Source organism: Gossypium arboreum, chromosome 1, assembly GCF_025698485.1.
Source record: "Gossypium arboreum isolate Shixiya-1 chromosome 1, ASM2569848v2, whole genome shotgun sequence".
Taxonomy (NCBI): Eukaryota; Viridiplantae; Streptophyta; class Magnoliopsida; order Malvales; family Malvaceae; genus Gossypium; species Gossypium arboreum.
The window spans coordinates 81,844,038-81,916,126 of NC_069070.1; the positions used below are offsets into that span (position 1 = coordinate 81,844,038).

General features: G+C 35.6%; 1 protein-coding gene, 1 long non-coding RNA gene and 1 other non-coding gene across 4 annotated transcripts; 2 read left to right on the top strand and 1 right to left on the bottom strand.

Moving 5' to 3' along the window:
• Positions 1-6,583: 6,583 nt before the first annotated feature.
• On the top strand, positions 6,584-6,690 carry LOC128282350 (small nucleolar RNA R71). Its single transcript, XR_008272604.1, has one exon. It is a non-coding gene; the product is annotated as a small nucleolar RNA R71 (small nucleolar RNA).
• Positions 6,691-31,319: 24,629 nt separating this feature from the next.
• LOC108460780 (uncharacterized) lies at positions 31,320-36,817 on the top strand. 2 transcript variants are annotated; one of them, XM_017760424.2, is made up of 9 exons: positions 31,320-31,943; positions 32,045-32,204; positions 32,287-32,348; positions 32,504-32,598; positions 33,188-33,301; positions 33,460-33,525; positions 33,871-33,968; positions 34,268-34,686; positions 35,243-36,817. In XM_017760424.2, the coding sequence occupies exons 1-9, from the start codon at positions 31,484-31,486 to the stop codon at positions 36,460-36,462; spliced, it is 2,694 nt and encodes an 897-aa protein (XP_017615913.1). In that variant the 5' UTR covers positions 31,320-31,483; the 3' UTR covers positions 36,463-36,817. The 2 variants fall into 2 exon arrangements, with proteins under 2 accessions (XP_017615913.1, XP_017615914.1); XM_017760425.2 differs by lacking the exons at positions 31,320-31,943; positions 32,045-32,204 and having other exon boundaries at positions 32,515-32,598.
• Positions 36,818-37,231: 414 nt separating this feature from the next.
• LOC128293656 (uncharacterized) lies at positions 37,232-37,949 on the bottom strand. The gene is made up of 2 exons (XR_008283839.1): positions 37,515-37,949; positions 37,232-37,429 (listed from the first exon to the last, which is right to left on the bottom strand). It is a non-coding gene; the product is annotated as an uncharacterized LOC128293656 (long non-coding RNA).
• Between the last annotated feature and the right edge of the window lie 34,140 nt (positions 37,950-72,089).

A 72,089-nucleotide genomic window follows, 5' to 3' on the forward strand; every position in this document is an offset into this window, starting at 1 on the left:
TGTCAAGACCACACCATTTGATTTGATATGTCAAAATGATTAAGGCACTTAGGATTAACCCACTCATGCCATGAAAAGCCTACCTCCACGATTAACCCTTAGTGAACCCCCTTAAGCCTAACAACCCATTTCTTGTATTACCCTTTACATTAACCTTTAACCCATTATTGTTGAAATCCCCTCAATTATTTTGATCCCTATTTTTGTCGAGATTTGATTTGAATTAATTGCTTAGCTATGTCCTATTCTTAATAGTTATTTATTTAACTTGTTCTTTAAAAAAATATATGTATACATATTAGTAGTAGTGATCTTTTGAGCCAAAGAAGTTAAATTCCATATTCTGAGAAGAAGCTCTGTTGTACGCGATTAATGACTAGTCATTTTTCTAGTTAGGTAATTTTTAAATTCAATCTCGATTCTAACTTTTTCTTTCAGCTTGTGACCACACCCCATAACCAAGCCTCATTACAACCCTCTAAAGACCTTTTGATTGATGTATCATCTCAATTTATAGTGGTGGAGATGTGATTTTCATGCAAGCCTATGGTAATGACTTTTCATTATTGACTATTGAATGCTTCATTTATTATCCTTAAACACCTCGAGTGATTTGAGTGAATCTTTAGTGAGGATGTGAAACTCTATGACATTTTGAATCAAAGGTAATTACTTAGATGAGGGGAGACACCTATGTTTTCAGAATAAAATGCTCAACTTAGAATGTTTGAAACTTTGATGTTCTTTTAGTTGAATTCTCAATGTATGATTACCTGTGGATTATTTTGAGATATTTTCGATAGATATTATAAGTTAAGAAGAATTTATTTTGATTATGAGTTGAGAATTTTGGTTGAGGACAAGCAAATGCTTAAGTGTGGGGGTACTTGATAAACCGTAATTTATACATATTTTTACCCCATGATTAACACATTTTATGGATGATTTTTCCTTAGAATTGGTGAATTCGATGCTCCTAATGCCTTAATTTCATGTTCTATACTTAGGTGAGCATAGGAGAGCGAAATAAACGAGAAACGGGCCAAAAATGGAGAAAATAGGCCAACATACGAAATCAACACAGCCTGGACTTCCTTACACAGACAGACCACACGGCCGTGTCAATTTGGCAGAATCGAAGCACGACTTACATGGGTAGAGCACACACCCATGCCATTCTAACAGGTTCGAGCACGGCCTAAAGTAATCGCACACGGGCGTGTCCTTGCCGAGCCCAAGTTGAGTCCAATTCAGAAAAGGCTAATTTTGAGGGCTTTTAGGCATTCTAAAGCCTATAAATACACCCTAAAGGAAGAGGAAAAACACAGAGAGAAGGAGGCAGGAAACTGCTCAAGGGAAGCCGATTGATCCATCTCAGAAGTCGGATTCACCATCAAGACTGAAGATCTCCCCTAAATTTCTCTCCAAGAGTTTTGGGTTTTCCTTATGTTTTGTATTCATTATTCTTCTGAGATCTTTTCCTTTTTAGTTATGAACTAAATCCCCTAAATACCTAAGGGGAATGAAACCTAAGATGAATCTTGTTATTATTTTCTGAATTGTATGATAAATATCTAACTTGTTCTTAATTATGTGTTCTTAATTCTTGTTTTTATATCCCAGGATATTGATTCAAGATAAGCTCTTATTCAGAGGAGGAATAGACCCTGTCTAAGAGTACATTTGTCACAATTAAGCGGAGTTGATTGCGCGCCTAAAGATAGGGTGATAAGATTTGGTCGGATTAGGGTGAAACCTAATAAGGGGATCCATAGATCGAGTTAATGCAACCCTAGGGTGTTAATTAGGGAAAAGTCTCAATTATTCAATCTAGGGATTAGACATTATTAGTATTGAATAGGGATAATAACATAACTTAGGGATCTCTACGGAACAAGTTAAATGAATAAATCGTCTGATTCAGAGTCAGAATAACAAGTGAAGTCTAGGTGGATTCTTCCTTAGGTATTGTCTTAATGCAATCGTTTTTCCAAAAGTAATTCTTCAATTCTATTTTTTGTGAGTTTTTAGTTTAGATAATTAGTTAGTTAAAACAAACCTCTTTATTCTTAGGCTAGATAATAAAAAGACAGTCATAACTAGTACTTTTAGTTCCTTTGGGTTCGACAATCTGGTCTTGCTAAAACTATACTAGTGTTCGATAGGTACACTTGCCTACATCGTGATAATAGTTAGTTTCAAGAATTATTCATAATAAATATTTAAAACCTGTCACGAAAATCATGATCACAAATCCATACAAATATAAGAGTGGGTAGATCCCGGGTCAATTAAGGCAACAATAGTTATATCGTGGATAAAAAAAGTACCCGTGATCACATCAGGAGACTTGCCTCTTCCCGGGCACGTATAGCATAGGTCCTTGCTGGCACCCTACCTTCAGACCTCACTGCGGCATCTCTTGGTGCGCCTCTACTGCTAGCCCTACTTCTGGGGTTCTTTTGGGGTCTACCCCTCAACGGAGCACTACTTGCCTTCTCTTCTTGCTTCTTTTCTCTCTCTCCCATCTCAGGACAATCACAAATGAAGTGGTCTAGTGACCCACACTTGAAACAGCCTCTCTCGTTTCCTCAACACTTGCCGAAATGACATCTCCCACATTGCGGACACTCCGGTCGGTTTGGCTGAGCACTGCCAACACTAGCAACTGAAGTGATTTGGGCTCTAGATGTCGAATTCTACTAATTCTTGTTTTTCTTCGAATACCCACAGAGGCATTCGATCGAGTAGAGAATTAATTTGATCTCTTGGATGAGAACTAATTTGATTTCCCCATTTGTCTCTTCTTCGAATCCCGCGACTCAAAAGCTGCTTTCCTCCTCTCTTTAATCAGCTCTTCTGCCTTACAGGCTCTCTCCACAAGTGCTAAAACTCCCGTAACTCTAAAATGCCAACGAACACTCGAATGTCCTCATTAAGGCAGTCCTCAAACCTCTTACACATCATGGCTTCGGTAGACACGCACTCCCGAGCATAGTTACTGAGTCTCACAAACTCACGTTCATACTCTGTTACTATCATTCAGCCTTGTTTCAATTCTAAAAATTCCTTCCTCTTTTGATCCATAAACCTCTGAATGATATACTTTTTATGGAACTCTTCTTGGAAGAATTCCCAAGTTACTCTCTCTCTTGGTACAATAAACACGAAAGTATTCCACCATTGGTAGGCTAAATCTCGTAGGAGTGACACTGCACACTTTATGCACTCCTCAGACGTGCACGATAGCTCATCAAATACCCTAATGGTATTTTCTAACTAAAACTCTGCCCTTTTAGGGTCATCATCTATATTAGCTCAAAATTCCTCAGCCCCATGCTTCCAAATTTTATCTATCAGAGGTTTCTCCCTCCTAATCATGTTCGCTCCTTGCGAGACTATGGAGGCATACTGAGGAATTGGGGGAGGTGGGGGAGGTAGAGTGTTCGGATTTGCATGAACAAACTCCGTGTACCAAGCGTCCATCATTCAGAGGTAGGCTTCTCTAGCCCCTCCACCTTGGCCAATGGTAACGGGCTCACTCTCTACTGGCGCGATCCCTTCAGCTAAAGTCGGCTCGTTACTTTCCACGTCATCCGCTGTGGTTCTATCAAAATCCATTCACTATACATAAAAACATAATTTATAATCATCAGAAATCATCACACTATCAATATAAAATTATGGCAGTATAGCTACACTCGTATTCTGACTAGGTTAATCCTAGAACCGGCTAAACCATAACTCTGATACCACTAAATGTAATACCCCTTACCCGTGTCTAACGCCGGGATAGGATACGAGGCATTACTAACTTACTCATAAGCGTACAAACTTTCCCGAGTCGTAAAAATGCGAAAAAATTAAAAACCTTTCAAATTTCACCTTTACAACTCTAATATGGGTCTACAAGGCCCAAAATAAACTTAGAAACCAACTCAGGATCAATCTGGATCTCTTAAAGAGCTTTGCAAATTTTCACTAAAGACAAGGGCACACGCCCGTGTGGGAGGTGACACGCCCATGTGATCGGCTTGACATGACCGTGTTGGTGACCCGTGTGGCTTACACGGCCTAGTGTCTATCAGGACACGCCCGTCTCCCTAGCCCATGTAGAATTTAATTTTTAGTTCAAGGTGCAGTGGTTTTCACACGGCTAGGCACACGCCCGTGTGCTTGGCCCGTGTCTTCCCACACTTTCTCGACACGCCTGTGTCTTGGCCCGTGTCCAAAAACTAGGGCATTCTATTTCTGACATCATCATAAACAAAAAGTCACACGACCGAAGCACATGCCCGTGTGCCAGGCCGTGTCTTCCACACGACTGAGACATACGGTTGTGTCCCTACCCGTGTGATTATTACCAGGCATACTGACTTAAGATTTTTTTGTGTAGGGGACACACGGCCGGACCACACACCCTTGGGGCTGGCCATGTGTCACACATGGCCTAGACACACGCCCGTGTGTCCACCCGTGTGGACAATATAAGACTATTTTCTAAACCTCATTGCCACTCATGTTCACCTATCTTCATGCTATAACCAACCAATACCAAAACAAGCAAAATTTCCATAATCAATTCAACCACAATAGACATTCATGCAACCATGATGATGCATTTTCTATAAACTCAAAAAGGAATGTTAGCCATCATTCAAGGCTTAATACAAAGGGTGAGATTTACCCCAAGCCAATTCATTTGGTAAATGCTCAAGACACAAAATTATAAAGTCTAGACCCTACACATGCCATTGTTCAAAAATATAAATCCAACTGTACCAAGTGTTTCGGATGACAGTGTGATCAATATCTCTGACGTCCAATGATCCTTATGCTAAATAGGCGGCACTGTAAGAAAAATGGAAAGGAAAAGGGAGTAAGCATAAAAGCTTAGTAAGTATCATATAAATGAATATACAAAAACAATTTCATCAATGATCAACATATTCATGACCCAGATGTAGGCATAGATGTAACTTACTCATTACCAACCATACAAGTCACATAATATAATATGTATATTGAGATCATATCTCATACGTACCAATTAGGTACCTATACCATTCACAACACGGTTATACTTTCCTTATTAACTCAAAACATAACATCCATCGCTGAACCATTCGGAGTATCACCGGATATTCATTAAACCTCAAATATGGGTAAGGTTTCGATGCCATGTCCCAAACATGGTCTTACACTGATTATCATCTCGTAGCCGATGCATGTCCCAGACATGTCTTATACTGGCTTACATCTCAAGGCCGATGCATGTCCCAGACATGTCTTGCACTAGCACTCGTCTTAGTGGCGATGCCATGTCCCAGACATGGTCTTACACTAGCTTCCATAATCTGGCCGATGCATGTCCCAGACATGTCTTACACTAGCACTCACAAGTGACCCAATTATTATACCATGAATGTCCGATCTACTTCCTAAGGTTCCAATGGAAATTCTATTATCTCAATTTTCATTATACATTCTCAAATTTCATAATCAATCAATTCATGCTATATCGATTTAATGACAATTCAAACACATATATCAATAACATAGTTGTATTATTTACATACAACTTACCTCGAATTACAAAATGCACACGACTAGTCGGTTTGCTTGGCTTTCCCCCGGTCAAGGTTCGAATTTGACAACTCCTGATCTACAATAGTAAAATGCACTCATTTAGTCACTAATCACAATTAGGCAATCAAAAATTCACATCCTTGATAAAATGACCATTTTGGCCCTAGGCTCGAAAATCAATTTTTATCAAATTTCTTCGTACCTTAAGCCTAGTCAAACCCTTTTTACTCTTATAGCAACTTGAAAATCTCACTATTTCACATATTTATCTCTTACTTCACAACTTATACAAAATAGTCCCTTTGGGTGTTTTTATGCTAACACCTCTCACAAAAGTTGTTTAGGACTCTTCTAAGACTCATAATCTTCCATAAAATTTTAGAAAATAACATGAACATTCACAAAGTGAAACCCTAGACTCATTACCGTTTTGCAAAATAGTTCTCTCATTTGAAAGCCCATGACACAAGCGTGCAAAAAATGTAAAAATCATCAGGAAAATCATCAAGATCACTTACATTATGAGAGGAATAAGTTGCTGCAAATTTTCAGTTTTCAAACCTCCATATTTTCTGATATTTTTGGTGGAGAGAAGAGATGGAGAAGAAGAAAAATGCTAGATAGGCCTTAGGCATTATTTTATCACCAAATCATGACATCACTTACCTAAACTTTGACTATTTGTTTAAAATTCATCTCATGGCCGCCCAAGCTACTCTCTAAGGGTTTATTTTCCCTTTAAAGACCCCCAATTTAAGCCCTCTAGCTAATTGACACATTTGGGCACTAGTTTGCAACTTTTTCCTTTTATGCGATTTAGTCCTTTTTTGCAATTGAGCAAGCCATCGCTAAAATTAATTCACCAAATTTTCCATACACTAATATTAACATGATATGACCCCAAAATAAAAATAAATAATTTATTCAACTCTAGATTTATGGTCCTGAGACCACTATTCCGACTAGGCCCTAAGTCGGGCTGTTACAGTAAGGAATGTCGTGATGAGGGTACTTTCATAGTAACTCATTGAATCACTCCCATGCCTCATATAAAGATTCTTTGTCAAGTTGCTGAAATGAAGTGATTTCATTTCAGATCTTAGTGGTTAAAGATAGAGGAAAATATTTCATTAAGAAACGTTCAACCAACTCTTACCATGTAGTTATGGAACCAGACGATAGGGAGTTCAACCACACTCATGCTCTATCTCTTAAATAATATGGAAATAATCTCAATCTCAAGGCATCCTTGGTTACCCCGACTAATTTAAATGAGTCACTCACTTTCATGAATAGCCAAAGATGAATATGTGGATCTTTAATAGGAATCCCACTAAATTGACCTATATTTTGCAACATTTGGAGCATGATCGGCTTCAGCTCGAATTGTTGTGCCTCAATATCAAGTCTTCTAATACTCAGATTGAACTTGTTGAATAGAGGAATGGAATATTGTCGAATGACACAGTTTTTGTCATCGGCATCAATGATCAGATTGTGAATATTATAAGCGAGTGTTCCTCCTGGATTTTGGTTTGGATTTTCTAAATTAATCTCTTCAGTCCTTCTTTGGTTCACTTGTCTTCTCTTTTGTCAGAAAGTCCTTTCACTTTCAGGGTTTATAGAGAGTAAGTCAATACTTTGATCAATACTCATAAACACCTAAAACAAACATAAAAAAATGGAATTAAAATTTAATAGAAAAAATAGACTAAAATGCAAAATTAACAATTTCACAAATAATGTCTTTTAAAACAGTCCCCGGCAACGGTGCCAAAAACTTTGAACGACGGAAATGTGCAAGTGTACACAATTGCAACAAGTAATAAAGTGACAAGTAAATGTCGAGTTATCGTACCCACAAGGACTGTTGAAAGAATTATTTATGAAATTAATTTAAAAATACTTTGGTCAAGAAAAATATTTTGATTTGAGGAGGTGATTAAAAACTAGGATTTTAACTAAGTAAAATAAATAAAAATAAAATAAAAGTTCCAATGCACGATTTCAAAAGATGATTTTAATCAAGATGACATAATTGTGCTAGATTAATTACATTTCTTAACTTAGAATTATTAAACTCATGTTTATGTTGTTACGAATAAATTCACGGCAACTCGATAATTTGTTAACTTATGAACATACTCACCAACCAAAATCCATTCATCTCTTGACTATATCTCTATGTCAATTCAACTGATTAAACAAATTTTAATAGGCAAATGTGTTAATGCACATACATACTTATGAAATTAAAATAATCTCTTGTACATATCTCTATGCCAATTCAAACAATTAATTCAATCTCATAAGCAAATAAAAGATTACGTGAGGTAACAATGTATTTCTACCTTGAAACAGTTTAATCACAAAAATCTTGCAAGTTATGCAAGGCGAATGTATCGTGTCAATTAATTCATTAGATGATTAAACATGCACTGATTAAGTACCGTGTTAATTAATTACAATTTCAATCCGTTTAAATAATTAATTCATTAGTTACCTTACAATTGTAATGCAAGAATAACTTGGTCATGGTTTTACTTAATCAAACATTTTACCAAGGCATATAACAACACAAACACAATTTTAATAAATTAAGTAGATGAAATGCAATCAACCTAACACGAATTAAATGTAAGCCATATCAATTAAATTAAACATTTCAACATCACAAATATTCATAGACATGTTCATCATAACAACAACAAAAATTAAAAGGATAGGGAACAAGAATCAAATCTGGTGTTTCTCTGTGGCTTGACTGGGTTGCTCCACTCTTCTTTCTCCGCTTGTTCTTGTCAAACTGAGGCTACTACGAACACTTTAATATTTCTCAAAATGGTGGATGAATGACTCTTTTTCAAGAGGTGAAATAGACAAGAGAATAAAGAAAAATGGATGGGAAATGAAGAGAGAAAATTGAAAGAGAAGAGAAGAGATGAGAAAGTTGAGGTATGTCTGAAGTGAAAATTGAAAGAGAAGAGAAGAGATGAGAAAGTTGAGGTATGTCTGAAGTGAGCAGCCAATAAGGGTATTTATAGGTTGAGAAGGCTGCTAAAAATAGCCAAAATTAGCAGCCAAAGACTCCCCCCATGGCTGGCCACACATGTGGCATGTTTGAAGATTTCAAACATGCTATTTTTAGGTAGGGGCAAATTGAAGGAGTCTTCAAGATGCAGTTTGCAAGTCAAATAATCAGACAAACAATATGATTGGGTCAGCATGTGAGACAGTTTTGGGCTGCCCAGTGCTCAGTTGGATCGGTTTTCTCGGTTCAACTCAACAAGGCCACTTTTCATAATTAATTAATAATATTTTATTTAACCCAAATTAAATTGGATTAAAATTAAAATTAATTATATTATGAATTAATACACATAATTTGGACCGTCTTAGGCTGAAGATTTATTTGCCTTGTTACTTCAAAAATCGCTTCTTGGTTTTGTTCTTCCAGTAGTATCTGCCGAGCCAATTTTCGCTCGTTGTGCAAATCTATCAAAAATTATCAAAATTAATCAAAATTTATTATAAAATTAATTAAAATTCAAAATTTTCATAATTTAAGTACAAATTTAATTATTTTATAATAATTATATATTTTTGACAATAATTTTATCAAATTTGAGTTAAAAAGGGCATGAAAAAGTGTGTATATTTTTGTGTTTCCAGAGGGCCCTATTTGCAAACTTATAACTACTTACACTAGGGTGAGACCCACTAGAAACTAGGGTGAGATTCGAGGTAGGGCCAATTTTTGTGGTAGAAAATAAGGTAGAGGGACGAAAGTGTACACCAGCACCAACTAGAGAGTATTTTTTTTGAGAGTTAAGTAGAATGTTTTTTGTCTAGCAACTAAGAACCCTTTACCAATGTCTTAGGTTTGAACAATTTTAAGTATTGCCTAATCTTTAATTTTAGATTACTAGTAAAAATGCTTAAAGTAAAAGTTTCAGGTAACTAAAATTGTTTAAGGAGACTTACAAAGTCATCATGAAACTGGTCAAATGAGACATGTTGCTTTAGGGAGACCAATTTAGCCATGGGATCTCGAAATGAGCTAGATTCAAATCTCTTCTTCAAGCTAAGAGCATAACAATCCTATGTTAACAAATGAAACCCTCCTTATTTTTTAGTATAGAAATAGTGCCAATCAAGTGCTCCCCTTTAAATGAAGCATCATAGTCCTCACTTTGGCGTTATCAATAATACCCTTAACTTCAAAGCATTCCTCTAGCTTGGACCACCACTACCACCCCTCCCCGGAAAATCGAAGTAATCAAATTCTAGAAAATCTAGCTTATAAGAGCGTAGAGCTCCCTCTAGGCTGTTAGAATGTAAGGGAGTGCCCATACATCTCAGATCCATCATAAGAGAGACAATAAATGTTTCTTTGAGAGGAAAACCAGGTGGAGGGCCATCTAAAATGCCCTTCCTTTTATCTTGATCAGCTTGAGTAGTAGAAACAAATGCCCAACCTTTTTCTGAAGATAGGTGGTAGCTCCATCACCGACTATTGAGGATCGGCTTTCTCTGATACCTTGTTACGTTAGTTGTAGAAAGGAGAAAATAATAAAGAAAGGAGAAGAGAATTATCCAAGAAAAAGAAGTTTTTTCATTCACATAATTGTATAACCATTTCCATTTTTCCTCTTTTACTTATAATGGAAATAAGCAATTGTTACAAAGTTGGCTACGGAAGTTGCTCACCATTTTAATTAAATATAAAAACTAACTAAAACACATCATTTTATTTACTAACATTCGCTAAAATGCAACATAATAGCAACTAACTTAACAAATTGATTTCTCCCATAATATAAGCTTGATATGGGATTTATCAAGGAAAAAGATTTTAATCTTCTTATAAATAGGGTTGAAATAATTAAGGATTTAAAATGGATGAGATCTTGTCATGATGAGGTAGAAGAAGGGCCAGAGTTGGGAGAAGGAAAAAGAACAAAGAACAAGAAAGGGAAAAAATAATAAATATAAATAGAGGAAATCAATTGGTTAGAAAGGGAAGAATAAAAGACAAAAGAGAGAAAAGAATGAACTAAACCTGATGAAAGAACAAAGAAATTGACTGTAACTTAAACAAAAAAAATTAAAAAGAGAAAAGATGAGAACAAAACTGTTGGTTGCAAAAAGGAAAGAAAAGCAAGCCTGTGCTACGATCACTAATAAATGAACCAACCACTGGAAACAAGGAAAATGAATAGTTCAATAGAAAACAAGGATGTCTGAAGATAATACCAAAAGAAGAAAATTGATTACTAATGTCGTTGAAAAGCGATGACAAAAAATATAATGCTTTTAGTATAGAGTTTGTGTTCATGTGATATAATTTCTAGTAAATAATTAATGATTTCATCTAACTTTTTTATTACAAATATGAGAATTTAAAAAAATTAAAGAGATTTTATGGTGAGCTAATTAAAATGATTGGATTTATTATAATATTATTGTTATAAAATAAAGAGATAGAGAGACTAAAGAATAAAGAAAATATGGGAAGTAATAGAGAATGTATTTTATTGATCAATAGGATGATTACAATGCTTCACCAGAGTCTCTATTTATAGGCATAAGAAATATAAAACAAGTAGAGATCTAATTCTAATAACTATTAGAATTTAAAGTACATCAAAACTTTATCTTGATCATGATGGACATTCACTTAATAAGATATTCATAACACTCCCCCTTGGATGTCTAATGTTAGATAATGTACCTCGTTAAAACTTTATTAGAAAAAACCTTGTGGGGTAAAAAAACCTAATGGGACGAAACCTAATGAAGAAAAGAGAATACACAATCTTCTATTACAAGTTGCCTTATTAAAAACATTTATCAGGAAAACCCAATGGGACGAAACCTCAGTTTAAGGAAAAGAAAACAACTTATTTTTAGACTCCCCCTAATGGTAACATTACATTACATCTTTGAGTCGACACATTCCAATCTTGTGTAGTAGTCTTTCAAATGTTGAAATTGGCAATGCTTTAGTAAAAAGATCAGCTAAATTATCACTAGAACGAACTTGTTGAACATTTATATCACCTCTTTTCTCAAGATCATGGGTGAGGAATAATTTTGGTGAAATATGTTTCGTTCTGTCACCTTTGACTTAACCACCCTTCAATTGAGCTATACATGTTACATTATCTTCATATAAGATAGTTGGAATCTTTTCCTATAAAGGCAAATTAAATATCTTCTAGATATGTTGGGTTAATAACCTTAGCTAAATACACTCTCTACTTGCCTCATGCATTGTAGTTATTTCCCATTATTTGAAGAAGCGGTAGGTAATGTTTTCTTTGTTGAACACCATGATATGACAATACGCCCACATGTAAATAAATATCATGTTTGAGTTCGACGTTTTTGTGGATCAGATAAATATCCAGCATCAGCATAGAGGACTAATAGGGATTTTGAATAATTTGAATAAAATAACCCCATATCAATGGTCCCTCTGAGATATCTAAATACATGATTAATTTCATTCCAATGTCTACATGTAGGAGAATAACTAAATCTTGCTAACAAGTTACAACGAAAGCTATATCAGGTCTTGTATTGTTTGCAACATACATCAATGCCCCTATGGCACTTAGATATGGTACTTTAGGATCAAGAAACTCTTCATCATTCTTGCAAGGACTAAATTGATCTTTATTCACATCTAATGATCATACAACCATCGAAGTACCCAATAAGTGTACTTTAGCCACGAAGAATTTCTTTAACATAATTTTCATAGAAACTAATTGATGAACATCAATTCCATCTTTTAAATGTTCGATTTGTAAGTCAAGAAAAAAATTTGTTTTTTCCAAGATCTTTCATCTCAAATTCTTTCTTTAAACAATTTTTTGTATTTTGAAGCTCTTCGAGAGTTTCAATAATATTTAGATCATTAACATAAACAACAGTTATCACAAAATTTGATCCAAACCTTTTTGTAAAGGCAAATGGACAAATTGGATCATTTTTGTAACCTTCTTTTAACAAGTATTCAGTAAGATGTTTGTACAACATACATCCAGATTATTTTAATCTATATAAACTTTTATTTAATCTAATCAAGCAATTTTCTCGAGAAGCTCTATATCCATTTGGGATTTTATATCCTTCAGGGATTTTCATATAAATTTCACTATCAAGTGTACCATATAAATAGGTTGTAACAACACCCATTAGATGCATATCAAGTTTTTCACATACTGTGAAACTAATAAGATATCTAAATGTGATTGTATCCACCATAGAAGAATATGTCTTTTCATAATCAATGTCGGGCCTTTACAAAAATCCTTGTGTTACAAGTCATGCTTTATATCTTACGACTTCATTATTTTTCATTTCATTTTTGCAAAAATACCCATTTATATCCTACCAGCTTTACACCTTTAAGTGTTTGGACTATAGGTCCAAAAACTTCTCATTTAGAAAGTGAACTCAATTATGCTTGAATTGCATCTTTCCATTTTGGTAAATCTTTTCTATTTTTACATTTCTCAATAGATTTATGCTTTGGACCCTCATTTTCTTTTATTATTTCAATAGTAATATTTTAAGCAAACTTGTTCTCGACAACTACATCCTTTTTTTCAATTCCATATTTTTCTCGTATTGACATAATTTATCAAGATCTCTTCATTTTCATCATTTTCATTTTCACTTTTAGGTACCTAACTCTTTTCTTGAGTTTTATAATTAGTTATGTCATGGGTCTCTTTAGGAATTCCTGCCTCCACTATATGGCCATCTTGAATGCTTGCTCCTTTTTTTTTACAAGGATTTTTATCTTTGGAATCGACCGGTCTTCCATGCTTCAGGCATCGGTTACTTTCTTTTACACTAATAGTTTGCCCTATTAGGACATCAATTCATATTGGAGAATTTTCAGTTAGTATGTGAGATTTAATGAATCTTGCAGTTGATTTGTAAAATGAATTATTTGTTGAACTTCTGGTTCACATTGCTTTGTACGAGGATATTAGAAATTGATAATTCATTTTAAGTACTGTAACACCCCTTACCCGTGTCTGATGTCGGGACAAGGTACGAGGCATTACCAGACTTAAACATACACATACATGCAAAAACCGGGCCATAAAATTTCTTTTAATTCAAACTTTCAAACCAATGCATGTCGTCCCTTAATTGGGTCTACGAAGCCTAATACATACATCGAGATTGATTTGGGACTAAATCGAGAGCTCTGAAAAGTTTCATGAAAATTTAGAAAATTTTCCCAAGAAACAAGGTCACACGCCCGTGTGGACATAGGAACATGCCCGTGTCCTCAGGCCGTGTAACTCTCTGTTTATGATGTCAGCATGCAAATTGAATCACAAGGCCGGATGACACGCCTGTGTCTCCAGGCCGTGTAACACCCCGAACCCGAGACCGTCGCCGGAGTCGAACACGAGGTGTTAACAGACTTCAAACCACTTATTGAGAATTTTCCAGACAAGCTGCCAATCTGTGTACTAGTCGCTTCAAAAATCATAACTTGAGTTTTACAACTCAAAAATCAGTTTCGTAATTTTTCCCTGAAACTAGACTCATATGTCCATCTACATATTTTTTTCTAGAATTTTTTGTCGAGCCAATTAGTACAGTTTATTAGTTAAAGTCTCCCATGTTACAGGAGTCGACTACACTGACCTTCGTGCGTTACAACTGGAATAACTCCCTGTGTAGGGCTTCAATACTGATGTCGTTTGTTTCTATAGAAACTAGACTCAAAGAGGAATTTATACATATATGGTATGACTCCTAAATATCTCTGGTTAATTTATAATGGATTTTCAAAGATGGAACAGGGAATCCAGAAACCGTTCTGGCCCTGTCTCACGAGATCTTGAATACCTCTTAAAATACAGCTCATATGGTCGTTTCGTTTCGTCCATATGAAAATAGACCCATAAAGGTTCATTTACATAATTTATTCACTATTTAATTCCATTCCTACTATTTTTAGTGATTTTTTACATCCACATCACTGCTGCTGCCAGCATCTATTTCTAGGGCAGACTTTCTCTAACACATAGTTTCTATGATTCAACCACCCCTTTTTCATATATAGTCCAAAATATAATCATGATGACCCATTCTAATGGCTGGTCGTTGCCAAACATTTCCGTACTTCTTAATGAGCATATACATACCAAATGATTATAACATTGTGCTCAAAACATTTATAAGCCATTTTCGCATGGCTATTCAAAATATTTACATACCAAGTTCAAACAAACATAATAGCCTATACATGCGAAATGTACTCCAAGACCAACTACGAAGAAAATACCAAAAGTTGTTAGCGGTGTGATGACTTCGTTGTGATTCGAACACCCAAAAGGAACGAGCCCAAGGAACCTAAAATGGGTGACAAGAAAACACCGAGTGAGTTTATAACTCGATGAAGTCATAAGCATTCCACAACCATCCATTAATAACATTATCATAAAATGAAATAATGAAACAAGGCCAAGTGTGCTAGCATGCGAACTATACCATAGTTCCTTAAATCCTTCGGATCAATCTCATACCAAGTCATACATTTACATTTCATATACTATTCAATAGGATATTTGAAGCAATTTCCATACATCATTTCATTTCCGCAACCATCATGCAATTGAAATCATCACATAGATTTAAATCTTACCACTCCACCCCGAGCATGAACATAGCATCTATTAGCCATGAACTCAAGGTACTTACTCTTTCCGCTGTCCATACTCATCTCGATAGAGTCACGCCTCCATATAAATATTCACTCGGAGATATATGTAGAGTTCGCACACATAGTGCTCAATACTCAATCACGCACACTTAGTGCCACGTGATTCAAGCCCGCACACATAGTGCCATATAGTCCCAACTCGCACACTTAGTGCCGTACATTACAAGCTCGCACACTCAGTGCCAATCTCGTCACCGTACACATCTATTTCTCGCACACTTAGTGCCGAAGCATACTTCATACACATTTCACTATCTCTTTTACGTTCAACAACATCATCTTTTCATACACATACATTTGTATATATTTCATCTCATTAAACACAATTGCATAGATATTACAATCATTTAAGCAATATCAAATATATGCTTAATGACTTACCTTGTGTTGGGTAAAAATAGTCCAAGTCGGCTACTCGATGACCTTCGCCTTTCCCTTGCTTGATTCTCCTTCTTTAACTCCTTGAGCTTAATCAATAAATCAACTAGTTTAACCATCTTGCTAAACATTCATAATTCAATTACACATGCATATGTATGTTTGTATATTCGGCAACCATCCTCACTTATTACCCATTTAGTCAACAATCTAAGCCAAGATAAGGCTTCAATATGGTTGCCTCTAACCAAATACATGCACACCAATTTCCCTTCATGTGGCCGAATATGCATGTCCATGTTGAGGCCATTTATGCACTTATTACCACACAAAAACAGCATACATTTTACTAACTAATACCTTTCCATATTGTAACTCAATACACATCTATCATTTCCTTCATAACCAAAACAGCATCATAAGTAAGTATATACCTTAAGATAGTATATACGTCATACCAATACATCATGCTCAAACATATATACATATATGTATGCTAGAGCCGAATCTCAAGTTGATTGTAACTAAACATGAACATGATTTCGAAACACAAATCTTACTCTCCATGCAAAGAGCATAAATCACACTTGGGGATGTATCATGGCCGAATACATCACAACACCATAATTTTGGTCACGATTACACAAAGAATGTAACACCCCGAACCCGAGACCATCGCCGGTGTCGGACACGAGGGGTTAGCAAGCCAAGTTCACTTGTTTTGCCCATCCATTGGACATTTCCAGTCAGGCTGGAAAAACTGCGTCACTGTCGCCTTAAAAATCATATCTCGAGTTTCAAAACTCGGAAACTGGTTTCGTAAATTTTCCCTGAATTTAGACTCATATATCCATCCATGGATTTATTTCTAGAATTTTTGGTCGGGCCAATTGGTACAGTTTATTAGTTAAAGTCACCCATGTTACAGGGATCGACTGCTCTGACCTTCGCGTGGTATAACTTGAATATCTCTCTGTACAGGGCTTTAATGCTGATGCCGCTTGTTTCTAAGGAAACTAGACTCAAAATGGAATCTGCACATATATGGTATGTCTCCTAATTATTTTTGGATAATTTATAGTGAATTTTTAAAGTTGCGACAGGGAACCCAGAAACCATTCTGGCCCTGTCTCACAATAACTTTAATATCTCTTAACCTGTAACTCCTATGACCATTTCGTTTCTTCCATAAGAAAATAGACTCATCAAGGTTCATTTACATAGCTTATTCACTATTTAATTCCATTCCTATGAATTTTGGTGATTTTTCACATTCACGCCACTGCAGCTGGCAGCATCTGTTTTAAGGTAGGGCTTACCTATTTGGTAGTCTCCATGAATCAACTAGTCTTGCCATACATAGGTTCATATATGATCATTTTAACCATGCCAATGGCTGATCATATGACCAACATTCCTATTTCCAAGCCATAGCCACATCATGACACCAAATATATATATACAAACCACAATTAGTCTAAGTTCATGCTTCCCTTTTCGAGCCATTTTCGCATGGCCGTACATACTTACATTACAACATATTTAACAAACATGAGGTAGTCCTATACATGCCATCTCAAGTTCAACCAAAATTTATACCAAAATGGAGGCTTGATAGTGTGGATGACTTGACTTCAACGATCCCAAATCCGATTGCTTCGAGCGAAATCTAAAAAAAAACTGAGAGCCAAAGCAACGGGGTAAGCATTTTTATGCTTAGTAAGTCTCAAGGAATATAATCAACTCTAATTACAGCAATACATTCACATAGCCAAATGCATCATTTCATTTATACACATTCTTACTTCACACTTCATCATTATATAATTTCACAAGTATCAATCAATTCATTAGTCGATTGAGCGAATGTTGCTCAAACATGTCGACTTTCAATGCACATATAACGTACCTTATCCTTTGGGCTTTTCGAGTGTCTTGATTGAATTCATTACAGCAACCAACACTCACCTCCAGCCCAAGATTCTTGAATATAACCGGATATAATCACGTGCACAAATGCCTTGGTCTTAGCCGGATAGAATAACTTCATACGAATGCCTTGGTCTTAGCCGGAATAGCCACTAGCACAATTGCCTTGGTCTTAACCGGATATAATTTCAACATAATTGTCTTGGGGCTTAGCCGGATATCATTCAATTTCTCATGCACACATACATCAATAATCATTGGACATACATATTTCATTTTCGTTACTAAGGCTCAAACACAATTATAATCATTAGCATATTTGCCTTCGGGACTTAGCCGGGTGGAATTCAAATACTCATACACACATAATCAATAATCATACACATCCATATTTCATCTCACATAATTCAAGTAAGGTCACTTCTTGAGGACTTACCTCGGATGTTGTCGAACGGCTTTTTCGGCTATTCGATCACCTTTTCCTTCCCTTGTCCAATTGTGGCCCTCTTAGCTCTTGAGCTAATTCAAACAAATTCAATTTATTAAAACCTCATTGTGCTTGCTTATGGCGAATATGACAAGGATTTTAAATGGTCATATGGCCACTCTTTAGCTTGAATACACAATGGTCATGCACATTTTATACTACATCAAGCAATTCAATACAATTTATTTGAGCATCAAGGAAATGCTAAGGCCTTCAATAGGCTACCCAAGGCCGAATATTCATGTACATGTTGAGGTCAAATTTGCACTTAATACCTCACAAAACAGCATGCAATTTACTAATTAATGCTTTGCACATTGTGGCCCAAAACTTATAATATAGCATCAAGCACTTATATGTGTGCTAGGCGAATTGTGCTTGCAATTTCACAAGCATTCTTCCACATTTTCTTCTTTAAACCAATATATTCATCACTTAGTTCATAACCAAACATAATGTGCAATCATATATATGCATATATGAGCATGGCGAATTTTCAAGGTGTCCATAGCCATCCAAAACACAAATTTTTAACTAACATGCAAGAAGCATGAATCATGCTCGAGAATGCATCATGGCGAATATGACAATCATGCTCCTTTTCAACTTCAATCATGATAAAACAAAGAGAAACTCAAAGTCTTACTCAAGAGTAGGCAATCCATCTTTGCATGCATCATCATCAAGCTTCACACTTAGCATGCAATGGCTTTATCACTATAACAACTTTGGCCAAATACCATTTCCATGGCATAACAAAGATTTGAGCCATGGCTAACATGCACATCAAGTTAGCAACCAAAACATGCATGAAACTCCCAACACAACCTCATACATACCTTAATCTTGATGCAAATTTAGCCAAATCACCTTCTAGATCTCTTCTAAACAAAGGAAATGAAGCAAAATCCCTTCTTCCTCTTAGTATTTTCGGCCAAAAGGGAGAGAGCAAGCATGAACAAATTTTTTGTTTTTCTCTTCTTGGTTGCACGGCAATGGGGTATGCTACTCTCTCACACACATTTTTTTTTTTCATTCTTTTCTTACCCGTGCTTATTTGTTTACTATTTCTCCCTAATGCCCAACAAAACATGTTTCATGACATGTTTAACCCATATCTCTTTGTCATGGCCGGCCATTACTTGTAAAAAGGGGGAATTTGACATGCAAGTCCATTATTTTGCATGCATGCTTTAATTAGTCATCACCCCTTTCCCTATCGTATTTTCAAAGTTCACTACTAAGTCCTTTCTAGTGGAATTCACCTTTATAACACTAAATCAATCATCAAAAAAAAATGTCATACATGAATACACACATATTATAGGCATCGAAATAAATTTTAAATTATTGTTATGCCTCGGTTTTGTGGTCCCGAAACCACATTCCGGCTAGGGTCTATTTTGGGCTGTCACAAAGAACTTAGTATATCATTCAAAAATGCTCAAAGAAAATCTAAGAGTCCTCAATCCACCATCACATGTATCATCATCAAGCTTCATATTTAACATGCAATGGCATTAACTCAAAATCCACCTTGGCCAAATACCATCCCCATGATATAACAAAGATTTGAACCATGGGCTAATAAGAACATCAAGTTAGCAACCAAAAACATGCATGAATCTCATGGCACAACATCAAACATACCTTAATCTTGATGCAAATATAGCCAAACCTCTTCCTAATCCTCTTCCAACCCAAGCATGAAGCAAAATTCCTCCCTTCCCCTCTAGTATTTTCGGTCAAGAGAGAATGAAATGGATGAGCAAAATTTTTTTCTTTTCTTTTCTTCCATGTACGGCAATGGGGGGGGTTCACTCACACACACATTTTTTTTTCCTTTCTTTACTACCCATGCTTATTTGTTTATTATTTCCCCCTAATGCACCAACAAAACATGTTTCATGACATGTTTAGCCCATGATTCCTTGTCATGGCCGGCCACTACAACTTGGGGAGGGGAATTTGACATGCAAGTCCTCCCCTTTGACTACATGCACTATTAGGTCCTTATAGATTAGCCTTTCACTTTTCAAAAGTGTCACACAAGTCCTACTAACTGAATTCACATGCAATCGACTAAATCGGAACTTGAAATTTTCACACATTCATAATTACATATTCTAGACAATAAATATTACATTCAAACATTTCGGTGACTCGGTTTAGCGGTCCCGAAACCACTTCCCGACTAGGGTCAAATTTGGGCTGTCACAGGCCGTGTCCCTCACACGGTTGAGACACACAGCCATGTCTCAGCCCGTGTGGCCAACACTTAGGCTATTTTCCAAGCCTTCATGTTACTCATAAACCCTTACAACCTTATACATATTAAAACCACAAATCATGGCATCATTTTAGTGATTAAACACTCTTTAATAAGATATATTCATAACATTAGCATGTCCTCTTACAAGCAATGCATCTACTCATGCAATATCAAGTCTAGATTCCTTAATTCACATTCATAAGACTTGTCATTTTGATGATCACTTTTACCATTATACTATGGTTATCCACTTATCCATCCAACACTCATGTTCAACCATTAACACATTATTTTTATAACGTGCAATTACTACATGGCCATGACCACCTCAATTGGTCATAGAGCATACATCCAACACATATGTCATATTACCAACCATGCATGGCAACCAACATAATCACATCATAAACATTAGACATAACATGAATAGCTAGATTTACAAACCGAAACCAATATAAGCCACATCTCATGGTCATATACATATAAGTTAATATGAGCCAATACATTTGGCCAAAATCATAATAACACATACCATGAAACTAGATCCCTATACATGCTATTCACTTGAAAATTTCTAACATATGCTTCATTAATCCAAAGGTAGTGACTTGATAATGTGATGCTGCCTTCGACGATCTCCAATCCCGAGCTGACCTGAAAAAACTAAAGAAATTGAGAGAAAGGAGTAAGCTTAAAGCTTAGTAAGTCCATATGAAAATAATAAACACTATGCTAAGTCCATATGAAAATAATAAACACTATGCCAACAAGCTTCTCAAGGTAATACAACCATATTTGCATTTTTACTTATGTTCCAGCCAAGCTGTTTTCTCAAGTCATAGTTACTAAATAATTTATATCTAGAGCTACAGAACTCCAAATTAAGATCCGTTAATTTTTCCTGAAACTAGACTCACATATCTTCTCACCATAAAAGTTTTTGGTTTAGCCAATAAGTACATTTTATTCCTTAAAGTTACCCATTTTTAACTGTTAAACAGTTCCGACCCGTCCTCACTAAAAATTAATTATCTCGTAATATGGGACTCAGATGATGTTCCCATCTATTTCTATTGAAAATAGACTCATTAATAATTCTAAGCATATAGATTATAACCCATAAATATTTTTTTTTACAAATTTCCAATGATTTTCTCAAATCGGAACAGAGGATTTCGAAATCATTCTAACTCTATCTCACCATAATTTAAATATTTCATAATATGAAACTCTTTTGCTTACTCCGTTTCTTCTATATGAAACTAGACTCATGAAGATTTAATTTCATATTTTATTCAGCTTCTAATTCAATTTCCACAATTTTTGTTGAATTTTCAAAGTCATCCAATTGCTGTTGTCGAACACAGTTTTAGTGAAATATAATGATAACTAGTATAAGTTCACTTTTGACTAATCATGAACTCACCATTTCATGAATTCCATGTTCAAATACAAAATATAAGTTAACATGATATTGCAACAAAATTTATAATCATAATTCATATATTGCAACAAAATTTATAATCATAATTCATATATCTTAGCTCACCGATGTTTCAACATTTCAAAGCCTCAATAACCACAAGCTTAGTGTACCTACCTGTACTCATCGTAATATATCATATAACCATACCTCTTTAACATGCCCTCCTCAGTATTTTCATCACATCTATTGTATTACCTGTTGAACCCTCAGAATACTATTGGATATGTGAAAAACTTGCACATAAGTGCCACATATACATACGTAGCCAAAGCTACCTCATAACATGTAACGCTCACAATGGAGTTACTCACGGGTTTGCTCATAAAAGCTATCAGTCAAGGTGTAGCCACACGGGTTGCTCACACAAGCTGTTAGGTATCTGACCAATTCAAGGATCACCTAGCCACCGATGGAACACACAAGAGCATTATCCGGAACCCAATCACATGCATCACATCCATTATGAACTCGAACCAATTCAACGAGTTTGGATGCTCGCATCCATAGTGAACTCAGACCAACTCAATGAGCTTAGATGCCTCATATATATCATGAATTTGGACTAACTCGAGAAGTTTGGATTTCTAAATTCCTAGTGACATGTTAATTGTATCCTAGACTATTCCTAAGGTTCAGACAGGATTTTTCGATACCCCCTCTCTATTGAACTTACTCGAAGTGTCGATCTCACTATCAATAGTATCAATTGCCCATTCATAGCATAATAAGGCATAACTCAAATAGAAAATAAGCTTTTAAGAATTTACATAACATATATCACATATTGCATATATCACTTGTCATGAATCATTATTTTCTTACCTTTCATGTAATATTATTCCATGTCATATATCCACATCAGATACACCATTTCACCAACTTTCCCAATATATATTAAGTCATACAATATATGCAATAATAGTAAAGAATTATAATTCAAACATGAAATTGCACTATTATTATCATACAGACTTACCTCGAATGTAAATGTCGACAAATTACTCTGTTTTAGTTCATAACCTCATACTTTCCGATTTAAGTCTGAATCTCGGTTTTCTTGATCTGACATGATTAAATTCATTCATTTAATCATTACATTAATCAATACGTTTTATACATCACATTTTGGCAAAATAACCATTTTGCCCCTAGACTTTCACAATTTTACAATTTTACCCCTAGGCTCGTAAATCGATTTTTATCGAATTTCCTCACTACCCAAGCCTAGCGAATTCTTTTTATACTAGAAGCAGCCCACAATTCCAATTATTTCACACAATTCCCATCCATTTAACAAACTTTACAAAGTAGTCCATATTAGGTGTTTTCATGAAAATCCTTTCACAAAAGTTGTTTATTACACAACCAAAACTCACTTTCTTCCATAAAATTCAGCAAACAATATAAATGCTTTCATGGAAAAACCCTAGACTTTCAACCATTTTGCAAAATAGTCCCCCAATTAGCTAACTCATGTTACAAGGGTCTCAAAAATGTAAAAATCATCAAGAAAAGTATTAAAATCACTTACTTGTGAGGGTTAGAAGTTGCTGAAATTTTCAAGCTTACATGGCCGTTTTCTTGGGTAAAAATCGGTGGAGAAGAAAGAGAAAAATAAAAAGATGATAGCCTTTTTCTTTTTGTTTTATTTTATTACAAATTAGGCCACCTAACCTTTGACCATTTTAATATCCTTGTCTCCATGGTTGGCCATCTCTCCCCAAATGGCCTATTTGCACTTTAAAGACCTCCAATTTTGATTCTCTAGCTATTTAACATATTTGGGTAGTAAAACAAAACTTTTTCCCTTTATACGATTTAGTCCTTTATCGCAATTAAGCTCACAAATGCTAAAATTAATTCACCAAAATTTTCACGAACTCATATAATCATGCTATAATACATAAAATAATATTAAAATAATTTATTAACCTCGAATTTGTGGTTTCAAAACTACTATTCCGACTAGGCCCAAAATTGGGCTATTACAAGTACTTTATTAATCCAGCTTTTTATTCTCTCCCCCTAATTTTGTTAAAACTGACAACTCATGTCATAACTAAATCTCGAATTAATAGCTCAAAAATATTATAATGAGACTCATATAAATATACATTCTCAATCTCTTATGATGACCCATCTTTGTGCGTTGTGGTGGAGAAATTGGAACATATACCGCACATCCAAAAATTGTGAGATGGGAAATATTTAACTCTTGACCAAAATTCAATTGTAATGGGGAGTATTTATAATTTATTAGTTTGATGCGTACAACATGTAAAATAATACAATCTCATGCTGACATAGGAAGTTTTGTTTTCATAAGTAATTGTTTAGCTATTAGTTGGAGGCATTTGATAAATGATTTAGCTATATCATTTTATGTGTGAACATGAGCTCAGGATGTTCAACTTTTATCCCGATTGACATACAATAATTATCGAAAGCTTGGGACATACACTCACCAACATACGCAAGATGAACTATTTTAATTACATAATTTAAAATTAATTATTTAAACAAGCAATCTCACAAATGATAGGTTGCGAGTTGATAACGCATGTGATTATTTTGTAGATGCATCTACCAAAACCATATAATGTCAAAATCATCCACATGGTGGATGAATGAGCCTATATTTATTTCAGAAATGCAAAACATTAAATCTCAACTTTAACCAGTGAGTTTGTAATAATCAATTATCATTGAGAACAAATAACACATGATCTTTAAATTAAAGAATCTTCTGGTTCTTTAATAAATGTTTATATGAATTCTCAATTAATTTTCACATCATATATAATTCAGAATGGTTTAACTAGTCACGCCAAATAGTAAATGTATTTGTATCAAGAAACTTCTAGTTTACTTAATCATGTTTTCACTTGTACTAATAATGTAAATATAAATTTTTGCAATTAATAATTTTATCGTCATTTTTTATTCTCAGATTCACATATAAGCAATATTGTAACATTTACTTCGAAATGTCTACATAAATGTGAAGCCCATAATGTTATTAACTTAATAAATGAAATATAATTTGCAAACAATTATTTAAATATTTACTTCAAGGAATATGCCAAAATCTTCAAATATTTTGACCACAATTTTCTTGTTTTTCATTATTATTCTTTTTCTAATGGTTAGAAGTACCATTATTATAAACACCTTGATAACGGTTATTAGTACGTCTCCAACCACATCCTCAATTACAACAACAATCATGATCTTTATATTTTTATTTTTTATAATTGTTATGTATTGCTACATTCGCATCAGGGAATGAAGCAAAACTAGTAGGAAGAATTTCATAGTTTTTCATTAATAACTTATTATCTTGCTTAGCCACTAGAAGGTATGAGATCATTCGAAAAAACTTTTAAAGTCATTTTCACAATATTGTTACTTGTAGGAGCACATTAAATATTTCAATCATATAGTGTAATGTATTCCTTTGGGGAATATATATAATACAAATATACGAGTATCTCATGTTATTTCTATATATGATTTTAATGTAAAACATGTACAGGTTTTATTCAACATATATCTTCTTGATTTGAAAAATAATATTATAATTTACAAAATTTTGCATCACAATGAGTTAAAATATTAGCTCTTAAAAGCTTTATTTATTTATTTATTTATTTATTTTTTGCGTTTGATGCAACATTAGCTCTTCAAAAGCATATATTCATTTTATTATATAACATTAATGAATGCTTAATTTATTTTAAATAATATTCAATTTTTCAATTCTTTTTAACTTGAATGATAAAAATTTTATGATCTTCTAAAATATCCCAAAGTTTATGACAAGTAAGTATTTTTACTTGCATTCCGTAATAAGTATATATTGTAATCAAAATAAAATTTAAACCAATCAATTCTATTAAAAATATTTATTTTCACGTAAAAATATCAATAACTAAATGCGTGAAGGGTTTTATAAATTTATAGATATACGAATAGTGAATTATATAAATTGAATTGTTTAATAGAAAACAAATCAATTTTCAATAGTAGTTGATTAGATTGACTTACGTTACCATGAATGAGAGGTAGTGATTATAAACATCCTTTGTAATGAAGAGAAATAGATCATCCCCAAGCAAATATCAAAAAGAAAACTTTGAGAGTGGATCTTATTTCTCGGTTTCATATAGATAACGATATCAAATCTTTCACCATCTTTAGGAACAAAAAGTAAAATAAATTAATCAAAATAATGATAACATATAATGAAAGAAGAATGAAAAATAATAATAAGATATGGAACATTAAATAAAAGAAACTTCCTATAAAAATTTTGCATCTTACCGTAAAAGATATTGGAAATCATGGAGGATAAATTTGATCATCAGTAAAAGGAACTATCACTTTGAACAAGATCGTGCTGATAACATGTTATAAAATAAAGAGAGAGATAAAGAAGAAAGAAAATATGGGAAGTAATAGAGAATTTATTTTATTGATCAATAGGATGATTACAATACTTTATCAAAGTCTTTAATTATAAGCATAACAAGTATATGTGAAAAATAAAATAAAATAAAATAAATAAAATAAAGAACACACAAATTTTACGTGGAAACCCTTTCGGGAAAAAAACCACGAGTAGAGGAGAAGAAAATTCACTATGTCGAAAAATTTGAATCAAATACAAGAGGAATAGACTATGTCTATTTATAGGATTGCAAAGCCATATTCTAGTAGGATTGAAACACCTTATCCTAATCAATATAAAATAGATGGAGTTTAATAAGGTTTAAAAACCTTATTCTAAAATAAAATAAAAGAGTCTAGTTCTATATGGATTTTACTTTTATTTTATTTAAATAAGAATTTGGGTCACTTAATTCTAACAATCTCCACCTTGACACAAATTCTCAATAAACAAGTTCTTCATCGCGAACTTTCAATAAACAAGTTCTCCACCTCTTTCATAAAACCCCTTAAGGGTTTAACTTCAACAATGAACACCAACCAAGTCTAAGCAATACTCAAACTTGGTTATAGGAAGTGACTTAGTCATCATATCTACAGGATTTTCATGAGTACTAATTTTGCTCACAACAATATCACCACGAGTAATAATATGACGAACAAAATGATACCGAATATCAATGTGTTTTGTTCTCTCATGAAACATTTGATCTTTTGTAAGAAAGATGGCACTCTGACTGTCACAAAATATTGTGCTGATTTGAAGGTCTTCATTGAGTTCACTAAATAGTCCCTTCAACCAAATAGCTTCTTTACAAGCCTCGATGTCGCCATGTACTCACTTTCAGTGGTAGACAAAGTGACTGTAGTTTGCAAAGTGGCTTTCCAACTAATTGCACAACCTCGATTGTAAAGACGTAACTCGTGAGAGATCTTCTTCTATCAAGGTCTCCAAAGAAAATCAGCATCAACATACCCTATAACTCCATCTTTAGTTCTTCCAAGCGTAAACAAACATCGGTAGTGCCTCGTAAGTATCTTAAAATCCACTAAACGCTTTCCAATGTTCTTTACCGGATTTGCCATATATCGCTAAGCTGACCGATCGCATATGATAAATCGGACGTGAACAAACCATAGCATACATGAGAGATCCCATTTGCACTAGAGTATGGAACATGTGACATGTACTCAATCTCATTATCGATTGAGGAGACAAGGCCGATGAAAGTCCGAAATGGGTCGCTAAAGGAGTACTAACAGGCTTAGCACTCTGCATATTGAACTCGCAAAGAACTTTCTCAATGTACCCTTCCGACTTAGGTACAATTTACTTGCTTTTCTATCTCGAGAATCTCCATACCAAGTATCTTCTTTGCTGGTCCTAAATCTTTCATCTCAAATTCTTCACTTAGTTGGGCTTTAACCTTTCTTATCCCCCTTTATCTTTTGTCGCTATCAACATGTCATCAACATAAAGAAGTATATACACAAAAGAACCATCACTGTTTTTCTTAAAGTAAACACAACTGTCTAAACTACTTCTTTTGAAATCATGAGAAGTCATAAAGGAATTAAACCTCTTGTACCACTTGTCTTGGTGACTGTTTCAAAGCGTAAAGGGACTTTCTCAAGAAGCAAACATAGTCCTCTTTTTCGAGACTATAAAACCCTCTGTTGTTGCATGTAAATATCTTCCTCAAGTTCTCCATGCGTAAATGCGCTTTTACATCTAACCGCTCAAGCTCCAAATCATGCATGGCCACAATACCAAGCAAAGCTCGAATCGAACTATGCTTAACAACCGGAGAGAACACATCTGTGAAGTCCACTCGAATTTGATCTGTAACCCTTTGCAACAAGCCTCGCTTTATATCTGGGTTCTTCAACTCCTAGAGTCCCTTCTTTCTTTTTAAACACCCATTTACAACGAACAACCTTTTTACCTTTAGGAAGTTTCACAAGGTCCCATGTTCTGTTTTTGTGGAGTGATTCCATCTCTTCTTGCATAGCAAACATCCACTTTTCTGAGTCTTCACAACTAACTGCCTCAGAATAATTAGATGGCTCTTAATTCGCATCTATATCTTCAGCCACATTTAAAGCATAAGCAACTAGATCAACCTCGGCATACTTCTTTGGAGGTTTAATTTCTCTTCTAGTTCTATTTTTGGCGATAGAGTATTGTGGTGAAGAAGCAACTCTATTCTCAATTTTTGTTCTAGCTTGAGGAGTTGACTCTGTATTAATCTGATGCTCCACCTGCTTTTGATTTTCTTTATTGGAAGAGTCTTTAAGAGATAAGTTAGGTAGCATAGCAGCTTCATCAAAAATAACATCTCTGCTAATCACAACTTTTCTATTTTCAGGACACCATAACTTATACCCTTTTACACCACTTTATAACCAAGAAAAATGCATTTAATAGATCTCGGTTCCAATTTTCCATTATCAACATGAGCATACGCAGACACCCAAAAATCTTTAAATCGAAATAATTAGCGGGATTACGGACCATACCTCTTGTGGAGTCTTTTTCTCAATGGCAACGGATGGAGATCGGTTGATCAAAAAACATGCAGTAGAGGCCGCTTCTGCTCAAAATGCCTTCGGTAAGTTGGCATTTGACAACATACATCGAACCTTCTCCATGATCGTTCTGTTCATTCGTTTTGCAACGCCGTTTTGCTGTGGAGTATGACGAACTGTCAAGTGTCTCATGATCTCTTCTGACTTGCACAATCTATTAAACTCATCAGAACAAAACTCTAAGCCATTGTCTGTGCGGAGGTATTTTATCTGTTTTCCCTTCTGTTTTTCAATCATAATTTTCTAAGACTTAAATGCGGAAAACACATCATTTTTTTGCTTCAGGAAAAACGCCCAAACTTTTCTGGAAAAATCATCAATAAAGGTTAGCATATAATTAGCTCTACCTCTCGAAGGCACTCTAGATGGCCCCCACAGATTAGAATGAATATACTCCAACGTTCCCTTCGTGTTATGGATTCCTCTAGTGAATCGAACTCTCTTTTGCTTCCCAAAAACACAGTGCTCATAGAAATTCAGTTTGCAAATTCCTTGCCCATTAAGAAGTCCTCTTTGCTTAATTACGCCATGCCATTCTCACTCATATGCCCTAGGCGCATATGCCAAAGTTTAGTAATATCATCATCGGCAAGGAAGAGGAAGCGACAATTTGCATCACCAAGAATATGAGAACCTCAGAAAACATATAACTTGGCAATCTTTCTCGCCCTTTCATCACAACAAGGGACCATTTGAAATCTTTAAAACCCCACTTTCATGTGTATCTGCACTTTTGAATCAAGAGTACTCAACGAAATTAAATTTCTTTTCAATTCTGCAACATGCCGTACGTCACTAAGTGCTCTGACAACTCCATCAAACATCTTAACTTTAATTGTTCCAACACCTGCGATTTTACATGAAACATTATTTCCCATCAAAACAATGCCTTCAGATACTATTTCGTAAGTTGTAAACATGTGGAAGGTGCAACCTGAATCAAGTATCCACTCCTCGCTTACTTTAGAATCATTGACAGAAGCGACTAGAAGTTCACCATTGCTGTAGTCTTCTACAACATCAGCTTCACCGAAATTTTCTGGTTGTTTTCCCTTTTGATTTGCAGCCCCCCTTTTAATCTTATTTTGTAGCTTATAGCACTCAGATTTAATGTGCCCTTTCTTCTTGCAGAAGTTACAAGTTTTACCTCTGTTTGAAGACTTCGATCTACCCTTAGATTTACCACGAGGATTCCGTTCCTGTGTCCTACCACGATCATCATCAGCATTCCGATCTTATCTCTGACGAACAATGAGACCCTCTCCCTGAGAGTCAGGTTTAACCACAAGATGCTTCATCTTATCATACGAGGTTAAAGAATCATAAACCTCATCAACTGTGAGAGACTCGTGACTATATAAAATCGTGTCTCTAAAGGTTGAATAAGAAGGGGGCAACGAATAAAGTAGAATCAACCCTAGATCTTCCTTATCATCTTGAACCTCCATGGCCTCCAAGTTTGAGAGAATTTCTTTAAACAACATTAAGTGTTAGGTGTCTGATGCACCTTCCTCCAAACGATGAGCATAAAGACGCTGCTTCATATGCAACTTACTTGTTAGAGTTTTCGAGATACATATTTGTTCTAGCCTCTTCCATAATGCAGCAGCAGTTTTCTCTTTCATCACATCCTGTAAAATTTCGTTGGACAAATGCAGATGTAATTGTGTTAATGCCTTTAGATCTTTACGTTTTTTCTCTTCATCTGTTAATGTCGAAGGCATCCTCTAGATCCATCTGTGCAAGAACTGCTTGCATCTTAATTTGCCACAACGCAAATCTGGTGTTGCGATCCAACAGCGGAATTTCATACTTCAAAGACGCCATTACCGTGATCGAGATAAATAACCCAGAAGCTCTGATACCAATTTGTGAAAAATAAAATAAAATAAAATAAAATAAAATAAAGAACACACAAATTTTACGTGAAAACCCTTTTGGGAAAAAAACTACGGGCAGAGGGGAAGAAAATTCACTATATCGAAAAATTTGAATCAAATACAAGAGGAATAAACTATGTCTATTTATAGGCTTGCAAAGCCATATTCTAGTAGGATTGAAACACCTTATCCTAATCAATATAAAATAGATAGAGTTTAATAAGGTTTAAAACCTTATTCTAAAATAAAATAAAAGAAGTCAGTTACATATGGATTTTACTTTTATTTTATTTTCCATCGTATTTTATTTAAATAAGAATTTGGGTCACTTAATTCTAACATTATAAAAGAGGTAGAGATCTAATTTTAATAACTGATAGAGATTTAGTTAATAAGATATTCATAACAATTATAATGTTTTTAATAAATTAATAATTGATTTTTTATAAAATTACTTATAATAAAATCAGAAGGAAGATCATTTCAGAAATTTCCAAATTAAGGTAGGGAAACTGAAAAATTATAACCCATGACAGCGACAACTATAAATTGAAAAACTCTCTGAAGTGTTTCAATCTTTCTTCCCTTTTAACACTGAGAATATATCTCAACAAAAACAGAGGAAAAGTAAATAATTTTTTTTAAAAGAAAACCCAAAGCCATGTCTAATAGGTATACTCACGGCAATAGACAAGACGGCGACAACAGAAATAATTTCCAAAAATCCCAGAAGAAATTCATCCCCAAAAATCAAAATCAAAATTCAAATTCAAATCCAAATCGAAATCGAAATCGAAATCGAAATCCAAACCCAAACCCTAATCCCACCTCCCTCTCTAATTCCATCAGGCAACCCCTTCCCAAACAGCACGATGCTCCGCCTTCCAGCAGCCGTCTTCGCATGGGAGAGAATGGGGATTGGGTGCCAAACAGAGCAACTCCATCCAGTCTCTCTAACGGGAATTTCGTAAATTACTTGCCACAAGATGAAGCCGTGGCGGCGGGCCTCAGCGCGGAGGAAGGAGGATTGGATCCAGTGGAATCACAGAGAGTTGTTGACCTCTTAAATAGAGAGTTGGCTTGCTTGCTTAAGCTCAGTCCCAGGGAATTCTGGAAGCAAGGTATTTTAACTGATATTTGATCGTGTTTTTATCCTTTTTAAATGCATTTACGGTTTTTTTTTCTCTCTCTCGAAGTCTTATTTATTGTGCTTGTTTGCCAGTGGCTGGCGACACTTCTTTGCATGAATTTTTGGACAGCTTCTTGCAATTTAGAAGCAGGTGGTACGATTTTCCTCATCGCGGTGTGAAAGGGATCGTAGCAGGGATTATTGTTGGAGAGTCTGAACTAAGCCGCCGTGTCTTCATGATGTTGTATCGAATGTAAGTTTGAAGTCTTATAACTCTTTCTTACATATTCACCCTTTTATCTGGTAAATTGCAATGGACCTTCTTGCTATTTTAGATCTTCAAATCGGGACCCTGGTGCTAGAGCCGTCGATAGCCTTAGTGTCAACGACCATGCAGGTAGGTTGTCTCTTTTCCTTGTCTTCTTGTTGGAGGATGAATGTATTTTAGTCTGGTCACATGTGCTGCTCAATCTTTATCCCCAAAATTGTTGTTAAATTTCTATGTATAAGAGTATTTTATATGCACATTTTTTTCACTAATTCTTCCTGTAGTCATCTTGCAGGAGAAGAAATTGCTTGACTTGCCCAAGTTGTTGGACATATGCGCTATTTATGGTCATGAAAATGATGATCTGACTAAATTGCTGGTAAGCCTTCTTTTGTACAAAGTGATTGAAGACTTGATTTCTTTTCTTTACATGTTTTTAACCTTTCTAAGGCTTATATTTGAGCTAGTGCTTTGAAGGCAATCTGTTTTAATTCCCGCTGCAAGTAACTCTTCTTAACTAAGAATTTACTGCTTCCTTTTCATTACAGTTAGATTTTTGCTTGATAAGCTTCAAATCCATTATTGTCAAAAGGAGATGTTTTAATTTATTGATCCTGGAGATGCCTCTAATGGTCACCTAGAAATTTCAAATTGCAGTAAAACCTTTCAGAGTCAAACAAGGCATATCAAAACGGTTTAGATAAAAATTACTTCCTATGGTTTCTAATTTATGTAATCATATTAAATAGCTAAATTGCAAATTGGCCACGGACTTTTCCACCTTAAATTCATTCTTCTAGGATGTAAAGTGCTGCATGTCTATACACTTTTATTTCAAAGTATTCTGTATCTCATAGTTGTGCAAGGTAGGAGATTTCCTTGAATGCGTCAAGCGAGTCCCCTTCCTGCTCTTATTCAGGTCTTTCCTCTCTCTCTCCTGGTCTTTCTCACACTTGATTTATTTTCAGATTTCAAATGCTCTGAAAGCTCAGCCTACAATCCATGATAATCTGACTGGGGTATTGTCTCATTTCTTGAGTATTGTTCACACAATGCATGAACGCTGCAGCACATCTTTGGAGGTACTTTGTAATCTGCTTTGAGTCTTGAACAGTTTTTTCCTTGTCTGAGTGATATGTTTGACAGTTTGTGCATTTCTGTTAGTTTCTCCCTTTATCTGTAGCTTTGCTTAGTGATGACACTCACAATTGCTTTCTTATGTGTTGCTAATACTGGATAGGTCCTTCTCTCTTCTGGAAATCATGGGGATCATGGATTTTATCGGCTTCATACTGACTTTTTGGAGGTTTGTTGTTGTTATTGCTTTTATCATGCACTGAACTCACAGTTGGAAGATATTATGGCATTGTATTTTATTTTTAGGGATGATTTTCACCTGGAAAAAGAAAACAGATGCCCAGTATGTGTATTTTGAACAAAATAATTTTCATTTTATCTCAATATGAATAAACAAACATTTATAAATCCAGAGTATCACAGACATGTGTCAAGAAGGGGTGGAGAACTTGCCAAAACAGGAAGTTGTAGTATTATAGGATGACCTCCTGAATCAGTGGCTTATTCCTATCTCAAGTTGATTTTCTCTGCGTCTAGAGGAGCTTTAAAATTATTTGATTACTTCTTGCGACAGGTGATGGACTTTATTAATGATGCCATTGTATCCATGGATGCTTTTATTACCGCGTACAGACCTGCAGCTGTTTTTTTCTCTTGCCCTGTTGAAATGAGGTACCTCTTTTATTACTGGAATTTCTATTCTATATGAAGTACGCTTTTCTTATTCATGCAGTAAGAACCGTGGATGTTGTAAGAAATTTTATGGTTGTGAGTAGATATTTGCACTGGACTTAACCTAACTGATTGTGGATCATAACTACTTTATGTTGTTATTGTCTTAATCCTTTTCTTTTGTTATTATGTGGGGAATTTCTTTGTGAATGTGTCCCATCTTTCCCTTTTTCCTTGTAAATTATACAGGAAGTTATGCTTTGATGCGATTTTAATATAAAACTTCTCTATCTATGCAGTTATGGAAATGAAGAATTGATCACAGCTCTTTCACGTCTGCATGACAATTTACTTCCATCTTTGCAGCGAGGTTTTCAAATCAGTACTAAATCAGGAGAATTCACAATGCTAACAGATATTGCTATAAGTTTGAAGATGTTATCTTTGAGAATAGTCGAACTTGGTTGGAAACTATTAGATATTTGCTATCTTAGTGATGAAGTGTTTTTGGATGGACATCCCATTCCAACTGCATCAAAGATGTTTCCAGCCACAGTGGAAGATCCATTTATAAGAGCAGATATTTTAGTTCAAAGTCTTAGGGAGATAAATGGAGTTTCATTGCAAAGTCTGGAGAACGAGAAACAAGATACTTTCCTTAAGAGTGTTGAAAAGAATTGCAATATAATGAGCAAACTTGAGAATTTGCAGAATACTGGTCAGTGCATTAATTAAAATCATTCCTTTACTTAAAGATTGAGATACTTCCGTTATAATCAATTTCTATTTCTATATACTACAATGGGAGGAATATTGGGGAAGAGAGAAGAAGGAACTTAAAATAGGCTTAGGTGCCTCTCCCCATAACGCTGGTAACAACCTTGCTGAAAACTGCTTAGATGTCAGCCTTAATGCCCATTTGGGAATCAGCAACATATATTTCCTTTTTTAAGTCTATGAATATGGTAATCATATTACAGTGTTATTTATTTTGTTTCTCATTGCAGTTATAAATTGTGCACTTTAGATGGAATGGCGTATTTCTATTGTTATCTGATTAGAAGGACAATCATTATCTGAATACATGGTGGAGAGTGATTTATGTATTGCTGTAATAGTTGTGAACTGGGGCTTTTTCTTTTCTGAAGTCATATAATCATTAAACTTTTGCAGTGGAGGATGTCAATAGTTCACCAATCCTTCATTATTCTTGTTCGTTCATAAATGTGCTTGCACTCCTATACAGTAATTTGTATTTGACAACTTTTGTGCAGGGTGGATATTCATGGATGATGAACAGTTTCAGTATCTATCTGGGATTATGACGTTTTCAACAAAGGGCATTGCTAAAGAGCAAACCCCTAAACCCCCCATGTCAGCCCTGGCGACAAGCAGCAAGGTACAGATGGATGAAGATGCAGCAATTATGCAATCAAAAATCAGCCAAGTTAAAGATCTCTTTCCTGATTATGGCAAAGGGTTTATAGCTGCATGCCTTGAAGTTTATAACCAGAATCCAGAAGAGGTTATTCAGAGGATTCTTGAGGGAACACTTCATGAAGATCTGCTGGCCTTGGACACTTCCCTGGAGACAATGCCAGTGCCCAAGTCTGCTTCAACCCTGAGCAGGAATGATAAAGGGAAAGGGAAAATGGTTGATGCTGATAAAGGGAAAGGGAAACTGGTTGACACCATAGCGGTATCCTCAACCACAACTGTACCGGTAGTTAACAGACAACCAGTTGAAGGTCCATCTGTTTCATCCTCATCTACAGTTGGGAGGTTTATTAGGAAGTCTAAAGATGACTCGCCCGATTCTGCTACTCTTGATAGCAGAGATGAAAACGATTCATTAAGAAAAGTTGCTTTGATTTCTCAGTACGAGTATGAAGATGAGTATGATGACTCTTTCGACGACCTAGGTCTAAGTGTTGCAGAGTCAGGGGTGGAGGAAACTGAAATATTAAGTGACAAACTCAGCTCGAACTTTGGAAAGAGTCAACCTGAAAGTTCTGGTCAAACTATGCCTAGTTCAAAGTGGGGCTCAAGAAAGAAACCCCAATACTATGTCAAGGATGGTAAGAATTATAGTTATAAGGTTGCAGGTTCAGTTGCAGTTGCAAATGCCAATGAAGCCTCATTAGTAACCCAAGCTCAGGAGGAATTAATACATGGCCTCGGACGCGGTGGCAACCTTCCCCTTGGTGCAGTTAAGAAGCTGGTGGAGCATGAGGAGCAAACCAACCAGCCTGATGTTTCTGAAACAGGAGGGAGGGAACATACAAGGAACCCTAGGGGCAGAGGAAGAAGGGGAGGAGGAAGACAAAGAGAGTCGCAGGCGGAGCAAGAAAACCTGCCCGACAACACTGAAGCTGAAGAGAGAGGGAATGTAGGAAATCATAGGGGCAGGGGAAGAAGGGGTAGTGGCAGGCATAATAATTACAGGAAGGATAGGGCCATGAATAAGCATTTCTCTGGATTGACTGGTTTTTAGACACACATGAGACAGAGATACGCATTCCTATTCAAAGGGACCCTTATTTCATACACAACTTTCCTTGAAATCTATTTCAAGAATTGTAAGTACTTCTCTTTTGAGTTGCATTTTACGCAGGCAGTTGAGAATTCAAAATCTACATGTAAGTTCACCCCTTCACTTTGGATAAATTTTTTGTTTACTTATCGAATTCCATCTTTTCATGGAGGTTGATTCAGATTTCAGAGTATAGTTGCCCCGCATGATGATTTGTGTACTTATGTAGTGTTAGTATATTTTTGTCATTTAAAATATTTTAATATTTTAATATTTATATAAATTTGAACATATTGATTATTTGTTTTTATATAAATTTTGAAATGTTGAAATATTCCTATTTGTCATATTTCATAGGCTTAGCACACAATTTTGCTTTTGAACTTGACCACTTCTTATCTGATGTTTAAAAGAATATCTGACACAAGTTGGAATACAAAATTCAGTAATTGCAAAAATGTAAAAGAAGTTAGAAACCATACCAACCAATTCAAAAATAACCCATCAAACATAAAGACGTATTTAAGCACAATTCAGTATACGAAATTATTCATTAAACATAACAAAAAAAAAAGGTCAGAAACCATACCAATCACAACAATTAAAAAATAAACCATTAAACAGAGTCATGTATGTAAGCACGGCTCAGTATAGGAAAATTATTCATCCAGCATAAGAAAAAAAAAAAAAGAGTCAGAAACCATAACAACTATTAAACATAACAGAAAAGTTGGAAATCATAAAAAACCATTAAACATAACAGTAAACATAGAGTGTTGCAACCAATAAAACATCAAACAGGGGCAAAACAAGTGAAAGTGAACTTCAAAAAGGCCAACAATAGACAAATTAAATGTTCTGCGTATAAATGTTAAACATGATTAAATAAGCATTTCCATTCATTAATAAACATCTCTTCCAACTTGCCCTGCATTAAACAAAAATTTTGCAAGTTAGTGAACATCAAGGAATTGTAATAATTAATGATAAATATTCAAATAGCAACTTCATACTTTCTGCTTATCACTGATGACTGTGATGCCCTTCTCTTAGTCCAAGATTAATCTTGGAGTTATTAAGGAGCCAAGCCCGAGTCTTCTGTTCTCACCCTCCATAACTGTCCAAACTAATGAAAATATCTGGTTTTTTCCATCTTTCCCAACAGCAGCGAGTATTTCCCCCTTGAATGACCCCAAGCAATAGATCATCTACCCCAACAGCTTGTTCTTCACTTTCTCCCTAAATGTTTCAAACTTCTTAAATATGCTCCTTATCTCTTCATCCTCATCATCCAAACCAAGACAAAGTAATATTCAAATATCTCTTCTAAGTCTTGTCTCTACTTCAGTATCTACCCTATGTGCCCCATTAACATCATGACTATTTTCTTCTTTTGCCCCACTTTCCTCTCTAACCCTATTTGACCATTAATACCATTGGTCTCATTTAACCCTTAAGGATCACTATGACCATCAGCAGTATTTAACCATTGGGGACCATTCATTAATTAATGATGGACTGATAGAAAAGTTAGGTACACTTGCAGCTTGTTCAACGTAAATATGAATGACACCAACACTGGTTAAATGGTTAACAAAAGTTATAAAAGCTCTTCATTACTGGGCACACAAAGCCTCAGTCACTGCATAAGGACTATTGTGTGCCTCTTTAAGTATCATCTATTGAAGCTCTTCATTACTGGGCACACAAAACCTTCCACAGAAACAGAGCCTCCCTTCATTATTAAGTGCGAAGTCAACTCGCATTCCTTGTTCCACTTGGCAAACCTTATTCGCTAACTCCTCATCAGTAACTTGCTTCATCTTAATCTACTATGACAATGTTGGTCTTACTTGCCATTCCGTGAGTAGACCCCCATCACTCATCACACCTAGTTGCATGAACATATATCATAGCTCACTCACAGACTTCTTACTCAAATCATCTGCTACAACATTTGCCTTACCAGGGTGATACTCTATCACACAGTTGTAGTTCTTCAGTAGCTCGATCCACCTTCTTTGTTGTAGATTCAATTATTTCTGTAAAACTAAATACTTGAGATTTTTGTGATCAATGTAGATGGTACATTTCTCACCATACAAGTAGTGTCACCAAATCTTTAGTGCGAACACAACTACTGCCAGCTCCAAGTTGTGGGTTAGGTAGTAACACTCATGAACCTTCAGTCATTTGGAAGCATAAGCTACCACTTTCCCTTTTTGTATCAGTATGCATCATGCCTTGTGTGAGAGGCGTTGTGTAACACCCCTTACCCGTATTCAACATCGGAACAGGATACGAGGCATTACCGGACTTACATCGCAAGCAAACATACAAATCGAGTCATAAATTTGTTTCCAAATTTAAAACTATTTTTATTCAATCATAAAGTCCCTAATACGAGTCTCTGAGGCCCAAAACATGCTTTGGAAGTGGTTCGGGACTAAACTGATAACTCAAAAATTTTTTACAAAACTTAGAAAATTTTTACTATGAATAGGGGTCACACGCCTGTGTGGTTTGGGACATACCCGCGTGGGTAAGCCATGTGGTCACAGACGCCCGTGTCCCTAAGCCGTGTAACTCTCTGTTTTGCAAAGCATAAACAAATTGAGGTTACACAGCCAAGTCACACGCCCGTGTGCTAGGCATTATGGTTAACTAATTTTCATAAAATAGGTGCAGACTTCACACGGTTGGGACATACGCCCTGAGGCCGAGTCCCTCACACGGCTTAGACACACGCCTGTGTCTCTTCCTGTGTGCTCAATTCTGAGTATTCTATTTCTCAAAATTAAGGTGCAGGGGACACACGGCTGAAACACATGCCCATGGGGCAGACCGTGTGTCACACACAGTCTAGATACACGTCTGTGTGTCTACCCATGTAGACAAAATAAAGGCTATTTACCAAGCCATTTGTCACCCTTATTTCCACCTACACACACACAAGTTCAATGGCATAAATCATGGTATACTTAGGCAACCAAAACATCAAACATCAAGTTTATAACATATCATTTCGTTTTCACACATAACATACTTACAACATCATATTCTACCAAGCCAAACCATACCAAATTCACATCCACAATTACCAATACAAATACTTTTATCATGCATAATTCTTCTTAGATTTCCTAGCATACCAATGAGCCAATCTCAACCATTCAACAACAAAACCATTAAGTCACAATCAACCATTCACCAATCATTTATAGACCATATCATAAAAAAGATATTTGCAAATGTACGAATATACTTAAGCTTACAACCAATTTAATAAAAATGAGCCAATTTACTTGGCCAAATACTAAATCAAGCCTTTGACAATCACAAACCAATACATTTGGCAAAAATCATAATAACACATATAACAAAATGACCAAGTCCCTATACATGCCATATACTCTAAATGTTTAAGATCATCGATACCCAAAATGACAGTTTGATAGTGTGATGCGATCTCCGACGATCTCTAATCCGAGCTAACTTGGTGACACTATAAAACATGAAAAGTAAAACGGAGTAAGCTATATAGCTTAGCATGCTCGTATGAAGAAATAAGCTAATATTACCATACATATAACATTCAAGTAACATAATATAAGATAATGCATTTTACCATAATCTAATGATCATAATTCATTTCCATCACAAACTTACCTTGAAATCGTCATTTCAAAAATTATTAATCATAAGCTTTAAGTACATACCTGTACCACATAGTAATAATTTCATACTTATTCTCATCTTTGTTGTACCCAATGAACCATTCGAAATAATAATATCAAATACTCGGGAAACCTTGCACACAAGGTGCCACATATGTAGCCATTGCTACCTCTATCTTATAACACATATATGCTCGCTCTCGAGCCATTAACGGGCCTGCTCACATAAGCTGTCAGATAAGATGTAGCTACTCGGTGCTGCTCACACAAGTTTTCAAGTAACCGCAACATATGCCGGTATACTCAGCCACCAGTAGGACGTACAGGATCAGCACACGGATCATATAACGTAAAACCCTAGTGACATGTCACTTGTATCCCAATCATTCCTAAAGTTCAATTGAGATTTCTCGCTTGCCGAAACATTGTCGAACGTGTCCATAGAGTCATTTACACAATTCATGAAGTATTAAAGCATTTAAAATACAATTATAATAAAGCTTATTTAACATACGAACTTACCTCAATTTTAAAAATAGTAAAAGGATCTATTCGTCAATTATTTTGTTTTTCCCCCGATCTATACCCGAACTTTGTTTTTCTTGATCTATAATACCATATTTAACTTATTTAATCATCACATTATTCAATATAGTCCAAAACAGATTACGACAAAAATTACATTTTTGCCCCTAACTTTTTAACCTTTTACAATTTAGTCCCTAGGCTCGTAAAATGAATTTCTTTCGATTTCATCACAACCAAAGCCTAGTCAAATATTATTTGTACTCATAACAACCCACATTTTTCATTTATTCACACTTTTCTACACATTTTATAGACTTTTTCAAATAAGTCCTTATTTAACATTTTTATCGAAAATCACTTTACAAACGTTGTTTAACTAACAGCGAACATGCATTTTCTACCATCATACATCAAAATAAAAACATATTCAACATGGGTAAAATTTTAGACTTTAACTTTATTTCAAATTAGTCATTGAAATAGCTAAATCAAGTTACAACGATCTCAAAAATATGAAAATCATTAAAAATGGGATAAGAACAGACTCACAATCGAGCTTGAAAGCTTTGCCAAACCCTAGCTATGTTTTCTCTTGCAGTTTTTGGCTATAGGGGAATAAATTGAAGAAGATGGACACTTTTATTTGTTAATTTTATCTTTATTTACCAAATTACTAAAATACCATTAATGCATAACTTTGAAATTTCACCTAACCATGTCCATTTTTGTCCATCCTAAGGTATAATGGTCTAATTTCCATTTAAGGACCTCCAATTTAAAATTTCATAGCAATTAGACACCTTTCACTTGTAGAACTCAAATTTTGCACCTATTGCAATTTAGTCCTTCTAGTCAAATTGAGCAGTCAATCGATTAATTTTCCTAACGAAATTTTCATACAATTATTCTATCACGCTATTGACCTTAAAGAAATAATAAAATAAATATTTCTACTTCTGACTTGTGGTCCCGAAACCACTATTTCGATTTGACCCTAAAATGGCCTGTTACACGTCGCTATAAACCACAAACTCTTTTCAAGATACTGCTTGTGTCAACAATATTGGTTGTGTCAACATAGATGCTTTGGCGAGGATCTCCTTTAGCTTATCGAAGCTTTTTTGTCTTTCATCTATCCAGGTGAACTCCTCTTTCTTCTGGAGCAACTTTGTTAAGGGTGTTGTTATACTGGTGAACCCTTTAGCAAATCTGCAAGAGTACCTTGTGAGCCCCAAAAATCTTTGCACTTCTATCACGTTTCTCAACAATCCCCACTACACAATGGCTTTGATCTTCTATCGGTCTATGCGAACCCCTTTAGCTGAAATAATGTGCTCAAAACTGCAATTTCTTCTGGCCAAAACACACACTTACTGTACTTTGTGAACAACTGCTTCTTTCACAGAATCTGCAAAACAGTTTGCGGATGGGTGTCTTACTCTTCCTCAATTCGTTAGTATATCAGGATATTGTCAATGAATACAACTGCACACCTATCCAAGTATTCATGAAATACTCAATTCATTAGGTTTGTGTAACACCCCTAACCCTTATCCATCGTCGAAATAGGGTTATAGAGCATTACCAGACTTATTACAATAACGAACATACATATTTCATATAAACTCCATTCCAAATAAAAATCATTCACAATCATTCACAACGTCTCTAATACGAGCCTACGAGGCCCAAATCATGCATTAAGAGTGGTTCGAGACTAAACTGACATCTTAGGAAATTTTTAGAACACTTAGAAAATTTTACAAAATACAGGGGACACACGCCCGTGTCACAGGCCGTGTGGACATTCAAAATGGGATCACATGGCCGTGTCCCAGCCCGTGTCCGACCCTGTATAACTCTCTAACTTGGGTCACACGTCCAACACACACGCCCGTGTGACTAGCCCGTGTGCCTTCGAAATGGCCTCACACGCCCGTGTGCCATGTCGTGTGCTAGGTCGTGCCAAACCTGTAGGGTATACTGACTTATGCCACACAGCCAAGTCACACGCTTGTGTGCTGGGCCGTGTGGAGCATACTGACTTGATTTCTAATTAAACACCAAGGGACACATGGTCGTGTCACCTGACCGTGTGTCACACACGGCTGAGACACGCCCGTGTGGACAAAAATAGGCTATTTACCAAGTCATCTTTCTCACCCAAATTGCATTCACCTACACTAAACCAAAAGACATATAACATGGCATAAATGGGCATTCAAACCAATCTCAACCAAGCCTAATCCATGCTAAATCCATACCATTAATCACAAGATACACAAGTATCACAATAAGCCATTGAATTTCATGCCAAAATTCACATTCCCAAATCATCAATATGGTCACTTTCATCTATGCATCACTTTACCTATAACCACATGCATATCAATATCATATTCAACCATTTGATACTCCAAATACCTATTCACAACAAGCATATATGTAACAGCCCGTTTTTGGTCAAATCAGAATAGTGGTTTTGGGATCATAAATCTGAAGTCAAAATAATTATTTTATTATTATTTTAATGTCTATAGCATGAGAATTTGATTGTGTGAAAATTTCGTTAAGAAATTTTATTGTTTGAATGCTTAATTCGATGAAAAGGACTAATCGCGTAAAGTGTAAAACTTATGTTCTATTAGTTAAAGGTATTAAATGGCTATAAAATTAATTAGTGGAGGCCCTTATGTAGTAACTAGTCCATTGCTAATGTTAATGGACATTTATGGGCTTAAAATGGATGTTTAAAATGATTATATAACAAGGTTAATTGTGTAATTTGGTAATTAAGGTAAATTAAATAAAAACAACAAATTGTATCATCTTTTAGTCACCTTCTTCCACCAAATTTTGGATGAAAAAAATCCATTTCCAGGGTTTCAGCATTCAGCCACTTCTTGGTTTAATTGTAAGTCTGTTTTTGTTAAGTTTTTAATGATTTTTATGTTTTTGAGATCGTTGCAGCTTAGTCTAGCTAGCCTAGGGACTATTTTGCGAAACTGTTAAAGGTTTAGGGTTTTTCCATTGATGAATGTTGGTTTATTTTGATGTTTGATTATAGAAAATGCATGCTTGTTGTTAGATAAACAACATTTGAGAAATGTTGAAATTTTATGGTTAAATTGTGAAATAAATAAAAAATGTGGGCTACTAGGGACCTAATTGAAATTTGGCTGGCATGGGTTTAGGTTGAATTGCATGAATTTGTATTTTTATGAAATAAGGACTAAATTGTAAAAATGTGAAATATTAGGGGCAAAAATGTTAAGTTGCCTTAATGTGTATTTTGGACTAAATTGAATAGAGAGATTATTAAATAAGTTAATTTTGGTTACATTTAGATCAATAAAAAGTAAAATACGAATTTAGATTGAGGAAAGAACAAGGTTTCGGATTAATCGACTCATGTCACCGTTTTTGCATTCGAGGTACCTTCGTATGTAATAAGCATTATTATATTTGTGTTTAAAATGCATTGATATTGCATTAATTGTGAAAATGAACTTGCAGACATATTTGACGACAATTTGGCAAATGAGAAATTTCGGTTGAACCTTAGGAATAGATTAGGATACAAATGACATGTCATTAAAGGTTATGTGATTTGGGTGTTGGTCCGTACGTCTTACCAGTGGTTGAGTTATCCGGCATGTGTTATGGATACTCGTCAGCTTGTGTGAGTAGCACCATGTAGCTTCGTCATGACCGTCAGCTTGTGTGAGCAGACCCGTTGATGGCTCGAAAGTGAGCATTATATTGTGATACGAGATTGAGATAACTCCGGCTATATATGTGGCACTTAGGGTGTGAGATTCCCAAGTATCCAATTATATTTTCAATGGTTCAACAGGTATATCGAAGATATGAAATGGTGAGAAATAGATAAGTAACAGTACAGGTATGTACGAAAACTATATGAGCATCGAATTTATGAAAGCTATAAGTTTATGGCTATATATGTGATTGAATAAAAGTTAACATTTTGATTAAATGTTTTGTAATATATATATTGTTCATATTATTTGATTACTGAATAATTGATGAGTTTGCTTATTAATTCATACAAGCTTACTAAGCTTTAGAGCTTACTTTGTTTAATTTTCCATGTTTTATAGTGATATCAAGCTTGCTCGGATTGAAGAATCATCGGAGACTTCATCACACTATCCAACTATCACTTTGGTACTTTTGAACTTAAGTATTTTGAGTATATGGAATGTATAGGGACTTTGGTCTTGTTGGTATTTGTGTTGTTAATGAATGTATTCATTTGAAATGGCTTGTAAATATTAAGAGTTTGGTTTAGTACATAGCCATGAGAGTTGGCTTAATTTGGTTGGTTTGGTTGTGTATATATATATGTGTGCATATGGCTTGCATTGTGAGTTTGTTGATGGATATGTAATGCTAGATGGTATTTGGTAATTATGGGTACTAAATGGTTGAGAATTGAATTTGGTATGTTTGTAAGATTAGGCTAAGTGATGCATGTTTGAAAGTTATTATATTGTTGATTTGAGATTATGAGTTTTGGTATGAAATTGAATGGAACATTGTGGTATTGATGTGTTTTGTATTGGTTGATATTGAAATGGTATGAATTATGCTTGATTGACATTGGTTGAATGTCTAATTATGCCATGTTTCTGTGCCAATTGGGTTGGTTTAGGTTTGTGCAAGTTTGGGTAGCGAAATGGCTTGGTAAATAGCCTATTTTTTTTGTCCACATGGGTAGAGACACGAGCATGTGTCTCATCCATGTGTGACACACGGTCAGGTTACATGTCCGTGTGTCCCCTGGTGTTGAAATAGAAATCATGTCAGTATGCTCCACATGGCCCAGCAGACGGGCATGTGACTTGGCTGTATGGCTTTAGTCAGTATATCCTACAGGTTTGGCACGGCCTAGCACATGGCCTAACACACGGGCATGTGTGGCCATTTTTTAGGGCTTATGGGCTAGCCACACAGGCATGTGTGTTGGCCCTATGACCCAAGTCAGAGAGTTACATGGGGTTGGACACCGGTTGGACATGGCCATGTGATCCCTTTTAAATGTCCACATGGCCTAAGGCATGGGCGTGTCTTTGGCCGTGTGAGACACACGGTCTAGCCACACGGGCGTGTGTCCCCTGTAATTTGGAAAATTTTCTAAGTTTTGTAAAAATTTCTTGAGTTACCAGTTTAGTCCCAAACCACATCTTAAGCATGGTTTGGGCCTCATAGGCTCGTATTAGGGACGATGTGAATGATATTGAATGATTACTTGAAATTTGAAAATGTATGTGAAATAAATGTTTAATTGTTATATAAGTCTGGTAATTCTCTGTAACCTTATTCCGGCGTTGAATACGGGTAAGGGGTGTTACAATATAAATGGAAATTATACAAAACATATCAAAAGGCCTTTTTCACATATATACATACATCACCAAACATGCCAAAATAAGCCAAATCACATAGCTATACGCATAACAAACCATTCATCATTTACAAGCCAACTCAAATGGCTAAATCCATTACTAACTTATACCAAAATAACCATAACTCCTGTACATGCCATATAACCAAATACATAAGTTCAAAAGTACCAAAGTGATAGCTTGATAGTGTGATGCAATCTTCGACTACTCCTAATCTGAGCTAGCTTCGATAAACACTATAAAACACGAAAAAGTAAACAGAGTAAGCTATAAAGCTTAGTAAGCTCATATGAAAAGCAAGTAAAACTTACCAACCAACAGTTCAATAACATAAACATCAAATAATGCAATTCAAATTTGATCCAAAACTTAACACATACATTCAATCCAAAGATTAAACAGAATTTCCATCAATTTCTGTGATTTGATGATTGTATAGTTCACGTACATACCTGTACAAGCTCGTATCAACCTCATACTTATTCATATCATTGATATACCCATTGAACCATTTGGAATACTATCAGATGCTCGAGAATCTCTTACCTTAAGTGTCAATACATAGCCGAAGTTATCTCAATCTCATATCCCATATAATGTTCATTCTCGAGCTATCAACGGGTCTGCTCACACAAGCTGATGGTCATGATGTAGCTACACAGTGCTGCTCACACAAGCTGATGAGAATCCGCAACACATGTCAGATAACTCATCCACCGGTAGGATGTACAGACCAACACCCAAAAAACATAACCCCTAATGACATGTCATTCGTATCCTAATCTATTCCTAAGGTTCAACTGGGATTTCTCATTGCCGAATCTTCGTCGAACATTTCTGTATAATCATATTCATTAACAATTCAGATAGAAAGCATTTAAAACAAAATTACAATATTGCTTATTAACATATGAACTTACCTCGATTGCAAAAACGACGAAATAGATCGATTAGTCCAAAACTTTGTTTTTCCCGCGATCTAGATCCGAACTTCGTTATTCTTGATCTATATGTAATCAAATTTAGCTTATTTAATTTTCATTCTATTCAATTTAACCCATAAAGCATATATGGAAACTTTACACTTTTATCCATAATATTTCAACATTTTTTCAATTTAGTCCTTAGGTCATAAAAACACAAATTCATGCAATTAGGTCCCTACCCATGCAAGCCGAATTTCTCTTATTACCATAGCAGCCCATATTTTTCATTTATTTAACAAATCCCTAATTGACAATTTTACCAAAAATCACTTTAAAAATGTTGTTTATTTAACAACAACCATACATTTTCTATCATCAAACATCAAAATACATATACATTCATCAATGAAAAAACCCTAAAACTTTAACGATTTTGCAAATTAGTCCCTAGGCTAGCTAGGTTAAGTTACAACTCCAAAAACATAGAAATCATTAAAAACGAGATTCAAAACGTATCATGCATGTAGAAAAATGAAAAACCGAAGCTCCCTTCTCCAAAAATGACTATTTCAGTTGTAGAAAGATGAAATGAGAAAGATGATAGCCATTTTCTTTTCTTTTTCTTTACTAAACATTTAATTAATTATCAATTTACTAAATTAACCTTTAAAACTTATTAATATTTCAACAAAACCTATCTCATAAATGTCCACTAACACATCAATGGTCTAATTACCACTTAAGGACCTTTACTTTAAAGTTCTATAGCTGTTAGACACCTTTAGCTATTAGAACACCACTTTTGCACTTTACGCGATTTAGACTTTTTTTTATCAAATTGAGCATTCAAACGATAAAAGTTCTTAACGAAATTTTCACACAATCATACTATCATACAGTAGAAATTAAAATAATAATAAATTAAATATTTTTACCTCAGATTTATGGTCTCGAAACCATTGTTTCGATTTGAATAAAAACGGGCTGTTACAACTCTCCCCTCTTAGGAATTTTCGTCCTCGAAAATATTACCAGAAAACTGTTTTCTCATAGCTTCGTCAGGTTCCCATGTAGCTTCTTCGATATTGTGACATTGCCATAGAACCTTCACTAAAGCTATGCTCTTATTTTTCAATTGTTTAATCTCTCAAGCCAGAATTCTGGCCGGTTCTTCGTTATACGTCATATCAGGCTGAATTTCAATCTCTGTAGAAGAAATTAAGTGTGATGGATCTGCTCTATATCAACACAATATCGAAACATGAAACACATTGTGGATCTTTTCTAATTCTGACGGTAAAGCTAGTTGATATGCCACTGGCCCTATTCTCTCAATGATCACATACGGCCAGATAAGTCACGGACTTAATTTTCCTTTGCAACCAAAACAAAAAATTTTCTTCCACAGAGATACTTTAAAAAATACTCTGTCACCGATTTGAAATTCAATGTCTTTATGTTTCAAATCCGCATACGATTTTTTTCGATCTAAAGCTGCTTTTAAACTATCATGAATTACTTTTACTTTATCTTCGGTCTCTCTAACCAGATCAACCCTGTGAATCTTATTTTTACTAAGCTCGGTCCAGTACAATGGAGTTCGGCGTTTTCGACCATACAAAGCTTCATACGATGCCATCTTTATGCTCAATTGAAAACTGTTGTTATACGCGAATTCAGCCAAAGGTAAATATTTCTCCCAGTTGCCTTCAAACTCTAAAACACAGCAACGAAGCATATCTTCGAGAATTTGAATTACTCTCTCAGACTGACCATCGGTTTGTGGATGAAATGCAGTACTAAAGTGCAACTGTGTACTTAAAGCTTCTTGCAATTTCTTCCAAAACAGCAATGTGAGCCTCGGATCTCTATTCGGAATAATAGAAATTGGCACCTCGTGCAATCTAACGATCTCAAAGATGTACAGCTCAGCTAGTCTATCAAGCGAAAGTCTGTACGTACTGGAATGAAGTGTGCAGACTTTTTCAGTCGATCAACGACAACCCAAATAACGTCTTTCTTTTTCAGAGATAGGGGTAATCTTGATACGAAATCCATCGTAACTCTATCGCATTTCTACTTTGGTATCATCACTGGCTGTAGTAGTCCCGAAGACACTTGATGTTCGACTTTCACTTGTTGACAAACTAAACATTTTGAGACAAACTCTGAAATGTCTCATTTCATGCCCAGCCACTAGTACAACTATTTCAAATCATTGTACATTTTTGTACTCCCCGGATGAACAGATAAACAACCACTGTATGCTTCATGTAAAATCTTCTGAATAAGCTCTGAGTTTTTCAGTATACAAATTCTACCTCGGAACATTAAACAATCATCGGATCCGATCTGATACTCTGAATCAGTAGTCAACTCACACTATACTCTTTTAGCTTGCAATTCATTATCACATTTTTGAGCTTCACAAATTTGCTGAAGAAATAATGGTTTAGCTTTTAACTCAGCTAAAAATTGAACCATCATCAGATAAGGTTAATTTTGTGTTCATCGCCCATAAAGCAAACAAATGTTTTCTATTCAGAGCATCAACGATCACATTCACTTTTCCCTGATGATAATCAATTATTAATTCATAGTCTTTCAACAAGTTGAGCCATCTTCGTTATCGCAAATTCAAATCTTTTTGAGATATTAAATACTTCAAGCTTTTGTGATCGGTAAAGATATGACACTTCTCACCGAATAATTGATGTCGCCAAATTTTCAATGCAAATACAATAGCAACCAACTTTAAGTCATGCATCAGATAATTTTTTTCATGCAGTTTTAACTGTCTAGAAGCATAAGCTATCACTTTGCCCTCCTGCATCAAAACACATCCCAAACCGTTTAATGATGCGTCGCTAAAAATTACAAACTCTTTACTCGATTCAGGTTGAACTAAAACTGGTGCCTCAATTAACAATGCTTTCAATTGTTCAAAACTCTATCGGCATTTCTCGAACCATTCAAACTTCACATCTTTCTGTAACAATTGAGTCATTGGTGTAGCAATCATTGAAAATCCTTTTACAAAACGCCGATAGTAGCCAGATAAACCCAGAAAGCTTCTGACTTTGGATACATTTCTTGGTGGTCCCCAATTAACAATTGCTGAAATCTTACTCGGACCAACTCGTATACCTTTTGTTCAAACAATATGCCCAAAAAATCCAACCTCTTGGAGTCAAAACTCGCATTTGCTGAATTTAGCAAACAACTGCTTTTCTCTCAATGTTTGTAATACAATTCTCAAATGTTTAGCATGCTCAGAATCATCTCGGGAATAGATCAAATTGTCATCAATGAATACAATAACAAATCCGTCCAAATATGGTCTAAAGATTCGATTCATCAAATCTATAAAAACTGTAGGAGCGTTAGTTAATCCGGAAGGCATAACAAGAAATTCATAATGCCTGTACCTTGTTCTGAACGCAGTTTTTAGTACATCCCAGTCTTTAACTCTTAACTGATAATAACCAAACCGCAGATCAATCTTTGAAAATATTGTTGCTCCTTTCAACTAATCAAATAAATCATCAATTCTCGATAAAGGATATTTATTCTTAATTGTAACCTTGTTGAGTTGACGATAGTCAATACTCAGCCTCATCGATCCATCTTTCTTATTTACGAGCAGAATTGGTGCACCCCAGGGTGAAAAACTAGGTCGTTCAAAACCTGTATCTGTTAACTCTTGCAACTGAGCTTTCAATTCTTTCAATTTTTTCATAGCCATTCTGTACAGAGCTATTGATATCGGTGATGTTTCAGTACTAATTCAATAGAAAATTCAACTTTTCTGATCGATGGTAACCCAGGTAACTCTTCTGGAAACACATCTGAATACTCACAAACTACTGGTACTGATTCAATCTTCGATTCAAACACTTTTATAGCCAATACATACGCAAGGTAAGCATCACAACCTTTTCTCACATATTTCTAAGCTAACATCATCGATATCACAACAGGCAACTCACTCTACTCAACAGATTCAATTCGAAGAGTTTCACTATTCTGACATTTCAATTTAATAGTCTTTCGTCTACAATTCACAACAGTATCATGCAGAGTCAACCAATCCATATCCAAAATCACATCGAATTCATCAAACAGTAAAAGCATCAAATCAGCCAAAAAACAATAACCCCAAGTCATCAAAGGACAATTCTTGCAAACTTTATCAACTAGGACATCCTTGCCTAAGGGGTTTGATACTTTAATCACAAATTCAATAGACTCAACAGACAAACTCTTACTAGACACTAAATTCATATAGATATACGAATAAGTCGATCTAGGATCAATCAAAGCAATTACATTAGTGTCATTGAGAGAAAATGTACCGGTGATAACATCTAGTGATGACTCATCTTCTCGAGTGTGAATAACGTAAGCTCTGGTTGGCACTCGAGCTTCGGGTCTCACAGTAGAATCCTTTGTCGCATCTTTACTACTAGTCACATTTCTCATATTTTGAGGTGGGCTCCCTCTAGCAGCTCTTGCATTCTGAAATTTGTCTTTCTCGGTTAACTCAAGGCAGTCCCAAATGAAATGATCTTGCGAACCAAATTTAAAACAGCCTTTATTATTCATCCAGTAGTCTCCAAAATGCCATCTTCCACACTGTTAACACTCAAGTTTATTGTTTCTCACACTACCAACACTCGATACTAAAGTGGCTTGAGCTTTAGAACACGTATATTGCTTCCCACGATCTATATTAGAATATCCCACTGAAGCATCCAAATGATTATATGAATTCCGTGATTTCTTTGACGAAGAATGATATGGTTTACTCATCAACCTCTTTCTCAAATCTCTAGCTCGAAATTAGCTTTTCTCTTTTCTTTACCAAGTTCTTTGGCTTTGGAAGGTTTGTCAACTAACACAACAAATTCTTTCAATTCCAGAATCCCGACTAGAAGTCTAATGTCTTCGTTCAACTCGTCTTCAAATCTCTTACACATAATTGCCTCAGTGGAAACACATTCTCGAGCATATTTACTAAATCTCACAAATTCTCTCTCATACTCGGTCACAGACATTCGACCATGTTTCAACTCTAGAAACTCTTTGAGCTTTTGATCGATAAACCATTGACTTATGTATTTATTTCTGAACTCGGTTTGAAAAAATTCCCATATGACCCATTCTCTGAGCACCATAGATATTAAAGTATTCCATCATTGATATGCAGTGTCTCTCAGAAGTGATACGGCGCATTTTACACATCCAGCCGGTGTGTAAGATAGTTCATCAAATACTCGAATTATATTATCAAGCCAAAACTTGGCACTTGCAGGATCATCATCAAAGTTACTTATAAACTCTTCAGCCCCGTATTTTCAAATTCTATTAACAAGAGGCTTACTTAAATGTAAAGTTTCCAAACCTTGAGGAGCTACGGAAACCGATTGGGGAATAGGTGGGGATGGAGGTTGCTGAGCAGCCTGATTAGTTTGGACAAACTCAATAAACCATTCATTCATCATTTGGAAGAAAGCTTCTTTGGCCTCTCCTCCCTGACTACCTGATACAAGTCTCGACTTAAATTGCGCTACTCTGTGAACAGAGGCTGGCGCATTACTCTCAACATCATCAGCTACTGCTCGATTGAGATCCATTACTATATGAAAACATGGTTTAAACTGTCAGGAGATATCACACTATCAAAGGTTATATATGGCATGTATAGTTAGACTCTCACATATGCTACGTTAGTGCTAGAATCGACTAAACCGTAGCTCTGATAGCAATAAATGTAATACCCCTAACCCGTAGCTGTTGCCGAAATAGGGTTATGGAGCATTACCAGACTTATTCCACAAACGTACATACATTCCTCATACAATTATCAATCCAAATATAAATCATTCACAATCATTCATATCGTCCCTAATACGAGCCTACGAGGCCCAAGTCATGCTTTAGAAATGGTTTGGGACTAAACCAATATCTCAGGATATTTTTGGAACACATAGAAAATTTTATAAAATACAGGGGACACACGCCTGTGTGGCCTGGCTATAAGGCCCGTGTCATAGGCCGTGTGGACATTCAAAATAGGATCACACGGCCATGTCCCAGCCCGTGTCTAACCTCATGTAACTCTTTAACTTGGGTCACACGGCCAACACACACGCCTGTGTGCCCGTCGAAATGGCCCCACACACCCATATGCCAGGGCGTGTGCTAGGCCGTGCCAAACCTGTAGGGTCTACTGACTTATACCACACGGCCAAGTCACACGCTCGTGTGCTGGGCCGTGTGGAGCATACTGACTTGATTTCTAAATAAACACCAGCAGACTTAGTTTCCATTCTATGAGCAGACCCCCATCACTCATCACACTTAGTTGCATGAACATATATCGCAGCTCACTCATAGACTTCTTACTTAAAGCATCTGCTACAACATTTTCCTTAACAGAGTGATACTCTATCACACAGTCGTAGTTCTTCAGTAGCTCGATCCACCTTCTTTGTTGTAGATTCAATTATTTCTGTGAAACTAAATACTTGAGACTTTTGTGATCAATGTAGATGGTACACTTCTCACCATACAAGTAGTGTCACCAAATCTTCAATGCGAACACCATTGCTGCCAACCCGAAGTTGTGGGTTAGGTAGTTACACTCATGAACCTTCAATCATTTGGAAGCATAAGCTACCACATTCCCTTCTTGTATCAGTACGCATCCAAGCCTTGTGTGAGAGGCGTCGCTATAAGCTAGAAACTCCTTTTTCAATACTGGTTGTGTCAACGATACTGGTTGTGTCAACATAGATGCTTTGGTGAAGATATCCTTTAGCTTATCGAAGCTTTTTTGTCTTTCATCTGTCCAGGTGAAATCCTCTTTCTTCTGGAGCCACTTAGTTAAGGGTGTTGTTATACTGGCAAACCTTTCAACAAATCTGCAAGAATACCTTGGGAGCACTAAAAATCTTCTCACTTCCATCATGTTTCTCAACGATTCCCACTACATAATGGCTTCGATTTTCTTTGGGTCTATGCGAACCCCTTTAGCTGAAATAATGTGCCCCAAAAACACAATTTCTTCCAACAAAAACTCACACTTACTGTACTTTGCGAACAACTGCTTCTCTCACAGAATCTTTAAAACAGTTTGCAGATGGGTGTCATGCTCTTCCTCAATTCATTAGTACATCAGGATATTGTCAATGAATACAACTACACATCTATCTAAGTACTCATGAAATACTCAGTTCATTAGGTTCGTGAAAGCAATAGGTGCATTTTTCAACCAAAAGGCATCACCAACAAAATCATAGTGCCCATATCTCGTCTTGAAAGCTATCTTCAGTACATCAGATTCTTTCACCTTGAGTTGGTAATAACCAAATAGCAAATTGATCTTTGAGAGCAAAGTAGCACATTACAGTTGGTCAAACAGGTCATTGATTCGCAACAATGGGTACTTGTTTTTTATAGTTAACTTATTCAACTATCTATAGTCGATACATGTCCTCATGCTTCCATCCTTTTTTACAAATGGCACTGGTGAATCCCAAGGTAGGATGTTTGATCAAATGAAACCTTTATCCAGCAGCTCCTGAAGTTGTATCACCAACTCTTAAGTTATTTAGGTGCCATATGATACTACGTGATAGACACTGGTAAACTACCATGATACAACTTAATGCTGAACTCTACCTCACGATTTAGAGGTAGCATAGGTAGCTCGTCAGGGAACACATATGGGAAATCTTGCACAGTTTGCATCTCGCAAACACTTTTCACTGTATCATATGAACCAGTCATGAATGCGAGATAGGCTTTGCAATCCTTGCCTAACATTTTCTTTGCCTTCAAAGTTGAGACTATATTAGACATTGTTTGAATGTGCTCACCTACCACCACCACTTCTTTGCCTTCACTGCTTCGCAAAGGGACTTCCTTTAACTTGAAATCAATTTTGGCTTTATGTTCAGTCAGCCAGTCCATTCCCAAAATTACGTCGAACCCATAGAACAGTAACTCCATCAAGTTCGCATAGAAAACTTGACCATGTACCTCTAGTGGACACCAATTGTATACTCCATTGACTAACATACTATCCCTAAATGAACTACTAATAGTCACATCCTTTTCTATGGTCCTTACTGCTATTCCTAACTTATTAGCTAATTCACTCAAAACATACGAGTGTGTTGAACTAGAATCAATCAAGGAAAATAAGGGAATAGTTCGCAGATGCTCTAATGGAAGTCCACGATTTGCAGGTGCAGCATTCGCTTTAGTAACTCACTAAAAGGCACCAATCATAGCTTGAAATAGATGCTCCATGATTTCTTCCAAAACGCTTGCCCTGTGAGGTCGCTCTTGCTATAACACCCCTAACCCGTAACCATCGCCGAAATAGGGTTACGGAGCATTACCAGACTTATTTTACAAACGTACATACATTTCTCATACAATTATCAATCCAAATGTAAATCATTCACAATCATTCATATTATCCCTAATACGATACGAGGCCCAAATCATGCTTTAGAAGTGGTTCAGGACTAAACCAATATCTCAGGAAATTTTTGCAACACTTAGAAAATTTTACAAAATACAGGGGACATACACTCGTGTGGCCTGGCCGTGTGTCTCACACGTCCAAAGACACACCCGTGTCACAGGCCGTGTGGACATTAGAAATGGGATCACATGGCTGTGTCTCATCCCATGTCTGACCCCATGTAACTCTCTGACTTGGGTCACACGGTCAACACATACGGGCGTGTGACTTAGTCGTGTGCCCTTTGACATGGCCTCACACGCCCGTGTACCAGGCCATGCCAAACCTGTAAGGTATACTGTCTTATGCTGCACAGCCAAGTTACACGCCTGTGTGCTGGGCCGTGTGGAGCATACTGACTTGATTTCTAAATAAACACCAGGGGACACACGGCCGTGTCACCTGATCGTGTGTCACACACGGCTGAGACATGCCCATGTGGACAAAAAAATATGCTATTTACTAAGCCATCTTTCTTACCCAAATTGCATTCACCTACACCAAACCAAAAGGCATATAACATGGCATAAATAGGCATTTAAACCAATCTCAACCAAGCCTAATTCATACTATTTCCATATCAATAACTATATGGCTCATTACATCGTATTTTTACAATTCAAAACATACCAAATCCGCATTCTCAAATCATCAATATGGTTACTTTCAATTATGCATCACTTTACCTAAAACCACAAACATACCAATCTCAAATTCAAGAATTTGATACTCCAAATACCAATTTACAACAAGCATATAAATGGAAATTATACACAACATATCAAAAAGGCCATTTGCACATGAATACTCATCATAAAGTATACCAAAATAAGCCAAATCACATGGCTATACACATAACCAAACATTCATCATTTACTAGCCAAATTAAATCACTAAATTCATTACTAACAAATATACCAAAATGATGGCAATTCTTATACATGCCATATAACCAAATACATAAGTTCAAAAGTACCAAAGTGATAGCTTGATAGTGTGATGAGATCTTCGACGACTCCCAAATCCGAGCTAGCTTTGACAAACACTATAAAACACGGAAAAGTAAACAAAGTAAGCTATAAAGCTTAGTAAGCTCCTATAGTTAATACGTAAAGCTCACCATTTATTCACCAAATCAAGTAGTATGAACATAATATACTACAAAATCATTAAATCATAAGGTTAACATATATTCAATCACATAAGTAATCATGAACTCACAACTTTTATAGATTCAATGCTTATGTAGTTTCCATACATACCTGTACTGATACTTATCTATTTCTCATTGTTTCATATCTTCGATATACCCGTTGAACCATTTGGAATAATATCAGATACTCAAGAATCTAGCACCCTAAGTGTCAAATACATAGCCGAAGCTATCTCAATCTCATATCTCATATAATGCTCACTTTTGAGCTATCAATGGGCCTACTCATACAAATTGATGGTCATGACGTAGCTACACGATGCTGCTCACACAAGTTGACAAGAATCTGCAACACATGCCGGATAACTCAGCCACTGGTAGGACGTACGGACCAGCACCTAAATCACATAACCCCTAATGGCATGTCATTCGTATCCTAATCTATTCCTAAGGTTCAACCGGGATTTCACATTACCGAATCTTTGTTGAACATATCCGTAAGATTTTATTCACAATTAAATTCAATAATAAAGCATTAAAACACAATTATAATAATGCTTATTAACATACGAACTTACCTCGATTACAAAAACGAAGAAATGGATTGACTAGTCCAAAACTTTTTTTTCGCCCAATCTAAATCTGAACTTCGCTTTTCTTGATCTATATGTAATCAAATTTATCTTATTTAATTATCCTTCTATTCAATTTAGCCCAAAAAGCGTACTATGGCAAAATTACACTTTTGCCCTAATATTTCATCATCTTTTCAATTTAGTCCTTAGCTCATAAAAATACAAATTCATGCGATTAGGTCCCTACCCATGTTATCCGAACTTCTCTTAGTATCATAGCAATCCATATTTTTCATTTATTTCACATCTCTACCACAAAATTTCCACATTTCACAAATAAATCCTTAATTGACAATTTTATCAAAAAATCTCTTAAAAATGTTGTTTATCTAACAAAAACCATTTATTTTCTATCATCAAACATCAAAATTCACCTATATTCATCAATGGTAAAAATCTAAACCTTTAACAGTTTTGCAAATTAGTCTCTGGGCTAGCTAGATTAAGCTGCAACAATCTCAAAAATATAGAAATCATTAAAAACGAGACAAAAATAACTCCAATTGCATACACAAGCTTGGCCGAACCCTAGCTTCAAAAATGGCTATTTTTTTTTTTTGAAATCGGTTGAAGAAGGAATAGAATGATGATAACTTTGTTTTACTTATTTTTAATTATCATTAATTACCAAATTACAAAATTAACCTTGTTATAAAATCATTTAAAACATCCATTATATGTCCAAAACTGTCCACTCAATATAACCATGGTCTAATTACCACATAAGGACCTCCACTTTATTACACACCTTTAGCTAATAGAACTCAAGTTTTACACTTTACGTGATCTAGTCCTTTTTATCAAATTGAGCATTTGAATGATAAAATTTCTTAATGAATTTTTCACACAATCATACTATCATGCTGTAGAATTTAAAATAATAATAAAATAATTATTTCGACCTTGAATTTGTGGTCCTGAAACCATTGTTTCAATTTGACTAAAAATGGGTTGTTACACTTGCGTAGCCCAAATCCGTTCTCCTTCTATGTGATTAGCAGCTTCAATCACATGGTTCACATTCACTCTACGAGGATGCATTCTTGCTTACTCTAAACATGCACAAGACATTGAATTTAGGTAAGACATTAAACACATAAATCGATATCCAAACTACCAGACACACTTGCGAACACAATCCACACTTATCAATCTTGCACTTGTGAACACAGTTCGTAGCGAACATAACTTACTTTACAGAGTTGGCAAATAGTAGAGGGATGATTTGAGGCGTAATCCTATAAAAGATATGGCTAACCAAATGCGATGTTTATCCCCAGTCCAACCCTAGCAAACAACGACAAAATCATGCATGCAGAGCACTTCAAACTTTAAACATTACGATCTCACCTTTTTAGCTATGGCAAGCCTACTACGCCAAATCTGGTAAACACACTTTGCCATATTCTGGCGAACACACTTCACCACATTCTGGAAAATTTATCGAGTTTGACCTTACTTTGGCAAGCTGAACCTAGCTAGCTTTGTTACCAACCGATATAACACCCCAAACCTAGCCTAGGAGTTTCGGGCCGAATGTGGTGAGCTACATTAGCCACAGAAGTGACTCTCATTAACTCCTAAACTAACCTCGAACACACCACTTAAGTCTTAATAAAAGTTGCGCTAACTTAAAACACAATAGTGGAAACATGAAACAAGCATCTGAGTTTCACAAACAAACAAAAGTAGGTTCACATGTCTCTTAACAACATACTTAAGAGTTCACAGAACAACTCAACTTTTCAAACGACAACATAGTTTGCAAAACAAGAAAACATGTGAGTTCGTAGTACAACATGATACATAGGCTCGCATACTTATCAATCTTCACTTAAAAAATCACATAGCATAAGGGTTCACATAACTTCTAAAGTAAGGACTTCACACAAAACTAAGGTTCGCATAATATCATTAGTTCACAAAAACTTCATGCTTTTGCAAATAAACATACCTCGCAAAGTAACAAAACATGCATGCAAAGGTTTTCATACATTGGTGGGGTTAGCATATTTTCATGGGTTCGCATACATGTATAGGTTCGCATATTTTTTAGGGTTCGCATGTAATAAGACAATCATTACAGGGTTGTACAAATGATTATTGTTTGCAACACTTACATGGGTTTGCTAAGTTAGGGGTGCGCATGTAAATATGGTAAAAACTGTAACACCCCGTACCCGAGTCCGCTGCCGGAGTCGGACACGAGGGGTTAACGGCTTAAACCATTCACTTTCACAGTCCATTTTAAAAATTTTCCAGGCAGTTGGCTAACTGCGTCACTGTCACTTTAAAAATCATATCTTGAGTTCCAAGACTCGAAAACCAGTTTTGTAATTTTTCCCTGAAACTAGACTCATATATGCATCTACAAATTTTTTTCTAGAATTATTGGTCAGGCCAATTAGTACAGTTTATTAGTTAAAGTCTCCCCTGTTACAGGGTGCGACTACACTGACCTTCATACATTACGACCTGGATATCTCCCTGTACAGGGCTTCAATACTGATGCCGTTTATTTCTATAGAAACTAGACTCAAAGAGGAATCTATACATATATGGCATGACTCCGAATTATCTCTGGTTAATTTACAATGAATTTCCAAAGTCGGAACAGGGAATCCAGAAACCGTTCTGGCCCTGTCTCACGAAAACTTAAATATCTCTTAACATACTGTTCATATGATCGTTTCGTTACTTTCCTATGAAAATATATTCACCAAGGTTCGACTACATAATTTATTCACTATTTAATTCCCTTTCTACTATTTTTAGTGATTTTTCACATTCACGTCACTGCTGCTACCAACATCTATTTTAAGGTAAACTTTACCTATTTCATGATCCTCCATGGATCAACTAGAGTTTGTCATACATATACCAAAAGTGATCATGAATGACCATTCCCATGGCTAACCGTTACCAACATTTCCATACCTCTTGACAAACAACATACAAACGATTATAAAGCTATGATCAAAGTATATCTAAGCCATTTTCGCATGGCTATCCAAATTTACACAAAACCGAAGGGTACATGACCTACAACAAAAGGGTAGTCCTATACATTAACCAAGATATCCTCTCACTACTAGTCTATTCTATACATGCCATAAGATATTCCAAAACATAGCAGTACCAAATAGTGGATAGTGATAGTGTGACTAGTTGTTGACGATCCCCGAGCACTGTAGCTTCCAAATGAGATCTATAAAACAGAGGAAACAAAGTACACGGAGTAAGCATTACAATGCTTAGTAAGTTTCAAGCAGTGTCAACAGATAACAATCAAGTTATAACATAGTTGTTCGTATTTTTATTTCACTCTTCCTTCGGTATACCACCCTTTATCCGAATATGCACATCTCATCATAATCATAGGAATAGTCTCACAGATTGCTCTCGATACATCACATAACTACCTTATGGTTTAGTTTAAATCAAGCTCACATATAAACTTGGAGTACATACTGTTTAACCTTTCGCATTATGTATATTTATAAGCAATTCTTATTACGAAGTCTTACCGGACATAATCTCCACACGTAGTCATCGGGTCTTACCGGTCATAATCTCCACACGTAGTCATCGGGTCTTACCCGGTCATAATCTCCACACGTAGTCATCGGGTCTCACCTGGAACATTTTCCAAGTTTCATGTACATTTAATCACATGTTACAACATTCACATTAGCACATATATATACACTTTCACATTCACCACATCGGCCATTAGGCCTTATCACATATACATACACTTTCACATTCACCACATCGGCCATTAGGCCTTATCACATATATACACTTTCACATTCATCACATTGGCCATACGGCCTTATCACACATATATGTATATCATACATATTTCATATTTTTCTTGTACATCAATTTCAGCAATAGCTTATAAGCAACTCAAATAGTTTCATTGAAGTTTACAACAAAATCACATATTCACTACAAGCAGTTTTCCTGACCAACAGCCACTAAGTTGTTTATAACTGGAGCTACAAAACTGAAAATCAATTGCCGTTAATTTTCCCCGAATGTAGACTCATGTATCTTTCACCCATAAAATTTTCAGAATTTTAGGTTTGGCCAATCAATACCAGATTTTTCTTAAAGTTTCCCCTGTTTCACTGTTTGACTAATCTAACCACTCTTCGCTACGAATCAAATTTTTCATTGTACAGAATTCATAATGTGTTCTATTTGATTCCATTTGAAACTAGACTCATTAAGGAGTCTAAGCATATAAATCTTATCTTATAACCATTTTTTACAAATTATAATGATTTTCCAAAAACAGAACAGGGATTTGAGTCATTCCGACACTGTCCCTTACACTTTAAATATCTCTTTATAGGAAATTTCTTTGCTTCCACGGTCTCTTTTATAAGAAACTAGACCAACTAAGCTTCGATTACATATCTTGTTTAGCCTATAATTCCACACCAACAATTTATAGTGATTTTCTAAAATCACGTTACTGCTTGCTGTCCAAAGCAAATTATTACAATTTGCTCTTAAATTTCAAGTCCAAACACCTATGAACTTACCATTTGAGTTTAAGACATATCATGGCCACATCATATCTTATCAAATCAACTCATTATGTCCTATTATGATTGAATTTACTCAACGATTAATCGCTTAAAACTTACCTCGGAAGTGGTCGACGATTAGATGTCCACGGCTATTCGTTTACTTTCTCTTTTCCCCTATCCGACTTTGATCCTCCTTGCTATTAAGCTTAAGTAAAACAATAGATTGCTTAAGTACTTAACTAATATTATTCACTTAACAATCACATTTGGCAATCACCATTCAAATTCAACTCAATCACAACATGGCCGAATACACACTTCTCCTACTTCCATTCTAAATAAAAGTTTATCGAGCTTCCATCTTCATTTAACTATGTACCATTTAGAACTATCAATACTTTACACCCTTTAACAAATTATAATCAATTGCCAAATGCATCTTTGACAATTTAAACCACACAACTCCATTTCTTACAATTTAAGCTTAAAATTTCTATTCATGTAAATTTTAGCAACATGGAGTCCATTAAACACTCAAAATTTCATTTGAACAACAATTGTTCAACCTTCTAGCAAAATTCCAATCTGGACAGCAAGCATTATTTTCTTTTATTTCAAGCATGCAGCAGACCAATTTCTCCACATTTTACAAAGACATTCAAATCAGCATTTACATGCTGGAACAATTTGTTTTCAAGCTGAAATTTCCAGCAGTCGTTTATGCATTTAATTGTCAAATGGTTACGTCACTACTAACAATTGAAACTTAGTAAGATTAACATAATATTTTAGCTATTAAACTCAATTTATCAACCCCTAATCGGCATGAAAATAGAACCATTAATTTGTTCAAATTTTGGACAGCATAACGAAGGCACAAAATTGGACGGTAGTAATTTTTTTTACAACTAATCTAAGAGCTTTTCTTTTCTACAACCCACATTCATGCCTTCCAACCACAATCCATCATCATTTTTCTTTAAAACAAAGTTAAAGATAGAGGAGAGCTTGGAAAACTTACCAACTTAGGATACAACTCCTAAACAAGCTAAATCCTTAGTTTCCTTCAACATGCAAGCTGTCTCCATTTTTCTTTTTGTTGCAGCCCTCTTCTTCTTCTTCGATGGATTACCGAGTTACTTGAAATTTCAGCTACCTAACTAGCTAAAATCATAGTTTTTCCTCCTTCTTGCCATCTTCTAAGCTAAAAATTAAAGCAACCCAACTTTCTTCTCCCTCCCCCAAGTCACGGCAATGGAGGAGCAAGGTGAGACAACTTTTTTTTTTTCATCACCCCTCTCTTTTCATTTCTTTAATACTAACCTCTTATTTTATTCTTTCTAACATAACACACTAACACAACATGTTTCCAACATGTTTCCACCCATAGCATGGCCGGCCACTATGCTTAATTTTGGGTAATTTGCCATGCAAACCCATCTTTTTCACAACATGCATTATTAGGCCACTTTACATTTGCCTAGCACATTTCTAAATTTCCTCACATAAGTCCTATTTGATAAAATTCACTTACAATTAACAAAATTCAAACATGAAATTTTCACACATGCATATGTACATATAATGAGCATCAACTATAATGGTTAATTATTTTTATGACTCGGTTTTGTGGTCCCGAAACCACTTTCCGACTGGGGTCACTTTAGGGGTGTCACAAAAACACCTAGGGTATCACATGAAATAAAACTATCACAATAGTGGTATATAACACCCCTTAACCGTATATGACGCCAGAACAGGGTAGGAGGTATTACCATACTTGTATTTATACATTCATGCAATAATCGGGCTATAAAATTTTTCTTTAAAACAACTTCATTTATACATACACAAATTGTCCCTACTATGGGCCTACGAGGCCCAAAAACGGCCATCGAAAAAGGATCGAGACTAAATCAAGAATTTTTAGAAAGTTTGGGAAATTTTCCCTAATACAAAGCCACACGCCCGTGTGCTATTGACACGCCCCTGTCCACTAGCCATGTAACTCTCTGACTATGATGTTAGCACCAATTTAGGGTCACACGGCCGTATCACATGCCCGCGCGGCCAGACCGTGTGGTCAATTAATTAAATGAATTTTTCATAAAAAGGTGTAAACTTCACATGGCCAGTGTACACGCTCATGTGGGTAGGCCGTGTCTCTCACACAACCAAGACACATTCCCATGTCTTAGCCCGGTGTTTATTACTGAGTATACTGACTTGCAAAATTAGGGTGCATGGGACACAAGGCCATTCAACACGCCCATGGGGCAGACCATGTGTCACACAAGGCCTAAACACATGCCCGTGTGTCTACCCGTGTGGACAATTTGAAGGCTATTTTCTAAGCCACTTGCTACCCTTAATCACTCATGCACTTGAGCATAATTTATAGCATGCAACATGACATTCTTAGACACTCAATATTCAACACCATAGCACTTTCACATCTTTATAATATCATTCTATTGCACAATTCCCTTGATCCTATCATTTGGAAGCATTTTATACAAATCTCATGCAATTCAACTTAATTATCAAAATTCCAAGTTGAACATTTACAACTATTGTAATCTTAGGTCATTAATCCATTCCTTATCTCCTAGTATTTAATCTATTCATCTACATACATCCACCAAGCAATCATATTCCACGTCATCCAGACTATATCTCATCATATATCCATCACACAACCACATAGCACATCATTAAGGCATCAACACATGCATGCATGGACAATTAGATATTACAACCCAAAAATCAATCATGAGCCATATCACATGGCTATTACAAAATGAATCATCAACATCATAGGCCTTCACAATTTGGCCAAATAGCATGACACATATCACAAAATGACCAAGTCCCCTATACATGCCATACTCAAAATAACAAATTCACTATACCCAATGTTCTTTTTGATAGTGTGATCGAATGCTCCGACAACTTCTGATCCCCGAGCTAGCTTGGCGAAACTATAAAGGATGGAAAAAGAGAGGGGAGTAAGCATTTAAGCTTAGTAAGTCCACACGCAAATAATATGTAATATTAGTAAACCATAATCATGCATGAAAAAATAGCATAACCATCAAGATTATTTATCATTCAAGTGTTCTAGCTCATTTATCAAGTATTCTTATATACATATATGAGTATACTTTCTCGTCAACTATCATTCTTTAACAGGGCATCACTCATGAGTGTAATGTACATACCTGTATATATCCGTAGCATATCAAATAACTTTACCTTCATTACCATGCCCATCTCGGGACTTTCATCGCATCATTCATTATAATACTCGTTGAACACTCGGAATACTATTGGATACGTGGAAACTTGCACATAAGTGCCACATAAACATACGTAGCTGAAGCTACCTCATATCATGTAACTCTCGTAATGGAGCTACTCACAGGCTTGCTCATATAAGCTATCGATCAAGGTGTAACTACACGGGCCGCTTACAAAAGCTGTCAAGTATCCGACCACCCAAGGATTACCTAGCTACTGGTAGGACACACACAGAACCATTGCCCGAAACTTGATCACATGTATCGCATCCATTATGAACTCATACCACTCAACGAGCTCGGATGCTCGCATCCATAATGAACTCGGACCACTCAACGAGCTCAGATGCTACATATATCACAAACCCAGACCACTTAATGAGTTTGGACTTCTTAATTCCTAGTGACATGTCATTTGTATCCTAGACTATTCGTAAAGTTCAAACAAGAATTTTCCTCACTTGCACAAGGCATACTTTGCCGTACTTGCTCGTAATGTCGTATGTAACGGCCATAATATCATTTATGCTTTCATAACAACCAATAAGCATATAACTCATAATAATAAGAAAACATTTATCACATAATATCAAAACATTAAAAACATGCTACAACACCACATTATTTGCATATGCACTTACCTTGGTACAAAAATGATGGTAATCGAGCCTAATCGTTGTATACTTTATTCTTCCCTCGATCAAGACCCGATTCACATTTTTCTTGATCTATAATGCCAAATTTAACTTGTTTATTAATAACATTACTCAAATCGATCCATAATTCATGCTTTGGTAAAATTACCTTTTCTACCTTTATCTTTTCACTTATTTACGATTTAGTCCTTAGGCTTGTAAAATGAAATGCATGCATTTTCTTGGTTACCCAAGCCTAGCCAAACCTTTACTATACTCATATCAGCCCATATTTTCCTTTATTTCACATTATTACTACCCACTTTTACACTTTTACAAATAAGTTCCTTTCTTAGGTGTTGTCACTAAAAATCACCTAGTAAAAGATGTTTATCATGCATCTAACATTCATATTCCTCCATTAATCAACAAAATACATGCATGTTACACAAGGGTAAAATTTCATACATGAACCCTAGCTTAAAATATAGCTAGAAATGGGTAGATCATGCTTCAGAGACTTAAAAAATACAAAGAACATTAAAATCTAGGCTAGGGAGCACTTACAATCAAGCTTAAAAATGTTAAACAAAACCCTAGCTATGCTATTGAGAAATTCGACCAACACTTGGAGAAGATGGACACATTTTTGCTATGCATGTCCATTTTTGTCCAAAATTATCGAAATTGATCAAATTGCTAATTAGGACCCTCTAATTATAATCTAAAGCAATTTCATGCTTAAAGCCTCTAGAATACCTTTTATTCAATTTGGTCCCTAAAATTCAATTAGACATTTTATGCACAGAATTTGCTCATGAAACTTTCACATAAGCATGCATTCATATCACAGACTTCATAAGAATCATATAATAATTATTTCTATCTTATATTTGTGGTCTTGAAACCACTGTTCTAGGCCCTAATTCGAGATGTTACAGGATACGCATGTAATTATGGTTCACTGTATATAATGGTTAAATACAAGGGTACGCAAGTAATTTATGCAAACATACATGAACCACAATTATCGACACGCAGCCAAATGATGAAATACTCATACATGAATAATATCAATTTTATTCATAGAATAATAATATATTTTAGGACATGGTTCGTAAGGTAATTAGTTGGAAATCAAAACAGGGTAAAATATCTAATCTTTAATTCTTATTGTTAAATCCACAGAATCAAAATTTTAAATAGTCTAAGCATCAAATAATATCATCATATTCATAAAGTTAAAAATATAATTTTAAACCCATAATAAAAATCCCATCGCCTTTAACCCAGGTTCGCTAACAACTACTCAGGAGCACTCCTCGCCACATCATCAACTTCCCCAATGCTAATCTAGGACCTACTTACTTGAGAAGAACTAAGAGATGAGTGGGTGAGTTCATGGTGAAGTTAGTGAACAATCAGAAACATTAAGATATGTTTTAGAAATAGAGAAAGGAAACTTTAGTCTTGAAAATGTTTTACGTGTTGGGTTTGCGGGTCAGGCTGCAAAACCCAGTTTGCATATTTTGTCAGAAAGCATAACTTTGGAAAATAGTTTAAAAACTCATTAACCTTTTCTTAAAACATACTTGGTAGGGCTTGCCTTAAAATTTCAAGGCCTATCTTATTTATCAAAAACATTTACAAACTCGAGTCTGAGTTCACCTTAAAATTGCAAAGCCAGTTGGCATTTTTCAGAAAACATTTTCTTTGAATAGGGTCTGCCTCAGCTCGCAAGACCGATGCAGAATTACGGTCAAAGTATGCTTTAGGTTGCAAGACTAGCTCGTCATTTTCTCTTTTTGGATATAATCTAACTGAACTCGTGAAGATGCACGTACTTTGAGACATATCACACTAGCTCACATAAAGATGGGCTCACTAAGGAGCACAATCACTTAAGCTTGCATGGGGAGCTTCAATGATTCATAGCTTGTATGTAACACCCCGTACCCGAGACTGTTGCCGGAGTCGGACACGAGGGGTTAACGGGCTTAATCCACTTATTTTCATAGTCCATTTGAAAATTTTCCAGACAACTGGCTAACTGCATCACTGTCACCTTAAAAATCATAACTTGAGTTCCACAACTCGAAAATCAGTTTCGTAATTTTTTTCCTGAAACTAGACTCATATATCCATCCACAAATTTTTTTCTAGAATTTTTGGTCGAGCCAATTAGTACAGTTTATTAGTTAAAGTCTCCCCTATTACAGGGTTCGACTACTCTGACCTTCCTGCAATACGACTTGGATAACTCCTTGTACAGGGCTTCAATACTTATGCCGTTTGTTTCTAATGAAACTAGACTCAAAAAGGAATCTATACATATATGGTATGACTTCTAATTATCTCTGGCTAATTTATAGAGAATTTCCAAAGTCAGATTAGGGGATCCAGAAACCGTTCTGGCCCTGTCTCACGAAAACTTTAACATCTCACAATATACTGTTCATATGAACGTTTCGTTACTTTCCTATGAAAACAGATTCATCAAGGTTCGATTACATAATTTATTAACTATTTAATTCCATTCCTTCTATTTTTAATGATTTTTCACATCCACATCACTGCTGCTGCCAGCATCTATTTTTAAGGTAAACTTTACCTATTTCATGATCCTCCATGGATCAACTAGAGTTTGTCATACATATACCAAAAGTGATCATGAATAACCATTCCCATGGCTAACCGTTACCAACATTTCCATACCTCTCGACGGACAACATACAAAACGATTATAATGCTATGATCAAAGTATATTTAAGCCATTTTCGCATGGCTATCCAAATTTACACAAAACCGAAGGGTACATGACCAACAACAAAAGGGTAGTCCTATACATGCCATTTCAAAGTTCAACCAGAAGTATACCAAAAGGGGCTTTGATAGTCAGGCGACTTCGACTTCAAAATTCCAGTCCGATAGTGAAGAACCAAAATCTATAAAACAGAGAATTAAATAAGCGGAGTAAGCATTAAATGCTTAATAAGTTTTGAGCAAAGAATTTAAGCACATCCAAGTATAGCATTCATATAACTAAGCGGATAATTCCAAATATACATATTCTCAAATCATTCCTACTTCACATTCCAACCCCTATATTCATACATAAGGGATCATCTTAGCCAAATACCGGAAGCTCATTACTCATTGAGCGAATATTATTCAAGGAATCAACTATTCCAATGCACATACTGAAACATACCTCATTGTTGGGATTTTACAAGCGTATTAACTGAAATTTTTACAGCAAGATCGCTCATTCCCGAATCACGTACCTTCGGAATTTAACCGGATATAGCTACTCGTTCAAATGCCTTCGGGACATAGCCCGGTTATAGTAACTCGCACAAATGCCTTTGGGACTTAACCCGGATTTAGTAACTCGCACCAATGCCTTGGGCTTAGCCCTGAATTAGTAACTCGCACAAATGTCTTCGGATCTTAGTCCAATATAGTCACTTAGCACAAAGCCTTCGGGACTTAGCCCGGACATCATTCGAATAACCATGCACATTTATCAATAAATCATGACACATCCGTATTTCATTTTCATTACCAAATTTCAAACACAAGACACTTATCACACTTGCAATTTCGGCTCAATAGCCACATACAAAGAGCATGATTTTGATTTGCTTAAAACATGATCTAATCAAATCATAATCTAAGTTCCATTACTCGAAAACTTACCTCAGATGTTGTCGAACGGCTTCAACGGCTATTCAATCACTTTTTCCTTCCCTTTATCCAACTTTGTTCCTCTAGGCTCTTGAGCTAGTTCACACAAGTTTAACTTATTAAAGTCTCATTATGCTAGCTTATGGTCGAATATGACAAGAAATTTAATAGGTCATATGGCCACCCTTTAGCTCAAATACACAATGGTCATACGCATTTTTAATCACCTTAAGCAATTTAATACAATTCATTCGAACATCAAAGAGAAGCTCAAGGTACTTAGCCCATATATACATTAGACATTAAAGTCCCATATGTATGAAATCACGAATCGAATTCAACATATTAGCTAATATTCCCTTAGCGAATTTTCTAAGTCAAGATAAAGCCATCAATATGCTTACCTATGGCCGAACATACACATCAACTTATGTACTCATTCATGTGGCCGAACATACACATCTATGCTAAGGCCGATTGCAACACTTAATACATTCTACAGGTATGGTCACTTGTATTGACTAAACACCATTTTGTTTCAAGTTCAAAACTTGGCTAATACACATAAATACACTATTAAAGCATCCTCTCCCTTTCCATCAATTCAACACATGCATTACTCATTAATATACAAAATTATATTCGGCCTTGGCACACAACTTGCTAGCCGATTCTTCTCCATCTAGCAACTAATGCACATATGTGCTCCTTTGTTAGACTCTACTTCATCTAACAACAACCATATTTCCTTTCTGCTTCCTACCATGGCCGAATGCATCACAACACCATACCATTTCAATTTTGGTCATGGTTAAACAAAGAACTTAATGTCTCACTCAAAAATGCTAAAAAGAAGATTCAAGAGTCATCAATCCACCATCACATGCATCATTACAAAGCTTCACTTTTAGCATGCAAATGACATCAACACAAATCCACCTTAGCCGAATATCATCTCCATGACATAGTAAAGATTTGAACCATGGGCTAGTTAGAACTCAAACTAACAACTGAAAACATGCATGAATCTCATGGACAACATCAAACATACCTTAGTCTAGCAAACCACCATAGCCGATTTTCTCAAGCTCCTCCCCCTTCTTCTCTTTCTTCTATTCGGCCAAGAACAACCAAAGAATGAAGCCTTTTTTCTTTTTTTTCTTCTTCCGTTCACGGCAAAGGGGGCATGGATGAGACCATTTTTTCATCACTCCTCCCTTTCATTATTTAATTACCATGCTCCTTATTTTATTTTTCCTAACATACATCACTAACATAACATGTTTGTGACATGTTTCCACCCATAGCATGGCTACCACTATGCTTTAATTTGGCTAATTTGACATGCAAGGACAAGCACTTTCCCACATATATTAATAGGCCACTTGAACACTTGCCTAGCATATTTCTAAATTGTCTCACATAAGTCCCTACTAATAAATTTCACATACACTGACCAAATTAAAGTATGGAACTATCACACAAGCATTTACGCACATCATAAACACATAATATAACCTTTAATTATTTATAAGACTCGGTTTCGTGGTCCCGAAACTACTTTCCGACTAGGGTCAATTTAGGGCCGTCACAACTCTCCCCCACTTAAGAAATTTTTGTCCCCAAAAATCTTACCGGTAAATAGGTTTGGGTATCGCTCTTTCATAGAGTTCTCGGGTTCCTAAGTAGCTTCTTCGATCCCGTGTTTGAGCCATAACACTTTCACTAACAGAACCCTTTTGTTTCGCAACTCTTTCACTTCACGAGCTAGGATACGAATCGGTTCTTCTTCATAACTCATATCGGCTTGAATTTCGACCTCGGAGGGGTTTACTACGTGCGAAGGATCGGATCTGTAACGTCGAAGCATTGAAACATGAAAGACGTCGTGAATCTTTTCAAGTTCGGGGCAAAATCAATCTATACGCGAATCGGACCAACTCGTTCGGATACTTCATATGGCCCTATGAACCTCGGACTCAGTTTGCCCTTACGGCCAAATCGAGTATCTTTTTCAAGGTGAGACCTTAAGAAACACTTTGTCTCCCACGATACTCAATATCTCTTCGTTTTAAATCCGCATACGACTTCGACGATCGATGTCGCCTTGGACTTTCACGAATTATTTTTACTTTCATTCAGATCTTTAATCAAATCCACTCAAAAATTTTGCTTTCACCTAGCTCGGTCCAAAACAATGGCGTCGGCATTTACGCCCATACAAAGCCTCGTAGGGTGCCATCTTAATACTTGATTGAAAACTATTGTTGTAAGCGAATTCAATCAAAGGTAAATACCGCTCCCATGAACCACTAAACTCGAGGATGCAACATCTCAACATATCCTCAAGTATCTGAATTATTCGCTTGGATTGACCATCGGTTTGTTGATGAAAAGGGTGCCAAAATGCAGCTTGGTACCCAAAGCTTCTTGCAATTTCTTCCAAAATCACGAGGTGAATCTCGGATCTCTATCCGACACAATAGAAGTCGGTACCCCGTGTAATCTCACAATCTGAGAAAAATACAATTCAGCT

What these genes read in the sequence shown, in the direction of transcription:
- LOC108460780 (XM_017760424.2), top strand. Translation starts at nt 31,484, where the DNA reads ATGTCTAATAGGTATACTCACGGCAATAGACAAGACGGCGACAACAGA. An exon ending in ATGATCTGACTAAATTGCTG is followed by an intron (nt 32,599 to 33,187) that starts GTAAGCCTTCTT and finishes ATTTATTTTCAG; the next exon opens with ATTTCAAATGCTCTGAAAGC. An exon ending in TTCATACTGACTTTTTGGAG is followed by an intron (nt 33,526 to 33,870) that starts GTTTGTTGTTGT and finishes TTCTTGCGACAG; the next exon opens with GTGATGGACTTTATTAATGA.